Source organism: Thunnus maccoyii, chromosome 2 (assembly GCF_910596095.1).
Source record: "Thunnus maccoyii chromosome 2, fThuMac1.1, whole genome shotgun sequence".
Taxonomy (NCBI): domain Eukaryota; kingdom Metazoa; phylum Chordata; class Actinopteri; order Scombriformes; family Scombridae; genus Thunnus; species Thunnus maccoyii.
In genome coordinates, this window is record NC_056534.1 from 27,715,429 (window position 1) to 27,787,517 (window position 72,089).

The 72,089-nt window shown below is 41.2% G+C and overlaps 1 protein-coding gene across 2 annotated transcripts; it reads left to right on the forward strand.

Moving 5' to 3' along the window:
* Window positions 1–30,176: 30,176 nt before the first annotated feature.
* pcdh18a (protocadherin 18a) lies at window positions 30,177–38,463 on the forward strand. 2 transcript variants are annotated; one of them, XM_042399692.1, is made up of 4 exons: window positions 30,177–33,195; window positions 33,870–33,958; window positions 34,642–34,814; window positions 36,799–38,463. In XM_042399692.1, exons 1-4 carry the CDS (start codon window positions 30,706–30,708, stop codon window positions 37,629–37,631), a joined length of 3,585 nt encoding a protein of 1,194 aa, XP_042255626.1. In that variant the 5' UTR covers window positions 30,177–30,705; the 3' UTR covers window positions 37,632–38,463. The 2 variants fall into 2 exon arrangements, with proteins under 2 accessions (XP_042255626.1, XP_042255634.1); XM_042399700.1 differs by having other exon boundaries at window positions 33,903–33,958.
* Window positions 38,464–72,089: the final 33,626 nt, after the last annotated feature.

Genomic DNA, 72,089 nt, shown 5'->3' on the forward strand with positions numbered 1-72,089 from the left:
CACTGTGGTTAGGTGTGGTTAGGGTAAGGCACAATGACCACTTGGTTAGGGTTGGGAAAGATCATGGTTTGGGTCATAGTTATAGTTTTTTAAAAATTGTCCCAACTCGTGGTTGGAAATGTGATGCTCACAGTTGGAAATGGAAAACAAACAGAGGTCTCCTGCAGTCCAATGTCCAAAGTTCACTTTTTGCAAGTTTGGGTTTATCCATGCATCCAACCTGCCACCTTCGAATATGGAAATTTGTCATCTTATGTAGACCTCATCTGAACTGCGCCACTTTTCTGGGTCATAATTACTACAGCCACTAGATGATGTCTATCTCTCAAACGTAATTACAGTTTGTTTTTGGCTGACTGACATTATGACCTATTGTGTTGTTTTTTCATGGGAGGACAGGCTCCTTTGTAACAGTGGTGGGGAGCGCCGTCTAAAATGATGCTCAGACGCAAAGCAAATTTTAAAGGATGTTTTAATGTGATTGCATTCAAATTCTTGTCACCCTCAGGGGTGCCAAATGAGGCACCTGTGTCACATTAACTTATAGTGTACCCTGAGGCTTTATGATTTTAAATTATGGATGAACAGACACAAAAAGAAAAATAGAGGGGTCTGGAGAAAAATAACAGAGGGACCTGGAGTTAGTGGTAAATTCAGTCAGAGGTTGAGTTGTGAAACACACATGCACACACATTCCCCACACCACGGTTAGTGCAGACAGTGCTTGCTAGCTACAGCTAATGTCTGTACAATTGGTACTCTGGTTGTTTATTGCAAATAAGCACAGACTGCACAAACTGTCCAGCTGCCAAAAGAGAGGCAAACATTTCCTTCACTTTTAGTGTGAACACACTGTCCTTAAAGGGGACATATCATGCCTTTTGGGATTTTTTGTTATTGTTTTGATTATGTATTATACTGTTATGATGTCAGATGTCTTTGTTAAACATGGTCATAGGACCGAAACTTGAGGTGAATGAATGTAACAATGCTCTCTGCGAGTCAAAAGCCCAGGGCTCAGCCTGCTCTGAACACTTTGTTTGCAATGTTAGCTCTACCTCCCCATTGTGATGATGTCAGATTGTCAGTGCATGTCCACAAATGGCCATCCGTTGGTAGCCTTTGTTGCTGAGGTTGTTCCATGGATTGTTTACATTGTCCACTCGTATATTTTGTATTCAGGCTCAAACATGTATGAATGTATTTGTCAAGTTTCCATTTCAAGTTAGCATTGAGAAAAAGAAGAGAGATCCTACTACTACTGTAGTACTGAAAGCTAACCAATCAGAACAGAGTGGGCTCATTGGGAGGGGGCCTTAAAGAGAGCGATTAAATGGCCTGTTTCAGACAGAGGCTGAACTGAGGGGCTCCGTAAAGAGCCAGTATAAGATAAATAAGGTGTTGTTTGAACTGTAAATCGTGCAAAGATATTCCACTAGAGCCCCAGAATAAAAATATAGACATGGAAATGTGCACGTTAAGTCCCGTTTAATGTTGGTCCAAATGTCCCGAAGGTATTCAGTTGGTTTGAGATCTAGTGACTATGAAGGCCAGAGCATATGACTCCAATCAAATTATTCAGGCACACCTCATGTCCTGCATGGAAGCATTTCCATTTGGTCTGTTTCTCCACTCATTTATTCAAGTTTTTTTCTTTCACCCATATATATTTTATCAGTTAGTACATCAGTGCATATTTTTATCAATTTAATTCACTAACTTAGACCACGCCATTTGTGTATAGTTTTAATAGTTTATTTGATCAGCAAGACGATTCAGGAAGGAATAAGATGAGGGGCAATGGATGTTAGGGTCGAGGGGAGGCGATGGACGCCGGATGTGGGTCACCGTCATGAAGGAGTCGAATTGGATGGATAGTGACCGGTTGGAGTTGAGTTGAGGCTGAAGCGTCTAGGAACCTGGGGATGGAGACTCAGGGTGGGGGCACGTCTCAATGAGCAATTTTTTGCTTCATGTTCCCCCGGTGGTTCCTATGATGAAAGAGAGTAGAATTACTGGGATGGAAGTATAGGCCCTGGTGTGCATGTCTTTATGGTGGGAGGAAACCGGAGTGCCCGGTGGAAACCCATGCAAACACGGGGGGAACATGAAAACTCACCACAGAAAGGCCCCGGGACGGCTTGAGTTCGTAAGGTGTTGTGAATTGGTGAGAAGGAGCGGGGCGTGGTCTTGTTCCTGAACTTAGTTATTATAATAACTTCATTACATTTCAAGATATGAAGTGACACAGAATGTGTGTAAGGTCATCACAAGAATGATAAAACACCTGTCATTAGGGGTGGCAACAGTTCGCAGGCAGGTCATGACACTTCCAGTCGACTCACGGAGAATCTCCCAACAACATGAACCAACCTGATCCCCAGGGCCTGGCCACCATCTGCACACATCACCCATCTTTGTCTCCGCTCACTGCTCCATTGTGGCCCTGGCTACCACTTTCCCCAGTTAAAAAAGGGGAAACTGGGTCTCCATGTCTCCAAGTTGGATCCCTGGAGCTGAGAGCAACACTGAGTCCCACATTCATCATCTCCAAGGCGGTGGTCAGAGTTTATGTGTGTGTGTGTGTGTGTCTGTGTCTCAGTGTTCCCCTTAGCAGAATCAACCCTTCCTACTGGAGGACAACTTTGTAAAGGGTAATCTAGTCTTGTCAGCCCTCCCTTCACACACACACACACACACACACACACACACACAAACACACACACACACACACAAACACTCACACACACACACACACACATACACACACACTGGGGGTAAAGCTTCATTACGATCACCAGCTGGAGAGACACCTCACTCCATCCATCACATTGCAGTCTGGGACACACACACACACACACACACACAAACACACAAGCTCTCATTTCACACAATACACATGCACTCATTCTCTCTCTCTCTCTCTCTCTCTCTCTCTCTCTCTCTCTCACACGCACATACACACACACACACACACACGCAAAACATAATGGTCACGATCTCCCCCCAAATACCATACCTCTCTGAAGAGTCACATCATGATAACAATGAGCATGTGATACATAAAAAAACAGTTAATAGAACCTTGAAATTGAATGTTTTCAGAAAAATTTGCTCTCCACTAAAATTTGACCTAGTTTGGGTTAATATAACACAATACTAATCTCTTGTGATGACCCAGTGTTAGTGTTATTTTTTATATAACTGTTGGGTTATGTTGACCCAGTGTGACACAACAAGCTCAAGTTTTACCTTAAAACTTTATTTTAGTTTGGGTAAATAGCCCAACAGCAATATAGAAAATTAACAGTAACACTGAGTCAAAGCTACCCGCTTTGGTGGTTTTTCTACCTATGGGTACTGGATAACGTTAACCCAGAATTGTGTTGGTGCTATATTGACCTACAATGGATACATTTTTATCCAGTGATGTTTAATGTGTACTAAATATGATGTATAATATGACTTTATAACTCACTCTGGTTAATAGTATCTCAGACTATCCCTTGGTTAGGTTGACAACTTGGTTTAGGTGTAGTTTATTTATGTAAAGCATCTACCAACCAATCCATAGTTACAATCCATCGAAAATAAGTGACATTCTCTCAAAGGGAAGAAGATCAGTGCACTAGTCCTGATTAGTCCTACTCAGTCTGTTTATATGATGCCTTCTGTGTTTCTGGAGGAGCTTTGTCAAGTCTGAGAAAATAACCCTGATGACGTATGCCACAGTGATGTCATCAGGGTTATTTTAACTTGACCTTGGTGATCACAGATTCATAAAACCTCTGTGACAGATTGGAGGTGGGAAATTTAAAAGACCTAGGTGTTTACCAGGCAGAGAGGGTCTAATGAAAGATGGAGTTGCATCATGGAAAATGTAGGATCCAGTGTTTTGAGGCTTGACCCATACTAGCAACTCAAAGTCAATGTATATCTGCCTCTGCTGCTTTGGTTTTGACCATTTTTAGTCCTTTAACTTTACTGTAGTTACATAAAGTTAAGTCAAAATTCACTAAGCAGAGGGTGAGATATCCTGACTTTCAGTGGCTAGTATGGCTCAAGATCCAACAACACTGGAGCCCACACTTCCAATGATGCAACTTGATGGCATCATCTTGTTAGACCTTCCATGCCTGGTAAACACTCATATCTTTCAAACCCCATGTCTCCAGTTTGCAGGCTTTCTGTTTGAAAATCTAAAGTCTCCAAATCCATATCATCAAGATAACCTTTATGACATCATCAGGATTAATTCCTCAGACTTGACTAAGCTCCTTCCCTAGCCACAGAAGACCTTATAATACTGTTTTCACAGGCTGAGTAGTACTCCTCATACGTAATATGTGTATCTTTATGTAAAATCAGTAGAGTTCTCCTTTAATTACACTCACATTTAGCACAAATGCAAAAACTTTTTGCATACAGCATGTAATCTTTACATTCAAAGTCAATTGTTCATCAGAAAGCAGAAACTACATGAATAAATTCAGTTCAAATTCATTTAGTGGGGCTTTTGTTTTGTAGGTTTGCAGTATTGAGTACTGCATCCTATTGTGTCACACGCTATTTCAAACCATCAGTGAGAAGTCTTTGAGTAGATTTTCAATGAAAAACTGACCCAATTCTGACAGTCTAACACAAGACATACTGTCACAAAACAAGCCAAAGCTATGTTTTGGCACTTGCACATAGTTTCTCAAATTGTCTGGATCAGAGTGTGTTTTCTCTGCAGAGGAAAGGAAAGTAGAGCAAGAACAACATCTGGCCCCGGTGACAGAATTGCTCCGAACATGTCTCTGCCCCCCCCCCCCCCCCATTCTTTTTCTTGTACTTTCACAATCCGGCATGGCATGCCTCTGCTCCACAAATCTGTGTAATGTTTTGAATAATGATATCATCATTGCTCTGGCTGACATCTTACACTGCCAGACAAGCAAGCAATACACAGGTGGTTGGAAAAATGGGCTCCACACTTGCACATACATCATGCTGATGAGGGTTCTGTATGGAAGAGAGGGAGAGGAGAGCTGCTGCTGGGATGAGAGTAAGGTAAATGGTCACGTTTAGCTTGAATCTGCTTACTGTGAAAGAAAAAGTTTTTCTCTTCTCCCTCAATCCCAAGAGTTTATTATGACCCAAGGCTGAACTCGTAAATTACTACCATGGTCTTCAACACACACCAGGAACTAATTAAAAAAAGAGAGAGAATCAGAAAGAGAGAAAGAGAAGAGAGAAGGAGAGGGTGGAGGAGTTAGAGAGGGCAAACAAGCATATTTCTAAGACATTGGGCTCAACAGTAAATACTTGGGATACTGTACACTTGCAAAAGAGAAGGTGAGTTTTAGAGCTGAAAATGAAAGGAACATCAGATTAGCAATAAAGACAAAAAAAAGACAAACTTTCTCATTCTTTAGTTAGTGTCTCTAAATGATGAGTGTGATTGATAATGATTTCAGCGCAAGATAAGTTACTATACAATTTTGTCATTTTGTTCCTTTTTTACAAGTGAAGGTGTCACTATGTTCAAATTGTAGAAACTTCATTTTGAGACAAAACTGTTTAAATTGAGAATGGCAGCAAAACAAGAACCAAATCAGAAATTCAAAAGGAGGAGAAACTGAAACAAGGCAAGAACGAGGGAGAGGCAGAAATGCCTGCGTTCAAACCTCCCTATCCTGAATGCACATTTGTTCTTGGTGGTTTTTTAATTGCGTTGCCTTGACAACCAGCACAATGCTGAAAGGCTCTTTCACTCCGATACTGGCTGAAAATAATTTTCTCTATCATGCATTTAGCAAGCAATTAGTGAGACAGACAAGGAATTTAGCTTAAACCCGGTGTATCATTCCTGCTTTCAGAAAATGGAGGGGTAGATTCCAGTGGGAGGGGAGTGTGTGTGTATGTGGTGCGTGTGTATATGTGTATGTGTGCGTGTGTGTGTGTGTGTGTTGGGGGGGGGAGCGTATGGGCCTGAAAGAAAAAAAATACAAAGAATGTTTTGGACAATGCACTACAAGTATATTCATCACACTCAGTGAGATGGGTCTGTTTTTTTTTTTACCTCAGGGTTGAGAGTGGTTCTCTATCTTTGTTATTGTGCTGTTCCCGAAGAGGGATCATCACATCATATTTCTTTGTTAAGGCACTGAAAACAACAGGTCCTGTCAGAAAATTAGGAGAGAAAAGTAAAGCATGACACATGACGAGCAAAAAAAAAAAGGAGAGGGGAGTCAGAAATACACGCTTGTAGCACAGCCTGTGCATGAAAGAAGGCAGGTAAATGCTGGGATGTACGTCATTTGGAATAATATGTGCAGTTTGGAGAATGCATTGACTCACTGTGGAAATTGCAACAGGGTCATTGCCATGATCTACCCACTGTTCCATGAAAGAAAAAATAATAATTTGACTGAAGTGATTTGACTGAAGTTTCCAGTGTTTGTTCTGTTGAGCATTCTTGATGTGCAGTGTTGTTAAATTGCTCTGCATTCATTCATTTTTTACAAATATAATTGTTTGAACCAGTAGTGGTACATCTGACAATGTGGTTTAGACACTCAGCTTAATGCAGGTGTTTAAGTGATGATGATATTATTTATCTTGATGTTATGTTCATTTTCTGGAGACAGCCATACTCCACCACAGCTCAATTACTGTAATCAGAGAACACATTTTTTCATTCACTTAACCCATAACAGACATTAGTTTGTTCTAAATGTATCTTGTTTTCAACTGTAATGGCAACATCTGCACCTCTCCTCCTTCTTCCTCCCTCTGTTTCTCCTCCTTATGCCCTGTTGGCACTGACTAGAACTAAGCAGGGACCTCATGGGATTTAAGAATTTACCAACCATGTCTGTGTTTAGCGTGGCGCATTCGCCTAGAATAAACACAGTCTCTTTTTCACTAATTTACTGACCAAATCCCGGGATTATCTCGATTGTAATGGGCCTCCATGCTGAGTAGCTAGATGAGCCACTCAAATTTGCACCCAAAACGGTCTCATTAATAATTTGCACTGCAGCCAAAAAATTCTTGAACTGAAAAAAAACGGAAGAAAGTACAGAAAACGGTACAATTAGATGCCAAATTACACAGAAGTAATACTTTGTTTGGTGTTTGGCATGGATTTGTATGTTGTTACAGACATTTTCACTTGCAATTATTATATTTCAAGGCCCCCAAATAATAACACTGCCATAGCCATAGTAGTAAGACTATTCTTGTATAACGTGTTTAATGTGTGTATTTTTCAGGGCACACCTGTCCACTGGATGCCCTCAATGTGGCCTGTCCTCTTGCACACCTGTTCCTCATCTGCTAATCACTGCCCTCCTACCTGCCTGCCCAGCTGCACCTCACTGGCTCATCAAGCAGCCTGCTTATTGGGGGTGTGCCCGAATCCAAATACATTATTCGACAAAGCACAAATAGTGGGTTTTATACAAATATTTGTTTCATACAAATATTTAAAAAATTATTTGTCGGGGGTGTTCCCCAGAGATAAAGCTGAGCTACTGACACAAGCAAAGTGCTCCCAAAGGACTCTCCACAACCTGTGTTTCCCTTTCTCCTTTCCACAAAGTTAGGTTGTAAAAAATAGGCAATAAATGAAAAGTGCAAAGCAATAATTGCCTTTGAAGTTCCTCCCTACACGTTACACGGTGTGCTGTCTCTGTGTTATGGATGTATAAATAGGTAGAGGTCCGTCTGCAATGAGGCGATGAGTAAAGTTTTAGCTCAGTAGTCAGCGCAGTCATCTATGATCTGGGAGATTCCAGTTCAAGACCCGATGTGGGGACCTCCTTCGTAAGGTAGTTTATTCATGAACACTCTAACACTTTTTCTAAAAACAAAAACAGGATTTTTAAGCCTCTTTCCACTTTTATTCGAATACAAATATAGATACAAATAATTTTGCTGCCTCAACAAATACAGATACAATTACAAATACTGGGATCTCTGCACATCCCTACTGCTTACTGTAAATGCAGAATTTAGCTCACAGGCTTTGTTAGACTGTGCTAGCTACCTTAATATTTCTTGTTAGCCTGTCTGATTGCTTTCCTGTCTCTGTTGCTTACTCTTGATGACCGCTTGACCATCAAGTATGGAAAAAAAATCTACGCAGTGAACAGGGAAATATATATAGAAACTGCCTAAAGACATATGAAATAATATTGCTGTGCAAAACCTGTAAAATGTTTGCTTGTCTTTCATCATGACATGGTACCATAAATTTTCAATTTTACATTAACTATAATAATGATATGCATGTTCAGACAAGATACGACTGGTAGTGATGTTAGCCTTAAACTAGTAGAAACTAATTGCATGATTAGCATAGCATCAAAATTGTCCAAGACAACACCATAGCTACGTTACATACTTCACTCTAATTCCAAGCAAGTTTTGAGTACATAGTGTACTCAAACTAGAAAAGTGACAAATTGACAAATGTACTGAAAAATGTCTGTATGCTTAAAGGACGAGTGTGTAGGATTTAGTGGCATCTAGTGGTGAGGCTGCAGATTGCAACCAACTGAATACCTCTCCCGTCACTCCTCCCTTTCAAGCGTGTAGGAGAACCTAGGTGGCCGCGAAACTTGCCGTTCTAGGGTACTGTAGAAACATGGTGGTGCAACATGGCAGGCTCCATGGAACAGGACCCACTTCCTATGTAGATATTAAGGGCTCATTCTAAGCTAACAAAAGCACAATGAGTCTTAGCTTGAGGTGATTATACACTAATGAAAGCATACTTATGGATGTTATATTCCATTTCTGCCAATAGATCCCCCTAAATCTTACACACTTGTCCTTTAACAAAGAAACTGTTGACTTTAAGTGTGTGTTGTCATGAATCCTTTTAGTCACTTAATGTGTCTTAGATTGATCAGATGGCTATCAGATCTCAAAAAAGCTAAGTGCAAATGCAACCAAGAGGCATTCAAGACATTGAAATCCACATCTCAAACCAACTCCTGAATTCTAGTCAGATGTTGAAAAGGTATAAATGCATCCTTCACTCCAAGACGCATATGTAAGCTTTACTTCTGTCAATTGTAACTATATCAGTCTATGGAATTAGACTCGATAGGGTCTGTCCCCTGTGATAATGCAGCAAAAGTAACACTGAAATTAGCTTTCTTTCTTTTTTCTCCCTGTTCCATTAAAGCGACAGGGAAAAACGGCTCCAGCAATTTCAACATATAGCCTCAGATCATATAGATGGCACACTGAGCTGTTATAGTGTTTATCTGTTCAGTTCAGTCACTGAATGATCTGTGTGGGTAAGAGAGCAGTTATCTGTATGAGTGAAAGAGAGGTGTGAAAGAAAGCCTGTGAATACGATAAAACTTTAATCTTGCTCTTAATTCATAAACGATTCATACATGTGTATGTGTTAGTTTATAGATATTGTTTGCTAAATAAAGTCAGCTTAACTGTTACTGGTTTTACTAAACTTGGTGAAGTGCAAGACAGTATTCTTCTTGCAGTGTTTTTGGCAGTTACCAAACAATTTCAGGCGCATTACCATCACCCTCTGGACTGGAGTACGGCCAACCCTGATTTGCATGTAGCCCGGGAAAAAAAAGACAGATTGCAATCAGGTATGTGATCTGGATATACATATTTGTGGCTATGTGTGAATGATTTTATCCGGATATGAGACACTTGAAATTACAAGTGTATTTAGGGCCTGTGTCTCACAATACAATGCACAAAGACATTGGATTGGACATGAATAGTAGTAAATACTGTATACATAATTCTATGTTGCATAGAATTAAGACACACCACGTGTTACAACAGAGGTTGCTACGTTTGTGTCTCACAAAAATTTAAATACTTTTATTAGTGAAGCTTTGTTGAGATATTGAGGCATTACATTACATTGCATTACAGTCACTGTTCTACAATTCATCTGCTATTACAATTAAGTGTAACACGGCCCCAGAGGTTTCTGAGCAGTCAGGCTTTTAATCACATACTGTAGCAACATACTGAACTTCTGGTAGAGTGCAGATGGTTATGTTGATATAATATGAAGGTGGTACAGCTTCCATGATGTACAGCTATTAATCTTTTTTGGGACTCTACCTCAAAGACTGTATTACAAGTCGTGATACCTGATTTTTTTTTTTTTTTTGAAAGATGGTCCTTAGTGTATCATTTTTACAATGCATAATTTGATTGTGGCTTTTGTGTTCATGCATCGATGAAACTTATGGACACTCACACCCTCTGTATGTTTTATTGCTTGTGTTCAATGCGAAGTGCTTCAAACATAAGCTTTCCTGCAACTGTTTTTATGGTCCATGTCAGAAAAGAGTGAAATAAATGCTGATTTGTCGAGTACTACTTCTACATATATCCTACACAACAACTGATTATAAGAAGACTTATAGTCCTCACTATGTGTTTATGTATGTAATTTCTGCCACATTTCGGGACAAATTTTAGACTTCACTGCAGTTAACTTGACATGTCTTGTATAGTTGGGGAGAAAATTGGTGAACCTCATTTCATTCCACTGGAATTGCATACAGTACAATGTAAAATGACTTTGGCCAGAGCCTGGTCTCACCAAACAGTGTATGAATAAAACACTAATTTCTCAAGTAATTTTTTGTATTATCACTACGCATTTTTTGCTGTTTGGGTGTCATTTCATCACACCATTTAGGTCCTAAATTCAGTCGCTAAAAGTGATCTATAGTTGAGTGACAGGGGAAGTGATGCATTTCAGATTACATCAATAGTGTGACTTTATTTTCTTTTAAAAGGTGATTTCAGCTTATTAGGAAGAGGTGAGTTGGGTGGCTGGCTTACCGTCACGTCAGGACATTTTAACCACATTTTGCTGATCGTTTGAACCCAAACCATGATCTTTCCCTAACCCAAACCAAGTGGATTTTGTGCCTAAACCTAACCAATTCCATTAAATGACACATGAAGAGCTTAAAATGCATAGACATGACATGTGAAATGTCCCTAAAGTAGCGTGCTATTTATACACTATCCCATGAGATCACGTTGTCTGCCCTAATTAGGGTTAGGTTAAGGTGTGAGTGTGTGTGTGCTGAGAGATTTCAAAGAGGAAATGTTACATGGAAAGGTGTAGGCAATCAACTTCATCTCTTACATTTACAGAGATCAAAAGTCTTGACCTAATTTTGATTCTTTTACCCCTAATAAGCTTCTTTACCCACAACGGGATCAAACTGATCAAGACACATCCTGTCTCTGAATATCCATTTTTTTAACACATTAAAGCAAACAGAGAATGTGACATGCTGAAATGATCTTTAAAGGGGACATTATGCACATTTCCAGGTCTATATTTTTAATCTGGGCTGGATTTAAAGTTAAAAAAGCTCATTATTTATCTTATACTGACCCTTTACGCAGCCCCTCAGTTCAGCCTCTGTCTGAAACAAGCTACATCAACAAACCATGAAACAAACTATAGTGTAGGATTTCACTACTTTTTCTCTCAACTTATACGATCTGAAATATAAGAGCAGACAACACATACAACACATGGAAAAACCTTAGCAACAACCTTAGAAGCAAAGGCTACCAACGGGCAGCTATTTGTGGGCATGCACTAATAATCTGACATTATCATGAGGAGGAAGTAGAAGTAACATTGCAAATGAAGTGTTCAGACAGGTTGAAGCCTGGGCTTTTGACTTACAGAGAGCATGTTTACATACATTAACCTCAAGCTTTGGAACTTTTCCCACATTTAGCATATATATCTGACATCATAAAACCATATAAAAAACATACAACTAAAAAAAGCCCAATATGTCCCCTTTAATATGTATAAATAAAATCTGGAACAGGTCATTCTGCTCTACATCACAGCAGAAGACTTGAGTTTGCATTGCACCCTGACTGTGTATCCAAATGACCACTGCACAGACACACACATATGCTCATACACAAATATCTAATACCCAGACCAGCAACACCAACAGAGACAGACAATAAACCGACCAACTGTCCTGCTGTCTATTTAGCGGTGTCAGGTTTTGTCCACTGTAAAAGAGGCAATGGCTCAGACCAGTCTGCAGGACAAAAGGCAACAGAAGTCGGGGAGGTGGGCAGTGGAAGAGTTGTGTTCAGCTAATAATGGGGAGGAGGGTGCTGGCATTCAACTTCATGGACCAGGGCCACAGAAACAGATGTGAAGGAGGGAGTGATTTGGTGTCGTGGAGGTGATGTGTGGGGGTGTGGGGGGCAGGGAGCTGTGACTGAGAGTGATTCTGTGGCAGAGAAAAGCACAGAAGATAAGAATTAGGACAGAAAATAGGTGATAGTCAAGCAGAGATATGGAAAGGTAATGCAGGGCAGAGAAGGGGAAATGACAGTCAATGCTGCTGAGCCAACAAAATGGAGAGAAAGTAGGTAGGAAGATTGACTATAAGTTTCTGAAAAAAGAGAAAAACTAGGCAAAGAATCAGCTAATGTATTAGTGTTGTAAAAAAAATAACGGGCCTTAAACTGAGCCGGAAAGAGAGGAAACTGGGCTGAGTGTGAAAGAGGAATCCGAGAGGAGCCGAGGCTGTGAGGAACTTGAAAGGGGGTCTTTGTTTGGGCCCTTTCCCATAGTGCTCTGTTATGACGCCAGAGTCTAAACCATGCATTCTAAACGGCATTGGCAACTATCGTCACTAAACACACATGCTCACACACACCTACACACATAGATGACAGGGCACAATCACACCTCTCTCCCATCCTCCCTGCTCTCATCTCTCAGCTCATCTTGTACCACTTTCATACGCACTCCCCCAGCTTCTGCCAATTCAGATACACACATGCACGCATATTCAGATAGTTCTCTTGGTGTGGTGAATATGCCTCCTCGTAGTCTTATCTATCTTATGCAACGCTGTGTAATAGTGTGACCATTATGGAGCAACCAAGATGACGGCTGCACTGGGTTAGTGGGAGCAAAACTGGCAGCAATCCCTAATGTCTCCATTGCTTTGGCTTGGCCTATTTTCTTTCCTTTGTACTCCTTGCTGTCTCACGGTCCTTTAGCCGCTTGCTGTCATTAAAGTCAGAGGCACTTACATGTATACTTGCTATTACTGAAGTCAGAGGCAGTTATCGGGAGAGAGTTTTAGTTCTTTTCTCTCATTTAAATAAGAGGCACTTTATAAGCAGTGCTTTTGTAGACACTTGCTTATCGGCACTTATCTGTATGGAATTAGAGTGACGCAAATTGTTGGATCAGAACGTTGAGGAATGTTGCTATCATTAAGAGTACACTTGTGCAATTTCATGCAAAGCCTGCCGAGCATGTAAAACGTCTTTTAAACAGCTTTAGCACATACACACACACACACACACACACACACACACAGAATTACACATTCACATGAAAACTTCAGAAGCAATAAGAGGATAGTTCGTAACACTTTCTGACCTGCTACCTCACTGTGCACTCCCTGCTTTGGCTGTCAGATGTGGTTAATGAGAATCTCCCCACTCCCATAGACTGGTGTTCCTATAGAGAACAGCCTGCTGGGATACACACACTCGTACATATACGCATACACACAGACTCTCGCATAGGACCCTGAGAGTCTTGTCATCACACAGAGAGGGACCTGCTGGCCTATTGTAGATCCCCGTGGCACAGGGATCACCTCTTATCCCCCGCAAACACACAGCACACAGCGGGTAACTCAAAGCTACAAACACACATGCAATGCGCTCCACACACACTCCTAAGCCTTTGTAAGCACACATTTTTGCTTATTTCTCACATGTGCTTTCTCTTCAGCTCTCATTTTAATCACAGTTTGGACCCCCCCCACCCTCACCCCTTTCTCCATCTACCCCCTGTCTTTTTCATTTTCTCTCTCTCTCTTAATCCCCCCCTAACATCCATCTTGCTAATGCCTCCATCATTCGAATACCAGCACCCCTCCTCTTTCTGCTTACGGACCCCCCTCCCTCCGGAGACGACTTCTCCACGGCTTCTGCTCTCCCATTCAGCCGGCTTGTCCCCATGTATTCATAGAGATCACTGATGGAGTGGGGAGTCTTTGTAAGTGGGTCAGCCTCCTATAACCCCCCTCTGACCCCACAGTCTACGCACACACACACACACGTTCGCGCACACACACACAGTGGAACCTTCTCACTTGCCATATGGCATGGGCAATGAACAGCTAACAAAAGAGAGCTAAAGAGGTGTCAGAGAGGTTTGTATGTGTGTGTGTGTGCGCTGCATCAAAAGAAGGCTAAGCAGCCAGGGGTCCCAAAACGGGACAGGGTCCAAAAGATTGAATTGATTCGGGGAGGGGACTTTCCACCTTTTCTTCCGCCGTCAAACTCATTGGCTCAATGAAGAGTAATGAGAGGAGGGCCTGATTGGAGCACAATGGGGGCACACTTGATGGAGTGTTGAGCAATGCAGATCTATCTTCATCATCGGAGCGGATTTGTCATTATGACAACAATACCATCGTCATCGTCATTGTCTCATTGCTGTGTCATCATTGTCAACATCACAGTGTCATCGTCGTCATCTTCAGCTCTCATTTGTACAGTTTGGTGCAACAATGGTGCCTGGAATATGGTGACATTTTTAAAAGAAAGAAACACTGATGTTTAGACAATCAGACTGGTTTTAAACAAACCACATTTGGGAAATAATACAATTATCCCTTAGTTGTGCACTCAGTTTCACCGATTTAATTTTCTTATTTTGCTGTGTTCGGGACACTTCTGGGCATCAACCTTTGGGAAGTGGGTGTGTAGCCCCCAGATAATATCAGCATGCAGTGTGTGAGGTTGAGAATCATACTGACTAGGTTACATCTCTGCTCCACTCTGCTCTCTGTCTCTGTGTCATAGATGTATAAAGAGCTGCAGGTCTCTGTGTCTGCTTGATCGAAGGCGGGGCTGAGCCACATACATGCAGAGCAGAGATGCCACAGCAGACAGGATGCAGCTCTGCATTCACACAAAATCTGGCAATGCAGCACCTTCCCATAGGGTTGTGCGGAGGTGTGGGCTTGTTGATTTGTGCTATTTATTTATCTGATTCACAGTTTTGTTCTCACCAGCGCTGCTCACTCTCTTCATTCAATCTCTAGGTCGCTCAATCACCACTGCTTTCTCTCTCTGTCTCTCACTCTCTCTCTCTCTCTTTCGCTCGCTTTCTCAGGTGGAGGGGCCAACTTTCAATGCTGTGTGTTTACAAACACCAACCGACAAATCCTGCATAGTATACCTTTAAGGCGCCCCTCCCAAGGAGCCCACTCTGTTTTTGTTGGCCAGCTCTGGGAACCTGCACCTCGGCAGACATCCGCTAGCTCAGGGGGCTACATAAACAAACCATGCGACAAACTAGACTGTAGTAGTAGGATTTCACTACTTTTTCGAGATTGGACAACACAAACAACACAACACAAACCTTAACACAAATCTTAGCACCAAAGGCTACGGAATGGACAGGCGTTTATGGGTATGTTGCAAATGAAGCATTCAGAGCAGGTTGAAGCCTGAGCTTTTGTCTTGCTGGGAGCATTTCTGCATACGTTAACCTCAAATTTTGGAACTTTGACCACATTCAGCATAGATATCTGACATCACAACAGTATATATAATACATAACAGTTTACATAACAGAAAACCAGAAAAAGCCTAATATGGCCCCCTTAAATCAGTGTTTCCCAAAGTGGGTGCCACAACACCATGTGGTGACATGAGAGTGGTCTAAGGGTGCCACAAAATGTATTTTCTTTTTTTTTTTTACTCCACATTTTAATAGTGTTATCACATTAAAAAAAATCATTTACAGATACTATTTTCTTATTATGTTTTCAAGCATGCCAAAAAAAAACAATAAACATCTGAATCACTGTATTAAAAATTTAAATATGCAGTTGTGCCACAGCTGGTGACAACAGCTCATGTTGCTGGTTTGTCATCGCAGTACAACATGCTTTCCAGCACTCAAGTTATCCACATGTTCACCACCCAGAAATAGTGACTGTTAGAACAATAATGGAAAGACTTTCCACTGTAAACAGAGCTTTAACTGATGCTGATACAACTAACAGAAGTATTAAATTACACTGTACTATACTGTGCAGGCAAATGACTTGGCTTACAGTTTTTCATGGAGAGGCAAAGTTTTCTGACCCACACCTGAAAGCTTGTCAGAAACTGTCAAATGTGGCGATGATGCCAAATAATGTGAGTACAAGAAACATAAGACAAAGCAGACCTCTTTCACCAGCAGATATGAAATACCTTCAACTGACTAATAAAAGTAAATAAAAGACAGAATCAATTATGATGATGTTGTGTGTGTTTTATCATTGAACACCCAAAATGTGAGCCAATTTTTGTTTTGAACATAATTGAAGAAATGCATTCAACCGACTAGCATATTTCATTTGTATTCACTGTTTAGTTTAAGTTGAATATTTATCTGCAAATCTGCACAGAAAATGGAGGGGTGCCATGGAAAAAGAAATCAGTATAAAGGTGTGCCATGGTTTAAAAAGAAGCCTGGGAGCCACTGCTTTAAGTCTTTCCCTCTTCTCTGTTCTTTTGAGAGAAAGAGTCAGTGTTTGTGTTTTGTTTGTCAGATAAGCCAAGCAAACCTGCGTGCACCCCACCTACAGGAAAAGAAAGTGTGTGTGTCCTCACATATCTGTGTGTCCACAGCGGGGTGAGCTTCATGCCCTATTTCAGTCAGGACTGATATGATCAGATGTCAGATCCTGAGCTCCTCATCTCTTTCTGGCCCTTGGCGTTTCTGCTCGGAGGTGAGAAAAGGTCTAAACGCTGACTTAGTGCAACAATGCCTTTGATACCCCGGCACCACAAAGATACAGATCCGCTGGAAACAAGCCTCAACAAATCCAGCACTGTAACACAGACATTGGGTTATATTACATTGAAAGAAATGAGGACTGCACCTGCACAGAAGGAGGGAGGAAGGTCAAGTGGGCTTCAATGGCATTGGTTTGTGGAAATGCACTGAAAGGTGCATAAATACATAAAGATAATGTTTTTGTGTGTGGTAATTTTGAATTGAGAATGAGTCCACGCTGCCTTTTCAGAATCTAATCATAATATATATCTTTCTACAGATGGGTGACAAATTAAAGGAAAAATCAACATATATTGTCTTAGTAAGGTGTTGGGCCACCGTGTGCCGCCAGAACAGCTTCAATGCACCTTGCCTTTGATTCTACAAGTCTCTGAACTCTGCTGGAGGGATGAACACCATTCTTCTGAAAGATATTCCCTCATTTGGTGTTTTGATGATGGTGGTGGAGAGCGCTGTCTAACGTGTCAGTCCAAAATCTCCCATAGGTGTTCAATTGGGTTGAGATCTGGTAACTCTGTAGGCCATAGAAAATGATTTACATCATTTTCATACTCATCAAACCATTCAGTGACCCCTCGTGCCCTATGAATGGGGGCATTGTCATCCTGGAAGAGACCACTCCCATCAGGATAGAAATGTTTCATCATAGGATAAACAGTGACCCTTCCCTCTAAGGGGACAAGTGGACCCAAACTATGCCAGAAAAATGCCCCCCACAGAATAACAGGGCTACCCGATCCCCTCACTGTAGGTTCAAGCATTCAGGTCTGTACTGTTCTCTTAGTGTACGCCACACATGTACTCACCCACTTGTCGAGAATATGGTGAAGGATGACTCATCTTTTTGCACCACCGAACTCTCAAATGTGCATTCATCTTTGTAATGAGGGGTTTATGCACTGCAACCCCACTATAATATCCCTCTCTATGTAATTGTCGCCGGACTTTTCTTGCTGACACAGTCTGATCACGTCCTGCATTGACATTCTCAGTTACCTGAGGAAGAGTTGCTCTCCTGTTTGTCCTTACATATCACATTAATGCACGAGCATTGCGGTCATCAAATGTGCACTGTTGACCACGATTTCTGACCCTATTTACCGATGTCTTTCCCATAGATCTAAATGCAGATGTCACTTTAGTCACCGTTCCTATTGAAACACTAGCCAGTGGAGCAGTCTTTGTGACTGAAGCTCCTGCCATACGTGTCCATGCGTTTTTTTACATACAGCAGAGCATGACTGGATATGAATTGCACCATTCAGTTCACCTTTTTGCATTTGTTTTGTTTCTCTATTAATTTACCAGTCAAAGGTTTGGACACACTTTCCCATTACGGTGAGTCCAAACTTTTGACTGGGACTCTACACACACATACACACACACACACACACACACACATATATATATGTGTGTGTGTGTGTATGTGTGTGTCTATACATAGTTTACCTGCAGATAAGTAACATCTAATAAGAGATGTAAAGTACTTGGAAATACTAAACACTTCATCTCCTCTCTTCTCTTTTTCATCTCATAACGTTTATGAATTCTAGCCTTTTGAAACCCATTACAGCATGGATTTGCCGTATCAATGCAAATTTAATTCTCACTTTTCCCCTGCAACAGAGGGCTAGACACAGCAGCTAAACACAAGATCCTGATGTGTCTCCTCATGCAAACAGATGAGGCGGGTGGGATAATTATCCACAGGATGTACAGTTAGTAACAGATGTAGCACTCTGATCATAGTAATGTGGCAACTTTGATGACAACGCACTGGTTTAAATAAACCTTTCAGCAATTACCACATGCTTACAGCCGCACCCTCAGGAGTTTGCCACACAGAAGAAATGAACAATGTGTCCATGATGTATTTCAAACACCTATGTACATATGCACAGACTCAGTCATGGACACGGACATGGAGTTATTGGCATAATGAGGAAAGTCTGAAATCCATACAACTATGGACAAAATGGTGGAAATTGAAATGTGTTGATATGGAATGTATTTTCATGGTGGCTCATTTGATTAGCTTGTGGTGACGCAATCAAAGGATTTGCAAGTGTAGGGACAGAAATGTGAGGAAATGTTCCTGCAGCAATGATACTCAGTAGGGGAAAAAAAAGTATAAAGAAATCAAATTATTCAAGAGGAACGGCAAACTTCAGATCAGCTCCATCCCCTTAGATACCACTGCAGGGATTTTTCTTACCCTGGAACACATTTCTTATACATTTCCCACGCATAACACTATTTAACTCTAAACATTTTGTGTGAATTTCACAGTCTGTGATTATTAAGTAGCTTCAATCCCACACACTTTACTTCATTTCAAAGCGCTCAGGTGAAAAGAATGGGGCGTAAAAGGACTAAAAAAGGATAAATTAGACTTCTTTCAACAAAAAGAACACTTGTTCGCTGACGAAGACATACGTCCTCTTTACATATTCCTCCTTTCTCAATCTATCTCTCTTTGCTCCTTTTCCCCCCTCTCTCTTTCTTAATTTAAACAATCATCTCCCTCAGAGAAATCTATTTTCGTTCCCACATATGTACGACATCTATCAGAATCTCCAGATAATTGTTAGCACTTTATATCGAAATAAAGCTGCCGACTTTTTAGCATTCTGCCACAGCGAGTGTGACTTGCACATACACACAGTGTAAAGGGACGCACACATATATACGCACACATACACACACATACCCACAAATCACAGGTCTCATTTAGTTCCCTTTCTGTGTTTTAATTAGAGCCGAAGCAGGCTAATCACCTCCTTAGTAGACAGCATCACTAATGAGACAGAGAGGGAGGAGCTGAGAGGGAGGGAGGAGAGAGATACTCATAATTGAGAGGAGCGAAAAGAAGGATAGTGGAAGGGAAAGTGGCAGGGAATAAAGAAGTAAGACATGAGAGGTTGTTAGGAGTAAGTAGATTAGATGGAAGGAAATGGGGAAAGGGAGGGAGAGAGGGATGGATATGTGATACAAAGAGAAAAGAGGAATGAAAGAGGGAGATGAGGTGGGTGGATGAAATAAATAAGGACCGTGGAGAAAATGAAGCTTGAGTTGACAACAAACGGATCGACTCAAAGAGAGAGACGGGCCTGGAGAGACACGGAGACAGAGGGAGATGGACTTAGAGAAAGGAAACACAAAGCAAGAAAAGCAAAGGAAACTTGGAGAGAGTGTAGCGGGAGAGTGAGAGAACAGCCTGAGAGAAATAATGAGAGTCCCTTACCTCCCACAAAGCCAGCCATGTCTGCCCTCCCCTCCCCCCTCCTTCTCTCTCCCTTCCCTCCCTTCCTCTGTGGCTGCTCCTTTCATGCTGTCACCCTGTGAGTGTCTGAATAGCCTTTTATTATTCAACAGTCTGGGCAGGTCGCAGGGTCATCGCACGGCCCACCACCCTGCCACCAGCAAACATCCGAGCACACACACACACACACACACACTCTCAAACGCAACCCTGTGTGCATTTTAAAAAAAAAAAAAAAAGCTATTTGAGGATGCAAAACACACACAAAACTGCAAAATGGCAGCCGGCAAGCACTGAAAGCCACGCTAACTTTGGGCACGGTGAGTTGACGAGGTGTGACAGTCCCTGATGCATTCATTATAACACTTGTCCGCCCCTTGTTAGCCTATATCTATCTGTCCAAGGCATCTGTAGCGCTTGGAGCTAGTACCTTGGCATTTTCCAAGTGTGTGTTCACGTGACCCAACTGTGCGCAAAGGTATATGTCTGTTTGCGTGTAACAGGAGGAAAACAGAGATAACAGTAGCCTGGTGGTATCAGCTCCATCTTATCTCCTACACAGCCAGAAGCAGGTATACAAGCTAATTGGAAAGTGCCAGACACACAGCAAACAAACTGGTGAAACACACCGCTCACCTTTCCAGCAAGCGAAGCTGACGAGAGAATTGGCAGAGAGAGTAAGAGAAACGGGTGAGGCAACAATTGATGGGAGAGACCGAAGTGATGCGGCGGAAATGAGACAAAGGCAGAAGAAGTGGAGGGAGGAGTGACAGAATAAGAGGAAGAGATAGAGATGGAGATGGAGACCAGGGGGTGGGTGGGTGGGAAGGTGGGGAAGACAGCTCACAGATAAAATATCAACAAGACAAACGGTAACTAAGGCACAGTGCATTTCTGAAATACCACAGGTATTGTGCCTATTCTGTCTGTAACTGTATGTCAGCACTGAGCATTGGGGGGAAAAAAAGGAAAACAAATTGCATCCCTGCATTTACTCTACAGTATGTGTCTCTTTCCACTCCACTTGATAATGAGTCAGTCTGTCAAATCCTTTCTCAAATGTCAGGCTCAAAGTATTTACAATGTGGCGTCTCATCCTGTATACTTTTCCTGTGATGTGTTTGCAATAAACGTCACTGCGCTGTCTATCCAAAAAAGCACATATATACCACACCCCGGAACAGCCCAGGCCATGCCACACATTGTTCTTTTTTTTTTTTTTTTTGGCAGAGCTATATTTCCATTTCTCAGTCTTTCAATATCATGAGTCATTATGGTGCATCTACTCAGAATAAATCCTCAGACCCTGAGCAGGCTTTGCACAAGGCTGGAACAGGTGAGAAGTTGTGATAATAGTTATTGATCGGCACACTAGCACACTGTGTCCTGTCTTGTTTTTATTACAGATGAAAGCCATCATCCCTCTGAGGCTGCCTGGTGTGCTTACTGAAGAGGAATGTGTGGGAGAGAGATGTTAAATGCGGGGTAGCTATTGCTGTATATAAAAGTAATCAAGCGTGAACAAAAGCTGGTGTTGATGATGATGTGGTGCATGTGGGAATTAATTTGGCTAATTATGATGGATGCTTGTTTAGCTGGCATAAAAAATAATAAAAAAAAGAGAGAGAGAGGAAAACGTAGAGGGCATGATAATCAACAAAATGTGTTTGCATGTAGATTTTTTCTGGAATCATACTGTACGCGTGATTGTGTGCAACCTTATTTCATATCAGCATGTTTGTTTTGGGCCCGCACTCTCTGAGATATCTCCCTCCTCTGCTCTGCTGCCTTTGATGAGGCCCCTGGGAGCGACGGTCTGCACTTCAGCAACATGGGGTTTTTTTTTTTTTTTGTTTTCTTGTATCGGAGTTTGTCGAAACTAAAACCCATGAAAGAGCCTCCTTGCCATTCACTGTTTATTTGGCACAGGAAAAGCTCTGATGTGAATTAATTGCTTGTTAGCTGAGAGGAGCCAATAATAACAGCCTAGGAGTGATGCAGACTCGACAAGACTTGTCTGATGATTAGCGACGGTGATGAACATTTCATTTACAGCTATTCATGTGCTGCGGAGATTTTTTTTTTTTAAGGCAGAATACAAATGAATTTTAATAACTCAAATCACATTTTTTGCTAGCAGTTTTTCCTGTAAGTGAACAAATTAATGCTTACTTTACACCTCATTGAGTATTCTGCTACACACCCCATCATTTTGCATATCAAATTCTATATTTTTGACATTTATTTGAGCTTTCTGTCTTTTTTTTTTTCCTCATAAAACCATTACAGTATCAAACATAGATTGAAAATAATTGCTATCCAGGTTAATAAGCATGTGTGATCTCACAGAGAAGTTTGCAAATGACATGTTTGGAGAGATAATCTCTTTGCAAAGTCTTCCAAAATTCTGCGTGTGAGTGACAGTAATCAGAGTGTAATGTAATGCACACACAGATATGAACACGCTCAGGTTAGGCGGTACAACTAATGGAATCAAATTAAATGCAGTACTGTTCACTTTAATTGTCAAGAGAATGAGGAGTTAAATTGTCTGAAATTGGATACACTATGCGAAATGTCATTTCTCCATCCATCTTTCCATCTATCCATCCATCATCCCTCACTTTTCCCATATTTGGCCCATTTTCTATTTCTCGTCTGTCTTTCCAGTCATCCGTTGCGAGTGATCCTCCCTTCCCTGTCTTCCCTCCTCTTTCCCCTCTCTCTCTCTGCAACTTGCTGCCTGCTGAGCTGATTGAACATTTGCTGTTCGCTGTTTGGAATCTGTCCCAAATCCCCTGCATAAACTTGAAACACCATGTTAAGCATTCCTCACTACAGTCCAACAGCTTGTAATATATGTGGTCAATTTGTTCATGTTTGTAACAACGCTGCATCCCGAAGTGCTTCGGCAAAGAAATGATTGTCTAAATCCACTTTATCTGCCTACTTTGTATAACCTTTCCCAAGGTCTTTTTTCCCCTCCAAACTAAATCAACTGGAGCTCAGGTGCAGTGAGGCTGGTGTATAACTAATGGATGCTCCAAACACTGCATGCACATTCACAAATGTACACACACAAGTTCATGGAGCACAAACCAAACCTGAGCGCATACACAAACATATTCAAGCAACCTGGAGCTCTCAAGGTTGTCACAAATCAATCCGGAGTTGTGTTTTCATTAAGCAAAGGTGAGAAGTGGAGTGTGTGAATGAGAGTGGAAAGTGGTTTTAATCATGAACATCTGAGAGGCCAGAGGCTACGCTGGTGAAATCTCCATTCCTCTTTTCTTCTTTGCTCCATTTCTATGCCTCTCCCTCCCACACATCCCTTCATTTCTCCTCTCCTGACACTTTCAATTCCCTCTTTGTTTCTAATAACCACCCCCTCCCACCACCACCTTTTAACTCCACCCTCACTTTGAGCAGCTACTTTCTACACTGCTACATTCCTTGACCCTTCCTTACTCCTCCCTTCCACTTCTCCGCTTCTTCCTCCCATCCCTTCCCCTTCACCCAGGCTTTTATCGAGCCCCAACATATTTCAACTTTTGCCTTCACCTTTCCACGCTCCTGTCGCTTCATCATCCCTCTTCGGCTTCTTTCCCTTGCTCCTTCAACCCTTTCCACTCCTTTTTATCACGGCCCCCCATCCATTCCTCCATTCCACAGCTGCCAACTCTCAGAACCTCAGGAACCATAAATCTGGTGCAACCCCAGGAAATGGGTCACCAGGGGACACTTAAACATGTAACACTCTAGTGAGGGCCTAACCCCTGCCAGAGCATGGCCTCATGCATGCATGTACACAAACACATGCACCCATGCACACTTGAGCACACATACAGACAGGCTTTATGGATGTCTGGACTTGAAACAGAGCAGCCTAAGTATAGGTCTGTGTTATTACAGCTCATGTTCTTGCCTCTAATCAATCCAAGTTGTTAGGATTTGTGCGCAGGGAAACAACGGGGGCTTTGTGTCACACAGACCAGGCAGTGCTAGAACACTTTCCCTTTGCCTGGTTTCCTCCTACATGAACCCACACCCATCAGTCTGGTGTGTGCCAGCAAGTCTCTGGAGCTAGTTATGTTGTGTTTATAGATGTGTGTGTGTGTGTGTGTGTGTGTGTGTGTGTGTGTGCTCCAGGGATCTCTGGTTTCAGTTAGTCTGTATGCTCTGCGGCTGCTGTCGCTATTTGTTCTACTTCTTTAACGCACTGTTACTTACAAGCTAACATTTCCTAATTCAAACATGATGAGAAAACCCGCAAAACTCTTTGATTTTTTTTTCCTTTTTTTTTCTTTGCACCACGTATTACAAGTTCTTAATCAAAACCACAGTGGTAAAAAAAAAGAGTGTATGCATCAATCAAAAGTTATTTGTGTTGCAGTCTTAAGTAGCGCTGTTGCAAATGTTCTGATACTGTTCACACATGTTCAGTGACATGTTCAAAAAGTGGCTGTCACTGTGTGTTCAAAATGGATATCTCTGAGATATGATGGCCGCCATCGTGTGAAAAGCTTGGCCTGTCCTCATTACCAGCCGAACACACATGTTCTGTCAAAGGAATCACACCAAATGGGACCAATTCCGTTTGGATGTGGAGAGAGTTCCTTTTCTAAAACACTAATCTCTGGACCACAAATTAGCTGTCAGTCATCAGCTGTAGACAGACATCGTATCGGGAGAAAGGCAGTCCCCAACAAATCAACAACATGTCAATCACACACACAAACACATGCTCTCAGCCATCGACAAGAGAAGGTACACACTCACAGGCTGGCACACACACACACACACACACACGCACACACGCACGCACGCACAGGGACTGGTGGATGGGTCCTCCATGTGATAGCACTGCCTCCTTTAAACTAATAGACCCTAACTCTGTTTTCTCCATTAATTCAAGGTGACTCCTGCAACGCATTAGAGAACGGATATGGAGCTGAGGGCTCTGAAGTGCCCTCCTAATTAATATACATTTGCAATTTATATTGCCTCACTAGGATTGCAATATAATTTCATAAAGTCTCTCTTATCTCCAAAAAGAAACCATTTAAGAGTCAAGGAAATATTTCTAAAGCTTCTAATTGATTGCTGATATTAGATTATGTGTTGATAGGTTTGGGGAGTTTAATAACAACGAATCAACATATAATGAATGGAAAATTAATTTTTCACTTCAAACAAGAGAATTAAAAAAACAGTGATTCTTAAAGGATACTTTGACATTATGGGACATTTGGACAGAATCAGACTAGCAAGTGTTTGTGCTAAGCAAAGCGAACTGTCTTCTTGCTCTAACTTCGTATTTGCTATAAAGACATGAGAGTGGTACCCATCTTCTCATCTAACTGTCAGCAAGAGGGTGACTCACTTTTCCTTGGAAGGATAATACCAGGTTGTTTATTGCAACTTGGTTTTTATTTCAGTAGAAGTGGCCACTATTTGCTGAGAACATGAACTGCAAACTGCAAACACGGTGAAATTGCTAAAATAAAAACTTATTTGGGAGGGAAAACAAAGGCTAACAGTAAAATCATTAGCTAGATTTTCATTTGTTAACATCCATTAGATTTTACAGACCAACGCTCTGGTTCAGCTTTCACCTAATGCGCACAGTTTTCCTGAGCAAAGAGGGATTAATATTGATGTTACAGTGATGATATTTGTTTCTTGACACATTGGACTTTGTTACAGCATGGTGTTCCTAGAGCTCAGCTACTCGAGTCAGTACAATCAATAGAAATGTGAGCCAAAACTATTCATTTAAGACCAAAGTTCTGATAAACCAGAATTATCCTTTAAATTATGACTGAAATGTTGTTAGATTAAAAGTGATAATTTATTGAATAGAGACGTGACTGCTGGCGAATTGCCTTGACCTTGATGAGGCCGTGCAGTATTGTCTTCAATTATTTGAGGCTGAGCCTTACTTACATGAAGACAGAGAGAGAAAGAGAGAGAGAGAGAGAGAGAGAGAGAGAGAGAGAGAGAGAGAGAGAGAGAGGTTCAATCTTGAGTGCTGTAGTGCTGATTGCTTGTGAAGCCTTTGTGTTTCTCTGTGCCATGTCTTGGTGGGGCAAAGCACCTTGCTGTCAGTGCCATTCAGTCAGATAAAGTGTGTGTGCCCATATGTGTGTGTGTGTGTGTGTGTGTGTGTGTGTGTGTGTGTGTGTGTGTGTGTGTGTGTATACAGAAAGTCAGCTAGGTATGAATCAGAGAGAGCGAATGAGGCCAAGGAAAGAATGACTGGATGATTAGACACCCAAACTGCTCCTTCATGTCAACAAAACAAACTCAAGACTCACCATCCCAAACACTGCAAACACAGAATAAAATAGAGGAGAACTACATGAAAAAGAACACACTAGAATATAGAATAGAAGAGAATAATATATAATAGAACAGCATAGTAGCCTATACGATAAAAAAACAGAATAGTATTGAATAGTATGTAATTGTAGTATACAATAACAGAATATGGAATAGAATAGAACAGAATAAAACGTTGGTTATTTGATTTGACAACATGGAGAAAGTAGTCCAAAACCCAAAGGAAGCACTGACAGTTCACAAACTTCCAGTCACCATGGGCTTCAGGAGTAGAATAGAATAGAATAGTAAATGCATTGGTCAACCATACAGTATATCCATGCCAGAGTTGAAATGACACTTTGTACTTGTGTTGCAGAGGAAAGGTATGAATATTTTATACACCTCTCCTACCGCATAAGTCAGTAAAGTCTGTAAAAAAAAAAAAAAAAAAAAAGAAAGTAACAGCCTGTTCTTTTCATTGGGTGCTGGGCTGAGGGACTAGCAGAGCACTGCAGTAATACGCCCACTTTAAAGGTGACCAGACACATTCTTTCTTTGCCTCATAGTTCTGCCTGGGCTATAAATTTGTTGCCCAACTGTTGACATCGCTTGCAATATGCTGCGCTCAGAGTGTGATCACCACATGCACTGTGAGCAAGAACAAGGCAGTGCACCCTTTCTTGTCTGCTCCCAAAGACACACTCACACAGACACACACACACACACACACACACATACACACACACAATGGTGGCCAACGAGTCATAAAGTAATAAAGCTCAATGGACCCCTAATGAAAGCAAAGAAGAGGGGGAGAGCGAAGAAGGGACTCAGATGAATAACAATCATTACTCTGATGGGGGTGGTAGTGTGTGTGTGTGTGTGTGTGTGTGTGTGTGTGTGTGTGTGTGTGTGTGTGTGTAGGGGGGAAGTATCAACTTCTCCCTCCAGCAGCAGTGAAAGCAAACTCCCAGTCTCTCTGTGGTCCTACTCCTCCCCTCTGAAATGGAATCCACCAAATCGCTGCTAATTGAATAAGTGACAATGAACAGGCAGACGAGGCGACAGATGCTCGCGTGCCTTTACAACCAAACCACCAGCATCACCGCACACATGCGCACGCGCACGCACACATTCCTCTTGACTGATCTGAACCATGGTCCAGAAGCGCATTTCTATGGCCGCTCCACCTGCTGCGCCTATTGACTTGGAGTAGGGAGGGGGTGAGGGAGAGAATACTGCGAAGATTGCCATGAATGTTAGCGACAGACGTTTAATTCACACTATCACTTTATTGCTACAAGGCCTGGACTCACGGAGGCAATAGTTAGGCACTGCATAATGAAGAGAGCTGCACCCAGACGCTAGAGCTGTTTGTTTGTTTGTTTGTGCTGATAGCATGCATTGGTGGAGACACTGATATGGGCTTTAGAGCCGCTTATGGATCAATAAAATTATCTTTGGGGAGCTACAAGGAGGAGAATTTAAACAAGAAGTTAGTAAATCCAAGAGACATAGCATCTCTGCACCTGCTGCAGAGGATGAATATGTTTAACTCAATAATTGGTGCTTTAAAAAAGCCATGTTTGTTCGGCTCCTCTGGTTATGCAGCGTGCCTAAATGTATTAAGCCTCCATCTGCTTTTTACTTAGATTATACCCCCTCCATACATTAATTGTTTTATTCTGCGCAGTGTTTAAGACCCCAGCGCACCCCCATCCCCTCCAACTCTGTCTCATTCTTTTGCTCCCTTCTTCCATAAACTCCGGAGCTGACTTTGTTCTCCAAATGTGATTAGCTTCTCGGGGACGCAGGGAGTAATTGCATTACTGCATTGTGAGCATTTGGAGCTATGGAAATACTGGGCGCCCGTATCAAACCTGTTTAAATACCAAGCGCACTATGCTGAAAGATGTGCAAAAGAGGGGTGAATGCAAACATTTTGCAGACATGGCCCTGGCGATGAATAGACACTGGGAACGGGAAGGTTTTGCGCCAATTTAAGACTCTGGGTTCAAAGGGGGAGCTTCTGGTTTGTGTCCACGCACGTTTTGGAATATTTAATAAGCTATTGTTTTCAGGCAAACGCACAGCAAACTTTAGAATCTTGTGCAGATGCATTGCGTCAGAAGAGCAGTCTATACTGAATAACCAGATTCAAATGGATAACATCATCAAATCCTGAGATGCTGTTTTTTTATTACATTGCTCATGCAGACAGTGGTAGCAGCTGGTGGTAAATTATTCATTTGTTTGTCAGATTCTGTGTCTATATATTTCTTAAGGTGAATGATGGTCTTCTTAAATGATTCTGAAAGTGTCGACTGATAAATTACTTTAGCCACAGTGGGGGTGAGTGGGATAGTTATGGGTTTGTATTTTTTTAAGGGACTCTTGCTGAGTTCTGCTCCCCCAGTGTCTTATCTTCAAATTCTGTTTTAATATTTTATTTTAATATGTATGATAGTTTTAGTCTCTATCGTTTGAGCGTTCTCTCTCTCTCTCTCTCTCTCTCTCTCTCTCTCTCTCTCTCTCTCTCTCTCTCTCCCTCTCTCTCTCTCTGACGCACATAAGCACACCACAACTACGTGCACGCGCGCAAAATGTGTGAATGGATCTGGAAAAGCTGCTTGGTGCTCTACAATCCCCCATGACAACTCATTTCCTCACAGTTGTGTGGGGTTCGGGGCTCCGCTGGAGTCTTGTTTGGTCGGCTGTAATCGCCGGGTCCTGGTGCCAAACAAACCGCGCCAGATGGTCTCCAGAATGCTCGGTCCCAGTTGTGCACATTCGTTAAACCTTAGATCTCGCTCTCCCTCTCTCTTCCTGCGTTTCTTAATGTCTCTGATTTTTTAGTTTCTCTCTCTGCTCTCCTGTGTGCGTGCGCATTTACATGACTGAGACTCTTCTGAAAAATGCCTGCCCGAACTGGTGAGTTTCGGATGCTGCTGCGCTCGTTATCACAAACCCGTCCTGCGGGGAGTTTGAAGTGATGTTGAACAGATTTGTGCACGGGGACAGAGCTGTTCCTCGGCGTGACCAACTCTTTAAAGGCATTCATTAGAGTCCGGCTCCCTTTCAACACGATTCGCCACACAGCTTACCCGGCTTATACTCTCACCCATAGACGGTCACAGATGAGGCGCATGTGAAAAATATATTGCACTCAAAACATCTACAACAAAGTGCCTGTGCAGGGAGATGGGGGTAGTCAGCTGCCACTTGAAAGAGCAGAAAAAGACGAGATACAGTATTAAGCACATGGCATGTATACACACTAATGCCAAGGCATCCAGTGCGTCAGTTATATAGGAGTTGAGTTTGACAGCTGGTTACGCTGTGCTGGGCGATATGTTATATATCAAAAGTGTGCCTATCAGGACTTAAAAGGTGGTGGGTGACAAAGCTGATGATTGAGGTGGCTATGTTTCTGCCTTGTCTTAATGAGAATTTAGACTCTTTGTGTCTCCGTGCTGTCTGGGGAGAACAGACCAGAAGCGAGAGAGTCTTAAACCTTCCTGTGGTTTTATAGCAATGAAAAACGGCAGGGTGAGCTCTTTGAATGAATGTTTTCTTTTTGAGTTTATTTTCTCCCCTGTCCATTGTAGGGGCATGGTCGTTACTCTGAAAAGTGGGGAAAGTGAATCCCACAGGGCGGGGATTGTTAATCCCCCCCCCCCCCCCCTCGCTTTCTCTTTTTCCTCCCCTCTTGCGCCTCCTTCTCCTCTCTTCTGGAGTTTGAGTGGCCACCAGCCAGCTTTTGATTTAAGCGTTTGTCTTTCCCGGGATGTGAAAAGGGGGCCGAGGCTGATGTACAACTAGTTGGTTTGAGGTGGGTTATTTTGGGCAAGTCTGTGTGCAGAGGCACCTCAAACGGAGAGAGGGAGCGAAAGAGAGCGCACGGCGCACAGACCAGACGCAGGGAGGAGAGGGAGAAAAGCGCACAGATTTCAGTGTCACTCAGCTGGTTCTCTCACACTGGATGCGCGCAACAGATCTGTGTGCCAGAGGGGGACATTCAGAAAACAAATCTGGATGCTTTTATGGAAATTAGGGCAACTTAAGGAAGCTTGCGTTTAAAGACCGAATGTGTTTTTTTCTCTCCTCGACCTGCGGAGAAAGCAATGCAGCTGCTGATTGAGGGAGCACAGCATTTAGTTGTCTAAATTAAAACTGGGATTGACCTGTACTGCATTTCGGAGCTGTTTTTTTGGATCTGTTTTTGGCTTCCACAAAAATGAAACCAGGAAAAATGAAAGGATTCTTTCTGACAAGAATGTGGAAAGTTCTGGCTGTTTTGGCGCTGGCAACACAACACGTCACCGGTAAGACATTGAAATATCAGATTTATGAGGAGCAGAAGGTTGGCACGGTCATTGCCCGTTTGAAAGAAGATGTCGCGGATGTTCTGGCTAAACTTCCAAGCACAGTGTCTCTCCGCTTCAGAGTTATGCAAAGAGGGACCTCGTCTTTCCTCACGGTGCGCGAGCAGGACGGAGAAATCAGCATCAGGACCAAAATTGATCGTGAGAAACTCTGCGAAAAGAATCTCAACTGCTCTATTCAATTCGACGTGCTGACACTCCCCACTGAACACCTGCAGCTGTTTCATGTCGAAGTGGAAGTGCTGGACATAAACGACAACGCACCCCAGTTCGCCCGCGCCGTCATTCCCATTGAGATCTCTGAGAGCGCGGCCGTGGGAGCGCGCATTCCCCTGGACAGCGCCACAGACCCCGACGTCGGGGAGAACTCACTGTACACCTATGCCTTAGAGCCTAACAACTTCTTCAAGATTGACATCCAGTCCAGGACTGACGGGGCTAAATATGCAGAGTTGGTGGTGCTCAGGGAGCTGGATCGGGAGGTGCGCTCGGGTTATGAACTTCAATACACGGCCTCTGATAGGGGCGTTCCCCCGAGAACTGGTACGACCCTTCTCAAAATCAGTGTTGCTGACTCAAATGACAACAGCCCAATATTTGACAAGTCATCATATGTAATAAATCTCCCAGAAAATTCACCTGTTGGAACTCTGCTCATTGACTTAAACGCCACTGACGCAGATGAAGGCACGAACGCCAAAATAGTCTACTCATTCAGTAGTCACGTGTCCCCCAAAATAATGGAGACATTCAAAATGAACCCCGATAGCGGTCACTTGACCCTCATCAGGCGCGTCGACTATGAGACTGTTAACTCTTATGATATTGACGTGCAAGCGCAGGACATGGGTCCAAACTCCATGCCAGCTCACTGCAAGATCCTGGTCAAAGTGGTAGATGTGAATGACAATAAACCAGACATTAGCATCAATCTCATGTCCTCTCAGGGGAACGGGGACGCAGCCTATATATCAGAGGCTTCTCCTCTGGACACGTTTGTAGCTTTGGTGAGGGTGGAGGACTTGGACTCTGGTTTGAATGGAGAGGTGGAGTGTAAACTTCATGGCCAGGGATATTTTAAACTGCAGAAAACATATGAGAACAACTACATGATTCTGACCAACGTGTCTCTTGACCGAGAGAAGAGGTCAGAGTTCAGTCTGACGGTGGTGGCAGAGGACCGGGGCACTCCCAGTCTCTCCACTGTCAAACATTTCACTGTGCATGTAACTGATGAAAATGACAATCCGCCACGTTTTGAGAAGGGGCGCTATGAGATCTTTAAATCAGAGAATAATGCACCTGGAGCATATTTGACCTCCATCATGGCCACTGACCCTGACCTGGATGCCAATGGACAGGTGAGCTACTCCATCCTGGAGAACTCTGTTCATGGGAGCTCAATTTCCACCTATGTCACCATTGACCCCTCAAATGGCGCCATCTATGCACTACGTACATTCGATCGGGAGGATGTTAGTCGTATCTCCTTTGTTGTGCAAGCTAAAGATGCAGGAAAACCACCACTGACAAGCAACGCCACAGTTATTCTGAACATCCTGGATGAGAATGACAACCCTCCAGCCATCGTGGTGCCCCAGCTGTGGAACTTCACTGCTGATGTTCCAGCGTCAAAGTTCACAGAGGCCGGACACTTAGTAACTGTGGTCAGAGCAACTGATCGCGACACAGGGGTCAACGCTGAGCTCATTTGCTCCATCGTTAGTGGCAATGAGGAGGGCTTCTTCTTAATTGACCCAAGAACATGTGAAATCCACGCCAACGCCAGCCTGGAGAACTTCCCCCATGAACACGCTGAGCTGACGGTCGTGGTCAGAGATCAGGGAAGCGAGAGCCTCAGTGCTAAAGCAGTTCTGAAAATCACCCTTTATGAGAACATGGAGAACCATGTGCAGGTGATGGACCAGGGGGAGTCTTCCCTGGATGCATCCCTGATTATCATCATCTCCCTGGGGGCTATCTGCGCTGTGCTCCTGGTTATCATGGTGGTGTTTGCTGCTCGCTGTAATCGGGAGAAGAAGGACACCAGGCACTCCTACAACTGTCGGGTAGCCGAATCAACCCACCAGCACCATCCAAAGAAGCCTTCGCGCCAAATCCACAAAGGTGATATCACCCTCGTTCCCACGGTGAATGGCACCCTGCCAATCAGAGCTCACCACCGTTCACCTTCGGCCACGCCCCCCATGGATCGAGCCCAGATGGGGAGCCGGCAGAATCACCACAGTCGCCAATCCCTGAACAGCCTAGTGACCATCTCGTCCAATCATATTCCAGAGAGCTTTGCCCTGGAACTGGCACACGCAACTCCACCAGTGGAGGTGAGCAAACACACACACACACACACACACACACACACACACACACAAACACAGTCACACAGTCACACACTTACACTTATTGAAGCAAATTATTCTCAGACACTGGTCCCTCAGCCCCTTTCCAAATTCTCTCTCTCTCTCCGTCTCTCTCTCTCTCTCTCTCTTTCTCTCTCTCTGACACACACACACTCGCGCGCACACACACACACACACACACACCAGCCCTCTCATGCTCACACAGCTGTTGCGGTTTGGGCAAATTAACTCATCTCTATGTGTGACAGTGACTTAATCAACACTGCCGTGTAGTTCAAAGTAACTCTCATTAAAACTGTTGATGATTATAGATGTGTCTTTGTCTTTACCTTGTTTGCACCCTGTCACCATTACCTCCATCATAACCACGACTCATCCCTCAGTCATATGTCTCCATATTCATCTAGTCTCACCCTCCCGCGCCCCCCCCATCCACCCTTATTTTTGTTTTAATGTCATCCATTTTGTCTCATCCATTTTCAGCAGCCTCTTCATCATCCATTTTGTGTTTACTCATCCATTATTTTGTCTTCTGTGTTGTCTCTTTTTTTTTCTCCTCAATTTCCCATCTGTTATTCATCCCCCCCTTTTCTGTTTCTTTTGTTTTATTTTGTTTGTTTTGTTATTTTTGGATGTAGCAAGTCTCACAGCTTCTGTCCATGCTCCATCAGGGCCAGTACCAGCCCAGACCCAGTTTCCGTGGCAACAAATACTCCCGCAGCTACAGGTAATTTACCCCCCCACTCCCCTGAAAGATTTACTTTTATTTACTTTTGAAACCTTTTGTTTTTCATTGTGTATTACATGTTCCAACAACCTGTTGTGAAGTTTTCCTGTCAGTTGGTCAGTTACATATAGATCATGGTTTGATGGTGTGTAAATGTATTTTTTTCATATTCCAGTTGTTATCATACCGATGTCATTCAGTTCAGAAGTATGCAACTCATTTGTCTGAATGTCATGACAATTTTCTTATACTTTTCTCCTTCAAAATTTGGGCTCAGGTTGTGAAGTGTGCAGCTGTCACTATTTCCCCCTCCTATCAAAATAATCTCTTATGATTTCTAGATGATAGATTTATTGATGCTCCTAGTAGCTGTTGTGATAGATTTATTGATGGAATCTACCTTCATGGAAGATTTATGGGGTGAGCCTTGTCTAGAGGTTTGACTGATTCCATGAGCAGCCTTAAGTCCTATATGATGGATTAATTCTTCATTAGTGTCCTCTAAATACAGACTTCATAAATCAATGACATTGATTATATCAGCCTGCAAGTCAGAATGCATTCAGCTTTGTATTTGCTAAATGTAAACTTGCATCATTGTTTTTCAGATACAACATTTCTGATTGATTGATACATATATGTGTTTGTAATATATATTTATATATGTTTATTGTGCCACCCAGGTATGCATTACAAGACATGGACAAGTTCAGCCTGAAGGACAGTGGCCGTGGGGACAGCGAGGCGGGGGACAGTGATTGTGACATGGGGAGGGAATCCCCCGTGGACAGACTGCTGCTGGGGGAGGGCTTTTCTGACCTGATACACCTTGAAATGCACCACCGACTCCACCCAGGTGAGCCACAGTGATGTAACCCAACCATTCTGGCAGTGTCCCTCAGCCCACAACACTTTCCCTTTTTTTTTTGCACCTTTTTCACCATGACTTGCTAAATTGGCTCCACTCAGCCCAGAGTCCCATACCTCTAACACCCTATACAGCAACACCTCACACTCAACTATCACCTCACCTCAGCACACATTCGCACCTCACCCTTAATCTTGCAAAAGTTGTGAAGCCATAGATCGATCCGCTTTGACCCAATTGACATAACTAAAAAAAGCACATACCGTTCTTCCTGGTTTGTTAGAAATGAGCAGACACAGATCCTGGGACAGAAGTTTTAAAAAAAAACTGACCAGAGCTGTCTTCCCCTAGACCACACCCAGCCCTCTAATGTACCTCGTGCCTGACAAATTTCAGCACCATGGACAGCGTCAGGCCTAAGCCCATTATTTGTCTCTACACCTGCCTACACAGCCACTCCATTCACCCCGTTGCCAACACAATCCCCATTGTACTCAGCCCCATTCTTCAACACAGCCCTCATTTCCACGCTCGTTATCACACTGAGAGAGGTTACAGTGTGTCTGGCTGTTTGTGTTACTCTGTGAGTGTGTGTGTGTGTGTGTGTGTGGTTGTGTGTGTGCGTTATCTGCCCCTAAGATAGAGTCGTGTCTGTAAAATCCTCCCTGGAGCAGAGATGAGTCGCCTGTCACTCATCGGTATGCGTCTCAGGGTGCTGTTTTTTTTTCCTCCCTCCTTTTTCTCCCCCCCCCCCCCCCGGTGAGTGACAGTGCTGCGCTTTCATGTCTGAACTGAGGAGAATTCATAGTAATTGCTTTTAGAATGATGTTATTCTCTCTCTCTCACACACTGACTCTGTCCCTCTCTCGCTCTCTCCTATATGCCCAAGAGCTCCTCAGCATCTCTCCCTCTCTCTCTCTCTCTCTCTTTTCTGTACTTGTTAATTTATTCTCTATCTTTATTAAGATGGATAAAGGGAGGGGTGGCGGACATGGACAGTCTTTCTGTATCTCCCTCATTCTCCCTTTGAGAAAGACTTGGAGGTGTTGCTACCCCCTCCTTCCTCCCCTCTCTCCCTCCCTCAATGCCTTTACTCCTCTATCTTTTATGCTAATATGAAAAAAGGGGAGGGGAAGGAGATAATGGGCCGAGAGGGAGGATTATCCCTGTTTCTCTTCAATAGATTTAATTTGTTTAGATTTTTCTATTTAGATGTGCCAATATGGCTATTCATGCTAGATATGATAAAAGAACTAAACAAGCAAATCCCTGCCTCAGCCGCATAGTTGGGAGATGTGCACATGCTTGGCAGAGCAGCCAAATATTACATTAACATCTGCCTGCAATGCCATTTGGGTGGGATCTGGCAATTATTTATTTATTTATCTAGTTCTAGTGATTGTTTTCCTACCTGGCACTATCCAGATATTCATGCCTTAAAGCTGTAAATACCACCAATCTGCTCCTCCAAGCAGAACTATGAAGAGATCAGCATAGAAGAAGAGGAGGCCAAAACTAACCACTACCAAGCTGAGCTGTGATATTAATGAAAAACTGAAGCACTGCTGTATGAAATATTAAATAGGTATTGTACATTCATAGACTAACGGCATAAGACATGGTTTGACTCAACAGCACCCCTGCCCCTTTTTCCATGCAAAAACCAGCACCCTGACCTCCTGCTGAACTGAGATAACACTACCTTTCCCACCTTTACCACACTTTCAAGGTCTATGACTTGTATTATTCAAATATATTGACATTTTTTGTACCACAGCAACAAACATTTTTGTACAAAGCCTGTCTCTGTCAAAGAAGTTCTGAACATCTGATTTATCTGAGTTGTTTGTTTTGCAGACATTCCCTGCTTTTGTCTATGTATTATTTTGTTCCATGTACAGTTGTGTCTTAAGCAAAAAGTTTTCTGCAGCTGTTCCTGCTCCTGACTGTCTCTGTGTTCTTTTTGTTGTAGCTATGAGACTGTGCACGGATGAATGTCGCGTCCTGGGACACTCTGACCAGTGCTGGATGCCCCCCCTCTCCTCGCCCGCTTCCTCCTCTGACTACCGCAACAACATGTACATCCCCGGGGAGGAGTCCTCCCAGCCACCCCAACTTGATGATGACCAGTCCTCAGTTGACTCAGAGCGGCGCAAGAGTTTCTCCACTTTTGGCAAGGAGTCTGGGAACGAAGAAGCAGGGGAGGGGGGAGTTGTTGCTGGGGGAGGAAGTGATGCATGTGTAGCAGGAGGAGGGGCTGGCTCCCTCCTCACAGAGATGAACAGTGTGTTCCAGCGGCTCCTCCCCCCTAATATGGACTCGTACACTGAGTGCACCGAAACAGGCCCTCCCTCATCCTCATCAACCACTGAGAGAGGAAATGGACGTAGTGGCAATATTGCTGGTAACCATAGTAACAACGCTGCTCCTCAGGACAACCGGAGAGGCTTGTTGCCAGGTGGGAAAGGTCCTGCTTACCCCCCAGGTGTGGCTGCATGGGCAGCCAATACCCACTATCTAAACCCAGGAAGCGGATCTGTAGGGACCAGCCATGTTTCCCCATCTTCTTTTTCCTCATCCTCCACCTCCACTTCCACCTCCACCAATGGACAGGCACCACACCTCAAATGGCTGCCAGCCATGGAGGAAATCCCAGAGAACTATGAGGAAGATGACTTTGATGGTGTCTTCCATCAGGGTCACCAGGGTGGCAAGCGCAGCGAGAGCCGTCATGAGGCCAGCATGGACGCTAGCGAGCTGGTCCATGAGATTAACAAACTACTGCAGGACGTCAGGCAGAACTAAAGAGAAAAAAGAGAGAAGGCATAGCATGGTTTCATTGTGCAACAGGGAGGAGGGACATTTCACCACATTCTGGCAAATGCTTGTTCTTTGTGCCAACATATATAAACTTTATGATGATTTCTTGTTCACTGTAATGCTTGTCTTGTTTGTTTTTACCAAATATCCTCTTTCCGCTCGGTGCTGAGACTTGCAGAGAAAAGTAAAACACGGCACTGAAGTTGTGATTGGGGTGATTTAAAGGCATCAAAGCAAGCACTCCAAGAACAGATTGCTCATTTGTTATTACAGTCTCTCCGAAAGTTGCTTGAATGAATGATTTCAAACGGAAATCTGCCAACAAAACTGTACCCTTTCTTCATTTGTAATGTTTACAGCAACGTGAGCAGACTCCACAGGGAGAAACCAATAGTTGTGTGATCTAATTTTTTGCTTTTACAGTGTACAATATTGTACAGTGTCTGTGAAAAAAAAGGCAAACTCACTTGAATATTGTGCTATGTCTCCTGTTTTGTTATCATGGAATGTAACTGTACAATTTGACCTTTGTATTTTAAAAATACACTCTTTTTTACTTCTATATATTTATATGTGTCAATGTATGTTTGTACAGAAAAAGAAAACAAATGTCTATTTTTTATATTGTAACTGCATGTCTTAATATCACTTAATGTGTCTCTTTTCCTCTGCCATGTTTATTTTATAAAACAATTGTATTTAATTTTGTTATTGAATGTGTGTATGTGAATAATTAAAAATAATCACATTCCAATGGAGTTCCATGTTGGAAGTTGGTTTTGTACGGTATCCTTGTGACCAGTGGATGATAAATAAAGTGGAGGGATTCATAACAGGCTATGTCTGAATTGATATAATTACTTATTTCATTTAGACTTTCTATTTCATTCAGTGTACAATATGTTTTCCTCAGTAAGTGCTTCAATTTGCCCCCCTATCTCTTATCACCCCCTAATGTCCAGCATCGGTACTGCAGCACCCTTCAAATGCAAAGTCAAAAGCATTTGTGTGGTTTCTAGGTAAATGTTCCCCCAAGCCTCATTATGCCACAATTCACATACATGACTCTGCTAATAACTATTAATTATGAATTTATTACCAAATTATCTATTTAGATTAAAATGCATTTAGGTGTTCACTTAGTGTCAGAGTAGGGATTCTCTGTCTCACTGTCTCTCTCATCCATGAAAGCATCACACTTACGGTAAATATGCCTGGCAAATGAACAGCATCTGATATTAGCTGCACATGATGAGAAATCATAAGCATGATATTGTACAACACAACCATATGGACTGATAATACAATTAAATAGAAAGTGGAAAATGATCCTCACTCCTCCCCTCACTCACTCTGCTGGTGATCATGGGAGCTTATCTTGGGGTGATACACTCATGAACAGGAACACACACATACACACACACACATACACAGAAAATAGAATATTGAGTTGCATTTAAAAGAAGGAAAAATAACAACTCAGGCTAAATGAAGCAATTAACCTCATGAGACAGAGCTTTAACAAGGTAAAGGTTAAAATTTGCATACACACACACAAACAATCACATTAACACACTTTCAAAACAAGACCACATAGACTTACAGACACGCACGTAGACATACACACATGCTTGTACACATGCAAACACACACACTTACTCACACACACATGCAAACACTTAATAATGAGCTCATTTGTCTTCATTATTAAAGAGGCCAAGCCTCGATAAACAACAAGCACTGGCCTCGTGTCACTGAAGGAAACCGAAGCATGCTAGATGCTACATTAGCTTAGCCTCATGTTCCTCTAGCAGAACAGTAGTGAGCTTTACACTGCTGATGGATATCTATGAGCTGTGAAGCTACAACCAGCAGCTAGCTAGCTTAGTTTAGCATAAAGATTTAAAGCAACAGGAAAAAGCTGGACTGACTCTGTAAGAAGGTAAGAAAATCTGCCTCCCAGCACCTCTGACGCTCACTTATTACATGTGTTTGCTAAGCTCGCTGTCTCCCCTTTGTTTCCAGTCTTAATGCTAAGCTAAGCTAGCTGGCTGCCTGCTGTAGCTTCATATTTACCGCACACGTGGTATCAATCTTCTCATCTAACTCTTGACAAGAAAGGGAATAAGCTTATTTCCCCAAATATACCTATATAAAAATGTATAAACTATTGCTTTAACTAGGCCCTAAGTTAAGAGTTGGCAATATAAACCTGGGTAGCATATCAGAAATGTTAAATCCTTCATGTATTTCATAAAGCAGCAATGGTGGGATGTATTTTACCAAATGTGTGTGTATGTGCATTCCAAGATTAGATTGGCAATACATGATGGATGATCTTTAGCAACAAGAAATGTCTTTGGCGTAGGGTAATGGTGTGTGTAATAGAAAAAACACTGGGTGAAAGATCCGGTGGTGCTCATTTATTACCACTCAGATAATTAATTTTACACAAATACAACAGTGGCATTGATATGCTGTTGAAATATGAACCCCAGCTTATTATTGTTTTAGCAAATCCACCATTAAATTGTTTGTCAGTCTCGCTCGCTTTTCACTCATTTTCATTCTGAAACCTGCTCTCTTCCATCTTCTCTCTCCCCCTGATATACCTCAATATCTCACTCTCATCGTCTGGCTATTTCTGTCTGTCCATCTGTCTGTTTGAGACACACATGCACACACACTTATAAATATTCTACTTCACACACAAACACATCTCAGTCCCAGCAGCATTCTCAGTTCATATCACAGCCCCATGTCCCCACAGACTTAGAATTTGAAATGCTCTTCTCCACCTCATCTCCCCTTGTCACTGTCTGATTCCTCCTTAATCATTATTTTGCTAATTGTTTTCTTAATATCATCACTGTGACACAAGTATAAAGTCACACTTCAGATAGTATTGCAAATTTATTTTTGCTTGTTTCAGTCAAACCTTGAAAATCTTCTACTTCATTGCCTTTGCCTCTGAAATGTGTTTGTTGATTGTTATTATGACAGGAAATTAAGAAGGTGAAGGCTTGTGTAATACGGAGTTATTGGGTCTGCTGACATGAAGTCAGCTCTCATCTGAAGTCAGACACACCACAGTGACCCTTAGAGTGCACACATAGTGTTAGGGAAACAGGATATTGGCAAGCCTGTAATATAAACAGAACTCAGAAGTGTGTATCACAACAAGTCACTGTGAAAAAACTGCCATGATGGAAAGCCTTATATGTCTTATACCTTGCTGAATAAAGAGTTTAATGTAAAGGATTTTTATACAGGCAACCCAGCTGACTATTGGATATCTATCTATCTATCTATCTATCTATCTATCTATCTATCTATCTATCTATCTATCATGCCCACTGACATCATGATGGTCACGTATTATAGGGGCTCTCTTGTTCTGAATGGCCCACTCCTTCATTTTGGCAATCTTTCTGAGGGAGGATTTATACTTAGCTTGAAGGGAAGTGCAGGCTGAGAAACTCAACTCCAGGCAAACAAAGTCCAGGCTAACTGCAAGCTTGACCTCAATACTGACTTTTTAACTTATAGCCTACTTTAAATCATCTTGTGACACCCTCAAATTTTTCTTGCGACCTCTTTGGACCAAACCCCAGGGTATTAACAACTAAGTTTATATATTTTATTTGCCAGTATGATGGTCTATATGCTGTCTGAAAGACTTCTCCGCATGAATAAAATTCCAGAAATTCCCTAAAAGCGGTCAAATTGAAATAGGGCTATATTAAGTCTGAAAAATTGTGAAATCCTATAAAATAAGCCTATAAAATACCCACCATGTATAACTGTGTAGCTGTAGAACATAAACTCCCACTTAAAACCCTCAAATTCCCAGAAAAAAAACACTTAGTACATGACCTCTGTGTCCTTAATGGTATGGCCTGCCAGCATCAGAGCTTTTTTTTTTTCATTCCCAAATGAATCAGACTCATAGGCCCTTCCCACAACAGACATTTTGCCTTGTCATGGCAGGAGAAGCAAAGGTGGAACAAATAACATTAACGATTGCTCAGTCCCTGCAATTAATGCAGTGCACTTAACAATGTTATTAGTTACACCTGTGTTTGACAAGTCAAAATGTCTGCTGTGAAAAAAAAAACTCATGTTCACAAGTTGTGTGTGAAACTCAATTATTGGCATAATTAAATATTTCCTATAAAAATAAGTTAACTATGGATAAACTGTGCCAATAAATTGACTTGTTGGTTTGATCAGGAGATATTTTTTATTATACAAAGTAACACATGCAACCAATTTTACAGTGAACACACCCATGCACAACTTAATAGAATGAATCATGTGATGTTCCTTTATGGGTGTTTTTGATTGTTATGAAGCCAGTAGGAAGGATTTGCCCAGCAGATGGCACTGTGGGACCTATCTTCCAACAATAGGGGATCCGCTTTCACAATAACACTCAGACCTCAAGATACTGCCACACCATCAACAAGCCCTGCTGAAGAGCTGTAGAGAGAGAGAGACAGACAGTAGAGAGACTGAGTCATTTTGTCATTCTAATTGCATCTCGGTTTATGCGTCTACAGGTTTTTTTTGCACTTTCTGATTTTATGAAGCCGGGACTTCTGATATGTTTATATGTGATATGTTGATATGTTCACATTACAGTCATGTTGTGACCATAATGTGTGTCTGAATGAGTGCTTGTTTATGTGCCTGCGGTGTGGAGCTTGTGGCTGTGTTAGTGTGGATCTTTGCATGTGTGTGTGTGTGTGTGTGTGTGTGTTTGCATGAGTCTGTGTGTTTGGGGGTGGTTGGGTGTGTTTGCTGTGCTCTCACCCTCTAATAGATATCCCCATCCAGCTTGCCATTTAGAATTGGAGAACAGCCAATTGCAAAATGCTCTCCCTCACCGACTCTCTCTCTCTCTCTCTCTCTCTCTCTCTCTCTCTCATCCCCCCTTCCCCTGCCCCCCTCTCTCCATCTCTCTATTTCTCTCTCTCTTTGGACAATTGGATTAGTGCAGAGTGATAGAGACTAAAGACAGAATCTCACTGCCTCAGCCAGTAGCTTGGCCTTATGCCACATCATATAGACACATACACATACACACAAACAGCACATGCACACACATGCACCACACCACTGCTGTCATTCTACCCCGAGGCTAAGCTAGCTAGTTTGATATCCAGATGGCTTAATTACTGCATGCATACAGATAGTCACACTAGTGTATGCGTGTATGTGTGTTGGTTGGAATTGGAGACCTTTTTTGTTGTGTTATGACTTTATGCACGGCCTCATGGAAATTATACCAAAATATATTGAAAAGACAGAATAATGAGGATGGAATCTGATGCAGGTTCAGAGTGTACCTGTCTTTTAACTGAGAGAAATGGCATAAAAAAGAGAGACTGAGAGGGAAGGAAAGAGCAAAAGAGTCATGTTTGTTATGAAGAAACCAAAACACAAAATCTGAATGTGACGTCCGTGTTCTAAGGTTTATGAGTATCTTATTATATTAGAATTTGAACCCTTTATGAATTGAAAAATAAAAATTAATTTATTAACACTTTTTTTTAAAAAAGTCCAATGAAGATTTACCAGCACGTGTATGTCATCTTAATTGTTGGTTTCTTTCCTCTAAGGTCATTTTTCAAATTGTTTAGCTATAATCTCTGGTGTCTAAAAATGTATCCCAGTATTGTTGCAGCCATGTCTGAACTAGCTGTACCACTCAGCTAGTTTCATTAACCCGTGAAAGTCTTAAGCTTGTGGGAAATTGTGTGCATAAAGTTTGTTTATAACAGATACATTAAAGATGTTTGACAATCTGCTTAGAATTAGACAATTAGTCAACCAGCTTAGACTCCAATTATTCATGCAAATAAGCATATTTCCAAACCATTCCTTTAAATAGACAACAATACACTATGAAACTGAATCCTTTAATTTCTTACCTTAAGATTCCCAGAATTTACCCATTAATAATGATGGAATTAAGGTATTTATTAATGGGGTATAATTATTAATTAATTGGTGTGGGGGGAGAAAATTAAGGTATTTTTAATGGATTATTTGTATTTGGTTTGTTGTCCATTTTAAGGGTTTTTTACCCCTTAAAAACCATTAATATTATCCCTTAATTTATACCTTATAATGCATTAATGTTCTTTTTAAGGGGGAAATTCAGGGGTGGTTTTCGAAAACACCTTAAAATGGACTAAAACCCGTGAAACAACCCTGAATTTTCCCAAACTACACTAAACTGCTTAATCCTTGTTATGTTTTCAGGGGTAAATTAGGGAGTAATTAATGGCATTTTAAGGGATTCTTGATTCATAATGATCTTTTTTTTTCAAATGTACCACACACTTTATGTTGAGCATGATTATATTCTAGAACTGAGTTTATTGTAATTTGTGTTATTACAAATGTTAATGTGGTTTTGAATGAGGTTTTCTTACTTCTGGAACAGAGCCCAGGAGTTCTGGTTTCACTCTTCGACCTAGACTGCATGTATGAATTAGCTAAATATGTATTTACACCCAGAGACATAAAACGAAGGAGAGAATTCACACCAAGCAGGAGTTCAGCTCACCAGCTGGCATGAAATGATCAATTTTTGAAAGGCAATTGCATCTTTAAACCGTTGTTGTTTCTCTTGAAATCTTTCGTTTTAAATACAACTTTAGCATGATTATTGCTGTTTTGTAGTCCTGCTGACAAAATAATTGAGACAGAATAGTGATGAGAGAGAGAGAGAGATAGAGAGAGAGAAATAAGGCAACACAGAGGATGAAGGAAAAAAAGACACTGATACTGAGAGAGGGATGCAGACAGAGAGAAAGGTAGTGCAACTGCAGTGTTATTTCCCTGATGACCTGTCTTCCCCCATGTGACCTACTTCCACTATGGGTTACGTCAGATCCCATCCACTAAGTAATTCATCTCCCTTTGGTGTATGTGTGTGTGTGTGTGTGTGTGTTTGTGTGACTGTTTGTGTCTGTGCTTGTGTGAAGGCAGGAAGGAGCATGCATCCCTGCTTATGCTTCATATTTTAGAATTATTCCTCAACCTTTGTAGATATGTGTGTGTGCGTGTGTGTGTGTGTGTGTGTGTGTGTGTGTGTATTCATACATTCAGAGTAATACTAGAGGCCATTTATCCAGAGATCACAGCAACCCTGAGTCTGCTTGTACTGCCTCATTCAAATCAACCCTTGGTGTGTGTGTGTGTGTGTGTGTGTGTGTGTGTGTGTGTTCCCAATAGCAAAAAAATCAAACAACCTTACTACAATGGTTCTCTCTTGTCTAGTTGAGGATCCTTCATGTTCTACTACAGCTCCAGCATAGTGTCATGTATTCCTCAAGTAAACAAGTGAAGCTATTTTGGACATGTTTTTGAGCTGCACAAAGATAACAGCCAGGGTGTCTGTGATGTTTTTGCCAGTTACAGCATATGTCAAACATACTAGCTCGTGACTTTTGAATTATTTAAACCTGTAGAAAAAATGCCATGTGCTATTTCAAACATAAATAGTGAAACTGTGCATGAAATAATGAAACTTTGAACATCAGTAATGAGCTTGAAGGAACGTTTGGAATTTGGGGGTGTAATTGGTTGCTACAACAAAATTAAGGGTGCTTTTAAGGTTTGATTTAAGTTTAATCCTCAAGATTTCGGTGATATTCATCTGTACTATTGGTAATGGGGAGTGCATTATAATAAAACAGATCACAGAGTTGCGTTCAAAATGACATGTATCGACCAGAGGTGGTAGCAAACTCACGATTAGCAGCTACTTCATAGGAAATGCAACAGAAGAAGAAAAACATAACCAAAACCATGGACTAGGAGGATTTATGCCTTTAAAGAAGATTTCACGTGGATTAGTTGACAGTTAGAATTAAAAAAAATGGCATTGAAATGGCAATCAAAAGCTGAATTCATTCTAAAACAAGCCAAAAACGCAACATTGACATCACATCAACTTATAAAATTGTCATGGCGGACAATGTTAGCAAACGATTGCCTATTATCCATCTAGAAGACACTTTGCAACATTAGCAATAATTTCATGGCCGCCTGACAAATTGACAAAGTGTGTAAATTTAGCGGAATGGACTTGGGAGAAATGAAATATAATATTCATAAGTATGTTTTAATAAGTGTATAAATACCATGAAAATCAGAATTGTTGTGTTTTCATTACCTTAGAATGAGCTCTTTATCTATAAAGAGATATAGAGCTCACCATCTTGGACTGCCATGTTTCTACAGTTGCCCAGAACCGACAAACCAAGCACTGGCTTTAGAGGGGGACTTATACATTTTTCACAGCCATAATAGGTTCTCCTACACACTTGGGACCTCACCTCTATGGCTCTAAATCTTACACACCAGTCCTTTAAGTCTAATATTTATCCTCCTCTAAGGTCTGTTTTGATCTCCACCAACTCCTGAAAAAAATCTAGCTCATTGGCTGGTAAATGTTGTGTTGGGTTTGCAGACAATAAAGACCACTTTGAGTTTAGCGTGAAGGCTTTTTTCTTAATATCGGCAGTTAAATATTATCTGCGTGACTCACAGTTACACTACAACCAACCAACAGGGCCTGTAACCTGGATCTTATACTGAGCCTTTCCCATAACATCATAGTCTGCAACCTACAGTTTGGTTTATTTCAGGCAGCTGTTTTTAGTGAAAGAAATCGACTGTACGCTACCTTCCCCGCACCAAATGGCAAACAAAGTTAATGACTAGCATAATGGAGCATTTATCAGCTAAAGAGACAGATATTTCCCTCTAAAAGGGGAGTGAATATTGGAATTCTTTTTACCAGGCTGTAAGAAACACAACAATAAATGCTAATGTTGTTCCGTGTCTGCTAGATTTGTAAGGTTCACCCCATCAACTTCATGAGGTGTGTTGTGTTTACAGCTAACTCTGCTGCTCCCAAGAGGTGAAAAAAGTCATATACAGCTTTAAACACTGAAGATTTTAGTGCACTCCATCCTGGTTGAACCTACATGTTCAACACTGTGTCATATATATAGTGGTGAAAGATGACATTTAATTTAATATGCATAACTTTGAATTCTCAACAACGTGACTAAATTACCTTAATAGCTTACAGTATTACACTGAACTTGAGATGAAATTTCTGCTGTCACGTCAGTTTCCTACGGAGAAATCATGAGACCTTTCATGTAAATTATTATTTGAAATGTTATATGTTCTATATTTATTTCCTACATGGGCAGGTTACCTTGCTACTAGTAGCAACTGAAGAGTGTTACTCACTCTTAGTCTTAAAAAATGAAAAAAAAAAAAGAAGTTTTCTCTCGTTTTCCCTTTCACTGTCTCTCCATCCCTCTCCCCTTCTCGCTCTTTGTCAGCTCCCTGCTGTCAGAGATTTTTCTTAAAAGTATATGTCAGAAATGGAGTGAGAAGATGAAGAGATGGTAATGGTGGCAGGTGTTATGTTTGAAGATGTGTATGTGCATGAATGTGTGTGTGCTGGTGTGTGCCTGTCAGTGAGGTCCAGGTGCTCCCGCAGTGTCAGAGAAAACGGCAGGCTCAATCTGGGGTCGGCTGATTGGCCAATTAGAGACTGTTTCCATGTGACACACGGCAGTCAATTTACTCTCCCTTTTTCACTGTCTGTCCCTCTCTCTCTTTCACTCTCATCCTTAAGTGCCGTCGTCTTTACTACTATCCTATCTGTCTCTTCCAGTATCTCTTCCACTTTTTCTTCCTCCCATTCAATTTGTTCTCTCTCCCTCACTTACCTATCTATGGTCTACTTCGCTTTCACACCTCAAACCCCCAAGCCACAACCTGCTCTTCTTCAGTCTCATATCTTTTCTCTAACTCCCTGTTGCTCTTTTGTCATCTCCAATGTACATTTCTCTACCTCTCTATTGTCCCTCTCTTCTTTCAACCTAAGCTCCCTGCCACACACCCCGCCATATTTACTCCTCTCATCCTACTAATGGGAGAAATTAGCTTTTCCTGAACTGTCACTCAAGACAAGATACTGGATGCATCTTAGCATTGAAGGAACCGCATGCACATTAACACCCCACGACAATGCAGAGGCATACGCATGCATACATTTCAACAGCGGAATTCAACAAAATGTATAAAAGTACATGGTGTGATCACAGAGACATATCTAGTGAGGGGAACAGACCTACTAATGGTACTGAATATGGAGTCTGGAGTGTGCCACCAGAATATTAGACTTTTTCAAGGTTTAATTATAGCACCTAACAACTGATAAATGTTAAAAAGGCAATTATAAATTGATCATCTAGTTGTCATTTGTTAAAAAAGTTAATTAAATTTGCCAGTTTATTATAATATGTCTTTAATACTTTGTTTTTAAATACATGAGTTAATAATCTAATTTTGTAGTGGGACTGCGGAATTAATTAATGCCTGTTACATTTTAATTTTCATTATTTAATTTACTAATGTGACATTTTGAGTTTTTTTAATTGTTTAACCTCGACAAGAGGAAGCAGTGGTTCTCATTGGCCAGACATCTCCCAACACATGAAAGATGGCCAGTGAGACCTCCTGTTGCCTCTTTGCGGGTTAGTTTTCATTTAATGGCACAACACAGTGCGTACACACATCATTGAATAACAGTGATCATGAAATGCAGACTGTAAAGAGACAAATGATTTATGACATGGAATAAGACAAACACACAACACACAAGAAAAGGGAACAAGCAAAAGTCAGTTTTAGTTTATTTTATTTCATTATTTCATCCTTTATACATAATTTTAAGAAACAGAACCATTAGTTCAATTAAGCCTCATCCCGTCTGTTACTGTTGCTCTGACTATCAAGCCTTTCCATTCTTGCTTGGTGGCACATATGCAGTTTACAATGATAACAGTGGCACATTTTGACCATCAATTTGTCAGCTGAAACTAGCAGATTTTATCAGCTGTAGCTAATTAAGATAACGTTAGCTCCATGAGTTGTTTTTTTTTTTTCTTTCCAGCTATCTCATGTTAAAATGACAATCATACAAAAGGGATCTTAAATATGTTTTACATACATGATATTGGACCAAAAGACTGAGGCTGAAGCTGCATGTCCCAGGTAAAAAGTCAGCATCCTCTCCAGCTGATGATCCATGTAGAAAAAAAATAAACTGCATTGCATTGTAGAGCTATAGTATAATATTATAAGTATGATAAGGAAAAATGTATGATCAGGGTGATCATACAGAATGTATATGTACCTTGTTTGGTGTCTTACTTAAAAAATCATGTTTTTGCTTTTAACATTACAAGTAAAAAACGCTTTTAGGATAAGGGAACCTCAGAACGTTGACTGGGGTTGCTTGAGTGTAAACTTGAGGAAATTGGGGGGGCACTCAAGGTGACGATACACTTGTTACTGCAAGTGCAACAAAACCATTGCAATATTTTTAACTGCTTCGCCCACAGTTTCCCATCCACTCTCGGTAAGTTTTACACAACCACAGTGCACCACAAACGAAAGCTGTCTGTATGGAGCTCGACTGTTTATCTGAGTTTGCCACATATCTTAACATTTGGCAAATTCTTGTAAACTTAGTTACTGGCTGAGATAAACCAGTACCTCCTCTCTCTATACCAGCGATACCTGCAGGCAGTGAATCACATCAGCAGCAGAGGACAGAGGACAGGATGAAAGACTGCCTGCGCGGAGAGCAGCTGCGCACACACGCTGCACAGTGCCAGAAACAGGTTGTGATAACGAAAAAGGAACAAACTATGAAATTGGGAGATTAACGGGAGTAATGGGAGCACAGCGGGAGAAAGGGTTAAAAATAGGGACACTCCCGCAAAAATCAGGAGTGTTGGCAGGTAAACAGATTGCTCTACAAACTGATTATAGACTTCTGGAGGAAACATCTGTTTACCTGTTACTATGGTTAAGGTTTGAACGTGCAATACAGACACAGTTTAACTGTTGTGATATAAAACATGTCTTTATTTATCTTCAAATCAAATACAAATAAAATCAATTCTCATACAAAGGAAACAAGAATATGGCCTTTACATCCATGTATTAATAAAGGATTTTTAACTCACTATCAGAGTGCCTCAGATGCTTTTTAGACTTGACCCTTCAACACCATGGACTTCCATTAACAGTAAGCTGGACAATCATTGCTTTTTTATTCTTATTTGACTACGTGTCCTATTCTCAAAGAGCACCTGCTTTTTTTTATTTCAACCAGCACTTGTTTCCTGACCCTTTGCAACACTCCCTATTTTTTTCCTTCAAGAATACAGCCTTGCTTTTTTTGTAAAAGTGTGCACTTTTTCTCAAACAATAACAACACCAATGAGCATTAAGCCTACTCTCACTGAATAATTATACTCTACTGCCTCCATCATTAGAATTAAGTCCTCATCTTCAGTCGTGACCGGTAATCCTGTGCGCCCAATCCATTTTGCTCTGCCCTCCTCCTTGATATGTTTTTCTTTAGAGTCATTTTTTGTATTTAGAAGCACTTAGAAGAGCTGTTGAAATACTCTGTTGGGATGCACTGGCTTTATATGCACTCAGTGGCTCATCCTTGTCATCAGAGGTCCTCTGTATCTGTGATTTGGGATGCGGAGAAATCCAAAACGTGACAGACCTGCCATGTGTGTTTACGGTTGCTAAGCTATGATTGGTCAGTCGCTGTTTGGAGGAGGGGTTTAGTTAAATCCTAGTTTAATGAATCAATTTAAAATTGCTTTTTAAATGTTATCAATACATAAAATTATTAATTAACACTAAAAAACATTTATAATTAACACTATAAGAGAAAGAAAAGCAAAAATGATGAATGACACAGATGAGGTGAGAGAGGCAGAGTACAGACAGAGAGAGAGAGAGGAAAAGAGTGTTTTTCTCATTGCAACCACTGGCTCTCAAAGGTCCTGAGCCTTAAGTCAGTTCAACTATTTACAGGGAGAGGTGAAGCAATTTCATCCATGTTGAGGTGTGAGCAGGGAGCTCTCTGAGAGATGAAAACAGAGAGGAGGGATTATAGTAGCAATCCTTGCATTCACCGACCATCTGGTTATTTTCCAGTTAAACCTTATTCTTGTGCAATGAGGAAATGCTACGTTTCAGTCACACATGAAAGAGGTAACATTTTCAATTACTGTTTAATTTTGTGTTCAAACAACTGAACAGTACAGGGAGAAGATAAGAGAAAGAGACACAGAATCTACTTTTCCCAATTTGTTATGTATACAGTTCACTTATGCTATTCATTATGACCTCTACAGCAACACAATAGCAGTGCAGTTCAATAGCTGCAAATTCAATACAGAAAATGTAGCAGAAAAGTAAAGATTTATTTCAAAGAAGACTCCTGATATTGTTGTTGCACCAATGCTTTCAACAGACTCGCCGCCAAACCATTTAACATCCTCATATCTAACTAAACATATTGTTGGTTGGACCTCTTAGTCTCGGCTTTGTTGGCATTTTGGCGGACTGCCACTGAAGCGCCACAAACTGTTTTGTTTTCCAGCATCTCCGCTTTTGACCATCTGTGTTGGTAGCCTCGCTTTCTGATGCTCGGACAAGTTGGGCTGCCAAGGGCTCGTCTGTACATTGAAGAGAGAAGAGAGCAGTGATGTGTTTGCTCTGTCAGCGCTCCAGAATTTTACACATACACACACACACATGCAAATATGTGAACACAATGCACACTGACACACGCGTCCGTGCGACGTGCAGAGATTCAAAGAGGAGCAATTATTAGACATGCAAAGACTTGTGTACTTGCTTAAAGTACACACACACAAAAACACACACACACACACACATATGTCTGCGTCTTTGTTGCCACTCCAGCTCTTGTCTTCTCCTCTGGTGCCCCTTGTTGAGGGCTTTGATATTGTTTCCAAGCCTGGTTTCCTCTGACCCGCTTTGATGCTGGTGTCTAGTTGTCTTGTCATCTCCCCTCTCTTCTCCTCTCTTCCCTCTCTCTCTCTCTCTCTCTCTTTTGGAATGTCGAGACAACGGGGGCGCTGGGAGCTACTCGCCACTCAGCGTTCTTAACCTCTTTCTTCCTCTCTCAACATCTTATTTTCTCCTTCTGTCTCTGCGCATTTCCTTCCAACTTTCTTCTCTCCCGTCTATTCTGATGCATATTTCTCTCTCATGTTTCCCTTAAATTTTTTTTTTTTTCTGCCTGTGCAGTCTTACATGCCTTTTTCATATTTCATTTCCTATTACTCGGTATGAGTGTGTTCTAAAAGTACACAGATTAAATGTGGTCACTTTGAGTGAATTCACATTAAGGTGCATTCCATGTTTTTTATGAAAAAAAACTAAAGACGGTTAGATAATAAGACTGGTGTTACTCTGTATTTCTGTTACTGTCAAGAAATCCTGTGAAAAGGCCAAAACCAACAATGTGTTAATCCATTTCTCAATACATTTCCTAACTCAGCCCAAGCCCATCTGTTCCTTCAGGGGTAAATATTTAAAAGAAAAAGGCTATTCCTTAAGCAGCTGGGGACTGTTGTTTTTAGTTGTGCTGAAATAACTAGTCAGTGAATTGATTATATGATCATAAGGAAAAACAACAATAATTTTACCACAATTGTAATAATTCAAGTAATAAGTCACTTTTATATGATTCTAAATGGAATGTCTCTGAGCTTTGGAGTGTTGGTCAGACAAGAAATAAGCAATTTGGAGACATCACCTTGGGCTCTGGGAAATATAATATAATGGCCATTTCTGACTCTTTCCTGACATGTAATACACCAAACAATTAACCAATTAACCGAAAAAGTTATTCTAGATTAATCTACAATAAAAATAATCTCAAAGTGAGTAAATAGTCCATTTGTTGGGGACTATTTTCAGCCATTTATTAATACACATTTGGTATTTACAGCATCAGGATGATGACTGTGGCATTGACTTGAAAGAACATGTCAGGAAGCAATGTGGCTCATTTATGTTTTTGTACAACAATTGAGCTCTTTGGCACAGAGGGATAAGATATATCAGGCTTTAGCTACACAGATAATACTTGTTGGTGAGATCAGTTCATCGTTTGTTTTTGACTTTTCATGGGATTTGTTAAAAAAAGAGTAGTGTATCACCTTATCCTGGAATGTGCTTTGTTGCATCTCAGCCCGTTCAACTCTTTCTACATTGCTTTTGTCATTCCCATTTGTTATCTAATGGTTAAAATGTCGTGCCGTTTAAATAAGCCTTTGAAAAACAACCCTACCGAATATGTCAATAATTTAAAGTGTCCTACATAAGATCATCACTCATTCATCTTACATACACATTAAGATGTTTTTCATTTATCTGACACCCTCTTTTATAATACATTACAACAAGTGCAAAAGTGAGGAACAGGAAGATCAAAGCGGAAGAGTCAATAAATATATCAAAGAGAGATGCTGACTCAGTAACCTCCTGCAGAGGTCTTCTATCCAAACAAATGCCACTGACCATGCTTCACTCTGATGTACAGACTGTAGTCTAGAATTACAGACAAGATTGAATGCATTGTGGTCGGGCACAGATATTCTATATGCACCATCAAGGCAGGTTTTCTATTCTGTTTCATTATTCCCTCGTTACATATCGCTTTCTCTTTTATCTTTTTTTCTTATATAACACATTAGTCTCTTTCTCAGGAACAACAGTGTCAGGTTTTGGATGGCATTGTTGCAACTGAAGGAGAAAAATTTATATTTAAAAAATTTAAAAAGGAGAGGAGACATTCTTGTAGCTGCTCAGTAGGGGTGTGCCCGAATACAAATACGTTATTTGGCAAAGCACAAATAGTGGGTTTTTTCACGAATATTTGTTTCATACAAATATTTAAAAAATTATTTGTTTTTGGGAAGAAAAAAAAAACATGTTAAATACCAGTGCACACGTCGGTTACATCACTATCTCAGTCTTTCTCCTCTGCTCCACTGTTATGTCTATCAGCAGGTCTCAACGAGGGGAGTCACATCCACCTGCTACATGACGCACATTTCCTAATTTGGACATCACTCCTGGAGTTGAGGGTGTTCCCCAGAGATAAAGCTGAGCTACTGACACAAATGAAGTGCTCCCAAGAGAACACTTCATGAACACTTATTGTAACACTTTAATTTTCTAAAATTAAAAGCATAATAGAAACAAAAACAGGATTTTTAAACCTCTTTCCACTTTTATTCGAATACAAATACAAATAATTTTGCTGCCTCAACAAATACAGATACAAATACAAATACTGGACCCTCTGCACATCCCTACTGCTCACTAACAGTACTTTTTCCGACTAACTTCCCCACTACTGTTCATATAACTGCACATTAGTGTGCTTTTGCTTCATCTCCTTGTTGTCCTTGAGCATGTTTGCGTCCATTATGTGCATGCTTGCACTTACTGGTTCATGAGACATAGATCATTTGGGTTCAGCCTTTCCGTATTACCTCACGAAGTGACGAGCTGTGAAAGCAAGCCACACAGACAGAGGTCACCATGTAATTCAGCAAGATTATTGCGCTGGTCACCGGATAATTACATTATTATACGAGAGCAGACAGGTAATGCAGCCAAAATGACCAGGCAGCACTTTTATTGGGGAAGTGGTTGTGGTGGTGTTGGTGGTGGTAGTGGGAGGGGGGATGATGGGGAGATCTTTGAACATCTCTGTAATTTCATCTAATAGCGTGTGCTTATTAGGAAATTACACTGCTACTTTGCTGTGGTCGTGGACTGCAGGGGATGGAACCTTTTTTAAAAATCAGTGGTTTGATTAAGAAAAGCACTTTTTTTTTTTCATCAGACTTTCATCAGTAGTAATTTCGTATTTTGCGTGCCAACAAGTTAATTTTGTGGATATTCAGTTTAATTATTCAGATGTAGCTGTTATCCAAGTGCTGATTCCTAATACCAACTCTCTCTGTTGCACCACCACCACTGTAGTTCCTCACATTGTTGAATGTCCTCTGTTTTGATGTAAGCTAGTTAGTTCAGAAATAATTTGTTCTGGAACAACGCACATCCTGAGGTTATTATGAGACACACCAAGTTTTCCAGTGTCCCCTTCATGTATCAATTGTCACACTGCAGCATAAACACACACACACACACATACAGTAGGTGCTTTCAGCGATAATAACTGAGCGGAGGTCTTGGCCCTCTTTATGAAAAGAATCTGGCCGTAGGATCTGATGTGTCTCCTCCAATCAGATGGTAGCATTTTGAGAATGATTACATGAGCCACAATGGTCTTAATTGTGGCCCCAAGCTCCAGTAATCTTAATGACTTTGGTATGTACTAATAGCTCTATGTGTATGTTTATGTGAATGAGTTTGTCATAAAAATATATTTGCAGAATGAGAAGACTATATATAATGACTTGTGTAATACTCTAAGAAGGCATGGCATTTTCTGTGCATGCAGGTTTAAGATTATATTTCAGCATTCTTTCTATATAATCATCACAGTTCTTTCATTGTATTCAGTCAGTGTGAATGATATATGATATATAATGATATGATTGTTATGACGGGTTTGTTTGTGTTGTGGTATGGGCACAAGGTTGTGGGGATTTCACAAGGGTGGGCCGACTTTTTCACACTTACAAACATGTGCAAACTCTGATGGCGAGTACTTTCTCACGTATAATACTGAGGTTCTTTACTAGGGTATTTCCTTTTTTATGTTATAATACTTTATACTACATTGAGGAAATATTGTACTTTCTACTGCACTACATTTATTTGTCAGCTACTGTTTACTATGCAGATTAAGACTGTAGAAAACCTATAATGAGCTTAGAAGATGTGATTCATTGTAACAGATCAAAACAAGCTGCATAACATAAAAATAACAAAAATTACAGCATCAAGAAAAATACTCCAATAATATATAATCATATACATATATGACTCTCTGAAAAGGGACTTTCTACATTATGACTATACTTTTACATTTAAGTACATTTTGTTAATAAGAATGACATATGTATGTAATTTTTTCAAACGTAGGACTTGTAGAGTATTTATACATGGTGGCAGTGGTGGAATGTAACTAAGTGCATTTACTCAAGCTCTGTACTTATGTATAGTTTTAAGTACAGGTACCTGTACTTTATACTTCTACTCCACTATATTTCAGAGGGAGGTTTTTTTCTGTTGATCAGTTAAATTCCCTTTGATTCCATGTTGTAAAACAACAAAACATCTCATAAAAGAGGGATGAATAGACTTTTTTACAGGCGATATATATCTGTGTATTTATAATAAATATAACACTGAGGGGTCATGTTGCATATTGAGTATTTTTACTTTTGATATTTTAAGTATTTTTTGCAACTAGTCCATACTGCTACTTTCACTGAGCTAAAAGGCCTCAGTGCTTCTTCCACCAGTACATAGTGGTGTTTTTGTTTTGCTTAAAGTTGCACTAACAGATTTTTTTTTGGCAAAGTGGGAGCAGTGGAACAAGTTAAAGACACAACATGGAGATATTATCACCCTTTAAAATTGTTAAGGCAAATGTGTTAGCAAAAACAGTTTTACACATTCAGCACACACAGAGAAATATCAGCATTTGTTCATCACAAACATAAGTCCAATATTCACTCTCCTTTTAGCTCTGTTTTGGCCTCGACCAACTTCTTCAGTAGCTTGTTGCTCACTTTGTATACTGTTTAGTGCTGGACGGGTGCTTTACAATGAGTTGAGCTTTTTCACTGAAAACAGTTGCCTGCTGCTGCTACTGGAATCGAGGATGATGAGAGCAGTGTTTGAGCTAAAAGATGCTTAAATGCTCCATAGAGCTGAAGGGAACTAGAGTCAAGTTTGCACTATAAGCGACCCTTTTCATAGTAAACTTGACCATTTGATCCAGTGTTTATATAAAAATATTGATTGGTGCAGCTGTAAGTACTGTAAGTATTACACACAAAGAAGCTCCATATATACTGAAGCTTCAACCTGTGACAAGTGAGACACTGCCACTGTTCACCTCAACTTTAAAAGGTTGACCTAGCATTCAAATGTGTTAATATGAATGAGAACTATGTGGACTCTGATGGTTTGGGCTAAAAGGGTCACATTATCATTTATCCTATAAGTATTTTATGCATGATGTATATTTTAATGTATATACAGTCTTCTCCTCCATGATGATTGCCTTTTTCTTCTTCTTCATATTGGTTTATCTTCTCTGTGTGTGAAACTGTGGTGACATTGACTCTGGTAAAAATTGGACCATGTGGTTTTCACACAGCCAGAAATAGAAAAAGGCACAGAGGATTTTTTTTTTTTCTGTCATTCTCGAGGGTACTTCAGCAGGGGTACCTTGTTGTGGACAAGTGGACATAAACCCACGTCCCGTCTCTTTAACCATCACATTGGTAAGAGTTTTTGACCATCCACCCATGCATCCATCCATTTTTTTTGCCACTTATACTGGTAAGTGCTGTGTTGAAAAAGGGCAAATAAAACAAGTCAAATGTCCTTTTTCTGGGAACTTCATCCAGTTGCTCCTGTGGAGTCACACATCACTTCCAGGCCACCAGAGAGATGTAATCATTTCAGTGCTCTTTGGTTCTTTCCTTTGGGTCTCCTTCCAGTCAGCCTTACCTGCCTTATGTCCAAAGGGAGACGCCGGAGCAGCATTTTTGCCAGGTTCAACTGGCTCCACTCAGTGCTGAGCAGCAACTCAACTCACAGGTCCTCTTGGGTTTCAGTGCGTCTCACCCTCTTACAGAGATTTTGCCAGCAGCCTGCAGAGAAGCAGCACTCTGACAGCTTGAATCTTTGTTCTTGTTCTTTCAGTCACTGGTGACCGTAAGTGAGGTTTGACAAGGAAACCTAACACTGAGTGGATATATATCGAGGGCTCTGCCTTGTGGATCAGCTCTTTATTTACCAGCACAAGCCAATACGGGACTGGCATTACTGCAGACTGTGCATGTTACCAGCAGTCGATCTTTAGATCCATTTTACACTCATGTCACACTGCTGTTCATTCCCCACCTGAGTGGACAGGACATTTTTTTTGTTTTGTTTTGTTTTGTTTTTTTCAGAGAAAATCATGCTGTCAGCTTTAGAGGAACTGATCATTATAACAGCAGTCAGCAAATAATAATAGTAATAATAATAATTATGATAATGACAGGCTTAAGGTAAAAAAAAAAAAGTGGGCCCAGGTTGCACTTGAGTATCTAATTTCTTGATTTCTTGAGGGGAAGACATCAGAGCATCTTTGCCAGATTTTGGGAAAAAAAAAGCAACTATGGTCCAGTATATTGGGCTGTATGGTGAGTAAGCATATAATGTATGTATATATGTATGGATATATTTTCCAACACTGAATCCTCTGTAATAACGAGGGAAATGAGAGGCAGCATCTCTATGAGGCATTGTGTCCCCCCATATTGAGTCCAGTAATGAGGCACAAAGTGGGGAGGAAGCAGAGAGAGGGTTTCAGAGAATGACGCATGGTCTTTGTTATGATAACCTCATACACTCAGGTTAATGTTCAGAGGGATTTACAGGCTTAGAACTTATAGACAAGTGAAAAAAAGTGTGGAGATTTCACTGACATTCTTTTTTTTCTATGGAAATTAGTGAGACAAGACATCACAGGTGAGACAAGACAGAATGTAATACAAAAGGGGACTTAAGACTGACATGATACATGCACTGAGTATGTACAAAGGCAACAGTGGAAAACAATAAATAAATAGGGTTAGGACTGAGTGTGTGTTAGAGAAGGAGCAGGGCAGTCTGTTGTGTTGAGTTTCAAGTGTGTAAGTGTGGGTGTGTGTGCAAGTGTAGAAGAGTGGTAGGAGGGGAGTGATTTCATTTTAAAAGTACTGAGAGAGCATAGAAATGAAAATTATGGAGGATTAAAAAATAAATAAATAGAAAAATAAAATAGAAAAAAAAATTAAATAAATAAAAAAAAACAAATCTAAAGTAAGTCTATTAAAGAAGAAAACAAAAGGTGTATGTATGTACCTCTGTGTCTCTTTCTTTTTTTATTTTTTCCCTTCCCTTCTTTTCCTCTTTAGAGATCATCTTAACACTCTTGTTAGGCTTGTCACAGCGATACAATAAATGTATCCATGACGACACTGGGGTTATGGCTTTACATTACACATGCTGGCTATTTTAAAGGCCAATTAAAGGTGTTTTCAGATTTACTATGTTTAAATGTGACTACAAGCCCCTTTGCATCCAGTCTAGTTTTTAGTGATTTGTCTCACTGTGCTTATAATGAAAATATTAGAGTGCAACTATACTCACCGACTGTTCCTCATGAATCTAAAGTTTTGACCATCAGGCAAAGTCTAAGGATGTTAGCACCGGCCTTTACACGCATGCGGAGCAGCTTTATCCGTTATTAGTTTGAACACCAAACATCCTGTTCCTAAAATCCAAGTGACGAGGGGGATGTGTTAACCACAACATGCCAACAATTTCCAGAGCCAGAACCGCTTCAGGATAGATCTCATCCACCCTTGGTGCTTTTTCGTGTGGATAAGAAGGCAAATTGCAGGGTTAAGAAGGGTTCTATTAATGACTGCACTTAGAGAAGAAGAAGAGAGAGAGCAAGAGACGCAGAGAAACAGGGAGTAAGGCACGGCAGACATTTGCAAGTCTAATAGCATCCTGGCTGTAATGAACAGTGTTTCTGGTCATCCTCAGAGCGGGGAGGAAATAATAGCCTACAACAGGTTACAAACAGGCAAATGGACTGAGAGTGAGGTGGTCAGGTCAGTAAAGGGTGCCAATAATGAATACCAAATAGGACAGGATCAATAAACAGCCATGTATTTGTTACAAGGGGACATGGTGTGCTTTTGTGTGTGTGTGTGCACATGTGTGTCTGTGTTTTAGCGTGTGTGTGTGTGTGTTCATCTGTAGGGATGCACACAGCACACCAATGATTTTACATAGCTCACTGTGCTTCATTTTTCCCAAACAAAATTAAAAATTGATTTTTACATGCTGACAGTATGCAATAATACTGCGTGTGTGTGTGTGTGTGTGTGTGTGAAGACTTAAGTCCACACGCTAATGTATAGTTTCCAGAAGACAGATAACCATTTAACCATGTGGGAGAATCTGTTCTTCATTAAGAAGAAAAAAGAAGGTAATATTATCAGCTCAAAAAGAAATGAAAACTAAATTTTTAAGGGGTCAAAACTACTTTAATTCATCACTTATTTTTACACAGAGAGCCTGTAGTATGTGTCTTTATGTGTGTGTGTGTGTGTGTGATTGTCAGCTTCTCAGTGGTTGAGTATGCATGGGGGTATCCATGCCTTCCAATAGGTCAATACATATCCCATTTGTATTTGATTATCTGAGAGCAATGTGTTGCATTCTTAATAAGTGGTTCCTTCTGTCACCAGAAGATGGCAGTAAAGCCTTTCCTCACAGAGCCAGCTGTGCGCCTCCACTTTCATACAGAATCGTGGCATCAAAATAGAGGCCTCTGTCTCCAACCATAGACACAGAGGCAGAATTTATGAGGTGTGCTTCTAAAAATTATTATCATTTCTTTTTGACCAGTCTTTTTTTTTTTCTTTTCTCTTCTCTTCTTTAACATCTCTACAGTGTGACTAAAACGGAGCCTTCCAAACATTTGCTATCTGATGAAACTCCACCATAATAGAATTTTAATTATTATCATTTATGCCATATATAATGAGGTGTTTCTGTGTGCTGAAGGTATGACAATAATTGGCGTAGATCACTAAAAGTGCTGAAAATATGAGAACATACATTTATTAATTCTCTCTTTCTCTCTCTCTCTCTATCTCTCTCTCTTCATCACAGGTTCACAAAATGCTGAAAAACAAGACATTAGGTTGTGCAAAAATGTAATTCTGGAGGTAGACAAACACACATGTTTAATACTGTCACCATAGCAACAGCTTACAGTAGGGTAGAGAAATCACACACTAAAAACACTCACACACACACACACACACTCCTAGAAACACATATTTCGGATATAGTCTTGTTGGAAAGCATACAGCTGATAGGAAACTACAACATGCACACCGCAGGGCTCATAACTATGACACTCCACTGGTTATTTGGTTTAATTGAGAATGTATATTGATGTGTGCCAGTGTATTGTGCATATGTAAATATTTAAACACATGCAGATGTATCCCTATATGTGTATGTTGTGTTACTTCAGGTGGTTTGTTTGTGTTTCATTGGCACTAATCTTGGCTGCTGTGGATTAACAGACTCTGTTGACACATGCAGTCCTTGTTTTAGCCTTTATTTTGAAACTCTCTGGTAACAGCAGCGGCTCTGTTCATGAACTAATAAGATCAGTACGGGTGGAGGTGACAGCATCAGTCTATTTGTAAAATGGCCTGAAATAGGTTCAAAAATAGCTCGAGTTGAGTGTTTCTAGATCCATTTATGCAATATCACGAGGTGTTACTCCTTTAGGGTATGTTTGGAAGCTTTATTGCATGCCGTTATGTCTTCATTACATGTCATGCAGTCTGGGCTGCTGTGCTAAAGAACAAAGTTGGAAAAATGAATGAAAATAGGTTAAATACTGTGACTTTCTTCTAATGTTAAGCCTAGCTCTAAGCATAATTGCATGGATAAAATTATAATAATACAACAGCCTTTTTTTTTCAATTTTCAGATTTTTTTTTTTTTTTTTTTTTTTTTGGAGGAACACAGCCAGTAAACTTTATGTGATAAAATGATTAGAAATGCTGATGTGAGCGATGATCACATACCCCTCTTCTCTAAAGCTGTTTTATAAATAGAACCTGTGTATAGCTGTAAAAGCCGAAGAAGTGCTATTGAACAGTTAATCCCATAAAACCAACAGATTACTGAATATTCTTTGCCAGTCAAGGCAGTGGGCCATTAGCCCAAAGTGCCTTCTTAGTCTCTATTTTTTTTTTTTCCATAATACTTTTCCCTTTAATCCACTCTCACTCTTTGTCTGCCTATTTTCCTCTGTATGTTACTCATAATGTAATTCGTATTTGACTCATAACCTAATTAATATTACAATTACCACCTTAGTTATCACCAACTTCATCATCCTCCCCTGCTTCATATTTATTGTCCACTCTTTCTTTTTCTTTCCTTAGCGAGCTCAACAAGTGAAATCTCAACCAATCCACGGTGCAAGCCAATCCCCTTCTCCGCTACCTCCTATAAACTGCCATCCACCATTAAGCAGCACTTTGGAAAATAGTAAATTTCAGCCATCGCTGTTGGAAGAAACTGAGAGGAGAAACATGGCTCCCAGTAGACAACATCCTCATTAGCCAGAGAAGAGAAATGGACAGCGGGAGAGAGCCGGGGAGGAGAAGGGAGAAATGTCTTAAGAGGAGTTATAGACAGATGGACCAACTCTTTGCCATTGAGCTAAATGGGTCTTGGAAAGCAGAGAAAATGAGTATTTGTCACTTTAAGCCTCTTGAAGTGCCCCTATAGTACTTCAGAGGGCTATATGTTCAGTGTGTTGTCTGTGAGCACATTCAAATTAAGTAAGCACGCACATACTGTACACACACACACATGGCTGATGGAGTTTTAATCATTAGGAAAACATATGGAATTTAACAGTGAGAAAAAAAAGAAGAAAGAAGACTATCCATATATATTTCCAGTATTCCGGTGACCGACTCTGCCTTTTCTACGGCCCACTGCTCTGAAAACAGATTCTTGTGGTTCATCACACACATGCTGACAGTGCTGCTGGTGTCAATATGGACATGTTGTCATCAGCTGTCCTTATGCGTGTGTGTTGGCATTCAAGTGTGTGTTGGCTTGTATGCCTGCATGTGCTTTTTTGTATTTTTTGGGTGAGAGTCCAGGATAAAACGAGGAGGGAGTATTTCATTATCAAATGTCTCTTCTGAGCATGCTCATTTTTTATGCAAGCTAAAATCGTGCTTTATGAACTCCGCTGTTCCCCTCTCACCCTCATCCCTTCCCTTTTACTCAGATTACACGGAAAAGCTGGGGATGACAAACAAAAGAGGGTTTCTGGGAGAAGAGGTGAGAAAGGTGGATGGCAGGAGAGATGGAAGGATGGACTGCATGAGGAAGGGATATACCTGTATTAAATCCTCTCCTTCTCCGCTGATGGCGGAAGCAGATATGTCTTTGGTTATCAGCTGTTTCTGCCTCTGGCACAGGACTGAAGTACACACAGTCACAATTACGCGCAGAAAGTCACACACATGCATACACACACACACACACACACACACACACACTGGACAGGGCTAGGCAGTAGCCACTGGTGCCTGGCTGTATCGATTAGAGGAGTAACACAGTTATTTCTGCAGGTCTGTCTCCAACAGCTGTCCCCCAATGGCCGTGGGTGAAATTAGGAGGGGGAGGAGGGGGAAGGCGAAGATAGAAAGGAAGCAAAGAAGAAAAAAAAAAAACAACAGCAGAGGGACATTCCAGGAGAATGGATGGGAAATTGGAGTAAAAGGGAAAGGGACGGGGGGGGGGGGGGGGGGGGGGGGACAAACATACAGGCACAGAGGCAGGCACAGAGGAAAAAGCAGAATGAAAAGAATAAGATGGAAGTCTGAGGGAGAAAGTCAAAATTGCATGCAAGGAGAGATGGATGATGGAGGCAAGCAGGAGGGATGGATCTTCAGTACGCACAGTAAAGAACAGACTGGAAATAAGTGGTGGAAGGGGAAGAAAGAGGAAAACCCGAGGTGGAGGGAAAGATAATAAGGGGCAGATTAAAGCACATGAGCCAACAAAGAGAAATAAAGTGAAACAGAGATGCAAGAAAGAGGGCAAGCCTGTGGGAGACAGTGGGCATGAGGAAAAAGAGGAGAGGAGAGAAAAAAGAAAAAAAAAAAGTAACAACCAAAGGTTTCTCCGTTCAACACATGTGCACGTCTATGGATTGAATGAGACTCTTCTCATCACTGCTGGTGAAGAGATTAAACACTAACTCACTGATCACTGATTGCACTGGAGTGAGTTATGGATTTGTGGTTGTATACAGTAAGTGTGCCTCCACATGTGTCTGTGTGTGCGCGCATATATTTCCGCACATGTGTACGCCATTGTGCATCCATATGTATATGTGCGTGTAGGCAGGGTAGCTTGTGTGTGTATGTGTGTGTACCCCCACAATTTCCAGAGGTAATAGTTAACTGCCAGAGTGGAGTGCCACTGACAGAAATACATCGATGTGGTACAAAATTTACAACTGCCCTCCCCCACCTCCTCCCCTTTTCCTTCACCCCTCCTCATCCCAGCCACCCTGATGGGCCAAGGTCGGCCAATTACCCTTCACTGACCGGCACGCACGCACACACACAGGCGCGTGGCACATCAGTTCGTGCGTGTGTGTGTCTGAGTGTAGTGTAGTGGACAGAGGCCTGGCATGCTAGATTCATGGGGAATATGTCAGCCATCAGCCTGGGCATTTCAAACAATGCCTCACAATGTGCTTGACAGCCCTGAAAAACAGCCTGGTGCTTGGAAACTGCCAGCCCATCATCTCAACTCCCTCATCTGGGCTCTCTCTGGCTCTCCGTCTCTCTCTCTCACTCTGTTTGTGTGCTCATCTCTCGGCATCTCTCTCTATATCTCATTTTCTCTCCTAATTCGCCCTCCAAGCTCTCATTTTCTGTCACACACACTCTCCCTCAAATTCTTCCCCTCTATATTTCTATTTTACCCGTTCCCTACCTTCGGACACATCCCCAATGATATATTTTTTCCCCTGTCCACAAAAGCCCTTGTCGTAGAGCGGTGTACCCTTTTTTCACAGCTTTTCTCCCATTTCTTTCCTCCTACGCTCGCCCATCCTGTAAAACAGCACCAGATGCCCCTTATTAGGAGCTGAGCGGTAGGTCACACGGTAGTTAAGTACATAACACACACCGACACGGGCACACACGCCCACACACACACAGAGTAGTTATGTACATGATGGTATTATCTGGCCAGGCGGTGATATATCTTGGTGAGACACCAGCCCATAAAGCTGCAGGGACATGTAGTCCCCTTCTCTCCTTTCTCCCTCCTCTCCCCTCTAGTCACATGCGGTAACAGCCGGCCCTGATTCACAGCATTCAATTTACACAGGCTCGTAACAGGAGGTGATGGGCTCTTGGAGGTTGGAGGAGGGTGAACAGTAGGTAGGTAGGGTTGTGGCGGGGGTGGGGGGGTTTAGCAGGAGAGAAAGAGGGGGAAGGAAAGTGAAAAAGTGAGTTGTTTTCACGTGAGAAAAGATTAGCAATAAGCCAGACGCTGCAGACTGTTTTTAGCGCTACTTTGATTAGTGAGAGTGATGCCATTACAGATTAGGATGATGAAAAAATCTTACAGACATGTTGCATTTAGATGATATTAAAGTCTAAATAGACAATTATGTAATTCTGTTTATGCCGAAATCCAACCTCAGTGTCCTCTCACCCCAATTCTACAAGCTTAGAAGTGTGCGTGTGTGTGTGTGTTAGCCCTTTTGTGTCTTGTGTTTAGAAGTCTGCACACAAGTGTCAACGCGGGCACCGAAAACAATCCAAAGAACAGGCCGACCCCAATCCCATTCCCCGTATGAATATGTATCATTCCAAAAACCCTGATCCATATCTGCATGCTGTAATTCTAAACTCTGCAGTCCCAATCCTCTCCCTTTTCCACTCTATGCACCATGCTATGCATAATATAAACTTAGAAATCTGTTACGGTTCAACAGCACATCTACATCCGAGAATTTATTTGGGAACATATTTTCCATACTTGCTTCTGCTGAAAAGCCTTTTCAGGTATATGGGGTTTTTTTGTTCTGTGCATCAGAAAGAATTATGCACTGATGGCTCTTACATGGAAATAATAAAAGAAAACCAGTTGTACAGCCTTCTGTACTTCCGAATAGATATGTCCAAGGTCAAACGTGTTTGTCACAGCCTGTCTCTTAGACTGTGACAAAGATGGGAGACCAGATGAATTTACAAGCTGTGAAAAAAACATAATTATAAACAAAAAGAATAATAAAGAACTAAAATAAACACGGAATTCAGCAGTCAGTAATGTAAGCATGTATGGATGTGTGAAAATGGCTGCAACAAACGAAACAGAACAGCTGCACTCGCAATGGGAAAGAGGATCTCCCCATGGAGAGGTGGTGGTGAGCTTTGTGTAGAGGACCACACCAGGCCCAGGTGAAGCTCATGAGGTTGATGACAACCCTCCACCCCGGGGCCCGACCCCTGCAAAACAAAGAGAACCAGCAACCCAAAGGTCACAGGGACACCAAGTGGCTGGAGCGGAGGGGTCGTCACACCAGTCAGTATTTTCCTTAGTACAGGAAAGAAGAATAAAAGGAATATGTTAATGATTTTACTGTATTGAGCACGTGCATGCTGGCAAAGTGTGTAAACATGCAGCAGGAACATTAGACAGGCTTCTTTGTGTAGTAGACTTTGCTACATCATTGTCTCTAGACATGTATTATGTGATATTGCTCCCCTGCCTATGGACATTACAGTAATGTGCATGGGAGGTAGTAAACAAACAGTGCAGCATCTAACACATAAGCCCACTTGAATGTCTAAACATCTACTCATATCAGTATATCCTTAGAATTATGAATGATGTGAGCTGTGTTTGTTTGTCATCGTGCCCTGACATTAAAATGAAATTTATAGGCCTGAATGTATCTAATCAAATGGAACTGTATGGAAAAGGTGATGAAATTTTGAGTTTATATCAGCATGACAGATAGATATACAGCACATCCAGTCCAGAGAGATATGCCACTCACCTCTGGGAGTTTGCTATGTGTACATGTATTCCACGTTTTTTACGTTATTTGGATAATTGATTGCATGTGTAAATGACAAGAGCTTTGCACACATATCATTCATAGGCGCATGGCCCGCTGAGCGAGGCCTGATCTTTTGACATATCAGCATATGAGAATGATGGATACACATGTGGGCCTGATAGTTGACATTCATGCTCAGCTGATAATTCATGAGCTTCATTGTTCATGGATCTCCCTATTCTCCCCGAGACTGACAGAGAAGTAGAGCACCGGGGTGCACTGAGGAGATATTTAGCATTCACACTTTAGCATGTGTGTGTGTTCCAAATGGTCAGTGACACCCACCGCAGGTGATTCATATTCACAATGTACATTTGTGCTGTGCAGGTAATGGTTTCTGATGCGTGCTGGATCATTGAGATTCATTGTGTGTTTGGTGCTGTAGCCGCAGACCTGTCAATAGGCGGACGTGGGACGGAGAGAGAGAGGGACAGAGCAGAGATTCAGCTGTCGTCTCTGTCATTTCTTACTTGGAGAGGGAGACCCTTGGGACCCCCCTTCAGTAGCAAATGGACAGAGCACATACACACACACACACACACACAGAGGCACACAACATGGAGAGGACAGTGTCGGTGGCACACCAGTGAGATGATGTCCATATCAGTGATATGTGCCCATCAGGCGGGCCACCTCTGCTGACATATTGGCGGGCCTGCCATCCAAGCTGGAAATTATTTATGACAAATATTTGTGAGCCACTTCACAATTTCTGTCTCTTTACCATTCACAGTCACATGGGCAACAGGGAGAGAGGGGCATGACAGGCAAATTAGAAAATGTAGAGACGCATGAGGAACATATATAAAGAGAAGATAAAGGCGTATAAATGATGAGGACTAGAATCTAAAGAGACAAGAAGCATTCGGCTGTTTGTTGACAACACAACAAATACATCTAACAGATGCAAAGCTCTAGCCCCTTAAACACCCCCCCCAACCACCACCACTATCTTTCCCCCTCTGTATCTTTGTCTTCTTCCCATTGATTGAACACTCCTCTATGTTACATGTAATTCCTCAGATATTTGATGCCTGAAGCACACTTATGCACGCATCCACAAACACACACAGACGTATATGGCAGATATACAGAACATCAACTTTTTTATGAGGCTATTGTTTTAGAGCTGCTCATCCCAAGAAGCCATCCTGGCAGCATCAATGTTTATGTTCTGTTAGAGGGGATTTTACGGTGCATCATATTTCCGAACATCTCAGTGGCCTCCTTATATTAGAGGCTGCTTTAGGTTACGGATGAGTGAGCACAAATGGAACACAACTGAACACGACAAGGTCAACAGGTGTGAATTCTGCGTGTTTTATTGATGCATATCTGTACAAAACTGCAGAGATTCTGTATTTTTGCCTGGAGATCTGTTTCCTGGGCCTTTTGTAAATGCTGACAATCTATTAAAATATATTAGAATGTATTGAACTTAACTTAATATATTAATATACTCTTATTTATTTAAACAACAAAAGTACAGTTTAGAAGTTGCTCAGCTACCTCTGTACATGTGATTTAAGTCTCTTTTACAATAGCTTTTGCAATTATTAAAGCTGCACTAATCAATATTTTTTTATATTAACAATAGATCAAATGACTGTGATTAGGGACACTCAGAGCAACTAACTGAAAGAGAATTATCACCCGACTCTACCGTTCACCTCAGCTCTGCAGGGAGAATTCTTCAGCTCAATGTTTTGGTTTATGCACCTGCAACTTTACTGTTTAGATTCAGTCTCACCGTTCTCACCAACCTCATTTTCAGCCACAGCAGGCAGCTGTGTATGCTACCTGTCCAGCACCAAACAACAGACAGACAAAGCTAGCAACTGGCTGATGACCATACTCACACAGCAAAATTGCTGTGGCCCAGATCCGGCCCACACCGGACACTTTCGGCACTTTCCATATGGAATGATGGCACAGGGGGAAACAGGAGCGGACACCCCTGTTTCCTCCTGTTTCCTTAATCTGGGCCACAATCAAGCCCTATGTCAACCAAGAAGAAACCAGCTAAACCAGAACTGGCCCATTTCTAGAGTACACATACCTGAGAGCACCATGGCCCACAGTTGATTTGTGATATTTGGGCCATATTTGCTATTTTACATGTGGGCCATTTCAGGCTCATATCCATTTTGTCTGGGTCAGAAGAAGGCCAGCAGTGCCACATCATTGCCGGAAGGGCACACTACCATATGCTATCTGGGTAGTGGAGCATTTAGCAGCTAAAGAGCAAGACATTTCCCTTAAGACTTGGTGGACACCAAAACAGAGCCAAACAAAGAGTGAATATTGGATGTACATTCTCCAGGTGAACACAAACACAACTCCAGATGAATACTAATGTAGATGCTTTAAAAAAGTAACAGTACTTTACATTTTCCAAATACATGTGTTGTTTTTATTTGAACATTAATTGTAGGGCAACTGATGACATATTAATAATCACGTAGGAACTTTGAATATGAAAACCAGTTTGTTGAATGTAATTACTTGTGAAATGACATTTATTAGCCAGTGATAGGGCTACTGCACAGCAATGATGGCAGGTACAGATGGAGCAGTACTCATGTGTTGTTGTAGTTACATCCAGTGTCTATGCAAATCCTCCAGAACATTATAAAGTGGCCTTCTTCTTGGGCAATGATAATGGTTGCAGTGGTTCAAGTATACTTTGCTGTAAGTAATCAAGTAGGAATATGAAAATAGTTTGTTGAATGTCATTACTAATACTTATGAAACGCATTCTTTGGCTTTTTTATAATGATCATTTTAATGAGTCTAAGAATAATGATGTTCTGTTTTCATCTACAATATCATGAATAAGTATAAGTATAGCTTTTTGTAGATTTCTAGAATATAACAATCATTTAACTCTCAACTCCACAATTTTACACATCAAAGTGTGTTTGCAGGTCTTGTGGAGTACTACTGAATATGTGAAGAAGTTGTATTAAAACCTTTTGTGGCTTTAGAGGGAGTTGTGTGAAATCTGATAAATTGTGTGATGTCACGCGAGTCGGTCTCTGTTGGGATTGAAGACTACAAGTTTGAAAATGAAAAAAATCAGGGGGTGTGGAGGTTGAAAGAAGTGCAGTTACCAGACCTCTGTAACCCGCTCCTCATCTTTGAGGCTAGCAACTCGAGGCTGCATTGGCCATTGTACTGTGGGTAATGTAGGCACCCAGTTTTGAGAATTTGAGAAGAATGCGTGGAATAAAAAAGGTGATATATCTGGTTCTGCTGCATCAACTTTTTATCCCTTATCATCTAAACTATCCATCATACATAAGACAATGTTATGGAAGTGCAGTGTTGAATTTGTGTGCTACTCTTTTAAACTGATCTTTAAACATAATTAAAAAAAAAAAATCATAATTACCCAAACAGACCACAAAAAATTAATTCTTAGCAATCGAATCCTCCTTAAGAGCATTTAGCACCCTACAGCACCTGCAAGTACAAGAAGCATTATTTATTTTATTCAGAAACCAGTCTGTTATTGAGTCTCATAAAATATGAAGGCCTCCATTTTGAAATATAATGAAAGGTTACCTCATATTCAACATTATTCAGTAGTGAACTTTATTTTCATTCCAACAATCATTTAGGTATCCTATTTTTTTCAAATACTAAAAATGAAACACTTCAAGTACTGTGGCTTTTGCTGAAGCAATTGATAGGGCTACTGCAGAGCAATTATGGTAGGTACAGATGGAGCAGTACTCATGTTTTGTTGTAGTTACACCCGGCGTTGATACAAATCCTCCACTACATTATAAAGTGGCCTTCCTCTTGGGCAAAATTAACGGTTGCAGTGGTTCAAGTATACTTTACTATACTTAAATCAAAGAGATGCATAGATGACAGGTTAGTCACTGTCCTCTGAATCAGAAGAGGGGAATTTAATTATACTGCACCTCTTACTTTTATTGCCTCACAATATGTTTTATCCTATAAACGTGCTCACCAAAAATAGCAAATTTTTCATAGAGCTAGGAAGTGAAGAAAAGAGGTGACTGTATGCCTTAAGACAGCGTGGACAATTATAAACTCATAATGTAAAGCACATGTTAAATCCAGAAAGTTACTCGTTCATTCATTCATTCATTCATTCATCCATTCATTCACTCACTCAGTTGGCCTATGTGCCACCTCATTAAAAGACATGCCAGGGTCCCTTGCTCGCCTCCTCTCTGCAGCAGTGCCAGACTGTGACTCTGTGTCCTTGTTTTAAGCCGTTACTTGATTTGACTTAAAATAGATGAAATTACTGTGTTGGCCATTCAAACCTGCGGCGTTTGCCAAGACACACTGCTGCAGATACAGTGGTTCAAATGGTAAAAATAATTCTATTCCCACTTTAATGCATCAAGGCTTTAAATTAAAGACGTGCATGCCATGCAAGTAGGATTAGCTGCAAGAGTAGGTTTTCCTTTACAGACCTGCTGTGAGATAAAAAGCTTTGGCTGGCTCTTGCCAGTTGAGATTTCTCTTACCAAAGTGGGTGATTGGGGTTAGCTGTCTTCTTGGCACACAAGCATTTGAAATAATTCATAAACCTAAATTCATGAATGCAGAAACACCTAGCTACCCTTGACCCACAAGGAAACATGTATCCATCCCAATGAACATAGACTTTAAAGGTATAATGAATATGGCAGAATATGAATATGGCAGAACAAAAATCACAAAATCTGCATTCTTTTCTTTTGAGGAAACTTACTGTAACACATCAGCACTGCTGCACAAACACACACACACACACACACACACACACACACACACACACACAAATGTTACTGTATATAAGAAAGAAATATATGTGAGAAAGAAATAACAGCCTGATGTTTCATTTTTCCTCATCATACTTATAATCCTATGACTAATTATACACTGCAATACAAGAAAAATGCTGTTTCTGTCTTTCACATGATCTTGATGACTTTTTGCCTGGGACATACAGTACAGCTGTAACCTCAGTCTTCAAGCACAACATAATTTACAAAGCCATCAAGAGCATATTTAGGATGCCTTTTACAGAGCTCTAGTTTCAAAACGAGTCATCCTCAGCTGAAGACAGAGCTTTCAACTGACTCATGGAGCTGACATTTATCTCTACCTTAACAAGCAAGCTACTAGCGTATAAAATCTGACAGCAACAGTTGTTATTTCAGGTGGCAAAATCAACAGTTGCTGTGTAGAAATGAGAAGCCTGCTTCTGTCTGAAATCAAGGACTCAAAATTTCTAAGAATTCAGTGTTAAATCTAACCCTTTTATATGTGTACAATGCATATGTGCCATGCAAGAATGGAGAGACTGACAGGCATAGTAACTAAAGGGGCCGGGGCTTATTAATTCCGGATTTAAGACAGGTGACAGGTGGTGAGCAGGAAACAGATGAGCTGGCACATTTGTTGTAAAAAAAAAAAAAAAAAAAGTAAATGAAAGAAACAGGCAGTTAAAACAATTGAAGCCATTAAGAGAGACGTGTGAGTACAGACAGAGCTGAAATTGATGCTAAGTAGGTAACAGTAACACCTAATGAAGAAATCAGCTCACCTCTACCACC

Bases quoted from the DNA above. Each gene is read 5' to 3' on its own strand.
- pcdh18a (XM_042399692.1), top strand. From the start codon at position 30,706: ATGAAACCAGGAAAAATGAAAGGATTCTTTCTGACAAGAATGTGGAAA. The intron at 33,959-34,641 runs GTAATTTACCCC...TGTGCCACCCAG, and splicing joins AAATACTCCCGCAGCTACAG to GTATGCATTACAAGACATGG. The intron at 34,815-36,798 runs GTGAGCCACAGT...TTTTTGTTGTAG, and splicing joins GCACCACCGACTCCACCCAG to CTATGAGACTGTGCACGGAT.